At 30.6% G+C, this 52,683-nt stretch overlaps 6 protein-coding genes across 6 annotated transcripts; 1 reads left to right on the forward strand and 5 right to left on the reverse strand.

Annotated features, from left to right (window-relative positions):
• Nucleotides 1–1,689: 1,689 nt before the first annotated feature.
• Nucleotides 1,690–2,408, reverse strand: LOC114395707. The gene has a single exon (XM_028357543.1). It carries the CDS (start codon nucleotides 2,327–2,329, stop codon nucleotides 2,000–2,002), a length of 330 nt encoding a protein of 109 aa, XP_028213344.1. The 5' UTR covers nucleotides 2,330–2,408; the 3' UTR covers nucleotides 1,690–1,999.
• Nucleotides 2,409–6,801: 4,393 nt separating this feature from the next.
• LOC114395413 (pentatricopeptide repeat-containing protein At1g62910-like) lies at nucleotides 6,802–11,658 on the reverse strand. Its single transcript, XM_028357189.1, has 3 exons — nucleotides 9,882–11,658; nucleotides 8,989–9,072; nucleotides 6,802–7,063 (listed from the first exon to the last, which is right to left on the reverse strand). The coding sequence occupies exon 1, from the start codon at nucleotides 11,536–11,538 to the stop codon at nucleotides 9,961–9,963; it is 1,578 nt and encodes a 525-aa protein (XP_028212990.1). The 5' UTR covers nucleotides 11,539–11,658; the 3' UTR covers nucleotides 6,802–7,063; nucleotides 8,989–9,072; nucleotides 9,882–9,960.
• A 676-nt stretch (nucleotides 11,659–12,334) lies between these two features.
• LOC114394652 (SPX and EXS domain-containing protein 1-like) lies at nucleotides 12,335–19,743 on the reverse strand. The gene is made up of 13 exons (XM_028356320.1): nucleotides 19,381–19,743; nucleotides 17,906–18,012; nucleotides 17,208–17,246; nucleotides 16,956–17,048; nucleotides 16,740–16,856; nucleotides 15,796–15,891; nucleotides 15,343–15,456; nucleotides 15,018–15,071; nucleotides 14,750–14,797; nucleotides 14,013–14,163; nucleotides 13,645–13,810; nucleotides 13,218–13,287; nucleotides 12,335–13,139 (listed from the first exon to the last, which is right to left on the reverse strand). Exons 2-13 carry the CDS (start codon nucleotides 17,969–17,971, stop codon nucleotides 12,891–12,893), a joined length of 1,263 nt encoding a protein of 420 aa, XP_028212121.1. The 5' UTR covers nucleotides 17,972–18,012; nucleotides 19,381–19,743; the 3' UTR covers nucleotides 12,335–12,890.
• Nucleotides 19,744–23,252: 3,509 nt separating this feature from the next.
• Nucleotides 23,253–30,448, forward strand: LOC114395430. The gene is made up of 16 exons (XM_028357208.1): nucleotides 23,253–23,369; nucleotides 23,487–23,577; nucleotides 23,889–24,063; nucleotides 24,153–24,258; nucleotides 24,791–24,873; nucleotides 25,348–25,374; nucleotides 25,456–25,568; nucleotides 25,711–25,824; nucleotides 26,539–26,619; nucleotides 26,818–26,882; nucleotides 27,341–27,397; nucleotides 27,831–27,902; nucleotides 28,041–28,289; nucleotides 29,003–29,118; nucleotides 29,369–29,482; nucleotides 29,987–30,448. Exons 1-16 carry the CDS (start codon nucleotides 23,319–23,321, stop codon nucleotides 30,150–30,152), a joined length of 1,680 nt encoding a protein of 559 aa, XP_028213009.1. The 5' UTR covers nucleotides 23,253–23,318; the 3' UTR covers nucleotides 30,153–30,448.
• Nucleotides 30,449–32,204: 1,756 nt separating this feature from the next.
• Nucleotides 32,205–34,988, reverse strand: LOC114395988 (vacuolar iron transporter 1-like). The gene is made up of 3 exons (XM_028357868.1): nucleotides 34,714–34,988; nucleotides 33,313–33,524; nucleotides 32,205–32,745 (listed from the first exon to the last, which is right to left on the reverse strand). Exons 1-3 carry the CDS (start codon nucleotides 34,916–34,918, stop codon nucleotides 32,362–32,364), a joined length of 801 nt encoding a protein of 266 aa, XP_028213669.1. The 5' UTR covers nucleotides 34,919–34,988; the 3' UTR covers nucleotides 32,205–32,361.
• A 4,945-nt stretch (nucleotides 34,989–39,933) lies between these two features.
• On the reverse strand, nucleotides 39,934–43,382 carry LOC114394921 (UDP-galactose/UDP-glucose transporter 2-like). Its single transcript, XM_028356604.1, has 7 exons — nucleotides 42,790–43,382; nucleotides 42,318–42,346; nucleotides 42,014–42,215; nucleotides 41,454–41,696; nucleotides 41,063–41,164; nucleotides 40,859–40,966; nucleotides 39,934–40,200 (listed from the first exon to the last, which is right to left on the reverse strand). Exons 1-7 carry the CDS (start codon nucleotides 42,913–42,915, stop codon nucleotides 39,934–39,936), a joined length of 1,077 nt encoding a protein of 358 aa, XP_028212405.1. The 5' UTR covers nucleotides 42,916–43,382.
• Nucleotides 43,383–52,683: the final 9,301 nt, after the last annotated feature.

Raw genomic sequence — 52,683 nt, forward strand, 5'->3', positions numbered from 1 at the left:
CTTCAAATGGCCCAATTGGGGATGGGTCTATCCCTTTATGTAGCCCGTTAAAGAATAATAAAGAATATGGCCTTTCTTTGCATTCCCTTTTCTAAATTAAAGCCTCCTCCCTCTGTTTTTATTTTTCCATTTGCTATTTTAATAATATATTTATACATGTGCGTTTCATTTTTGCAGAAACTAGATTTCCATGACATGATGAAATTTAATTCTGATAATACTTCTAGAAACTAAATTCTAGAATATGATAAATTTTCAAGAGGCATAAACTTCAAAAGCTTGGATGGATTCCAAAGACTCTTTGAACATAGAAAGAGAAGCATTAGGGGTGCAGGTCTTCAACAGCTTTCATAAAAAAAAAATTCAAGATTATTTATTACTTAAATGTATTTTAGTCAAAATCGCGCTTTTATTATATAACAAGAGATTATTTATTTCTTAAGAGTAGAAAGCTGGATTTTATTATATAAAGGGTGGATAATCCTGAAATTTTCTCACTTAATCCTTTTAATAATTCCCTTAAGTATTATATGAAAAATATTGAATATTTTAAATTTTAAAATATTAAACATAAATACTGTTTATTCAAAAAAATAATTCGGAAGATGCTTTAGAAATGTATATCAAAACATTTTTACGAAGTTAATTTTTTCCTTCCACTTTACCAACGTAAAAATCCTTCCATAGTTTGGTAGTAAAACAGAGAAGTTTAATTTGAGAGAAAACAAAATCTTGTTATCCTTAGCTAAGGGAAAAGTCTTAAATAGATGAGTGTTCAAAACTTCCTTGATCATAGCTATTAGAATTATTCCTTGAAAATAAAACTCTTGGAAGTTTCTTTTGGGAGTTTTTGGTCTGTGATACTGATACTGGTATTTCAAGTTATTTTGAGGGCCAAATATTTTTATTTTAGTCAAATAAATTTATAAACTAGTAAAATAAATTATGTTACCTAAATTTTCATAAAAACATTTAGTGTGTAGTTACTCCAACAAACAAATTGATGAAACTAATCTTAATATCAGATAATAATGACACTTCACTGATATAGTATAATTTGATTAGTATATAATTTTGTTCTTTAAGCATGTATCAATGAGAGTTCAATCTTTGATCGTGTGTTTGAAAAAAAAAAAGAGATTAATCTCTTAAATTGATCTTAATATTTGGAGACAATAGTTCTTAACTTTCCGCCTAAGGATACCCAATCCAAAGAAAATAAAGAAATATCAAATCTAAAAGATTTATCTATATTTATCAAAATTAGTTTACCAACAAAACGTATTAACTATAAATCTAATTTTATGTGCGTGTGTTTGGCTGAGAATTGTGTATATATCTGATCTCATGTTAATGAAACATGAGGTTTCATTCAATCTGATATGAGATTTTAGGTTCAGAAATAACAGAATTGATGGATCATTCTTGTACTTTAATTAAATTACCTAGGTACATTCAAATTTTCTCCTCTAAAGTCAAAAATCCATTTTAAGAAAAAAAAAAGATAATTAATTATGAAATTAGTTGTTAAAGTTATAAGAAAATATGTATATATTAGTAAAATAAATTATTACATTTTAATGAACAATTATTATTCTGCCTTTTTTCCCTTCTAAAATACATCTTAGACCAGTCAAATTCTCCTTTCTTTTTTCTGGGTGTGAATAATCTTAACTTCTGTGCTTTGACTTGAGATAAGAACCAACCCTGCTACAATTTATCACCTAAAAACAAAACTTCTTCAGACAATAAAAAAGAACTCCTAACATTATAGTAGACTAATTTCACATTGATTTATAAGATGTACAACACAATCCAAAAGAGTACAAGGGACTTCTTTTTCCTTGTTAAGCAAGTGTAGTAAATACAGCAAGCAAACCAAAACTACTAAAAACTTTAGGGGTGCCCATAAGGAAATCTTTTTTTCCTTGTTCTATATTGAAGAAAGATACATACATGTATAGGAATTAACTTTCAAATATTATTCTAGCTATGTTGTTTATGAGGGTGTAATCTTGATAACAAGGCCCGGGAAGACATCATCAGGGTCATGGATGTGAGGGTTCTTTTCCACAATAAAGGGGTCACCACACTTGTCACTGATTGTGTGAAGTGTCTCTCCTTCTCCAACCACATATATTTCATCACATGGCTTGGACAAGACATGGCTGCTTCTCATCAAGTTCCCTTGATCATCATGAAGGGCAGAACTGTCTCTGAATATGCATAGCAATACAAGAGACACAAGAAGACATGCACAGCACCATGAAGCTGCATCAGCTAGGGCTTTTGAACTTGATATTGGTGCCCTTTTGGAATTGAAAGCCATCACTTTGAGAGAGTACGTGTGAGAGAGGAAGATTTGGATATGGAGTGAGGGAGAGTGAGTTGAGGTCGTATAAAAGACACAAAGTGGTGCTATATGAGTTTAACACCTTTTATAAGCCAAATTTTCTTCTTACTATACTTCTTTAATTTTTATGTATTGTTAAGGTAAAAAGAAATTATACAGTCAACTAATAAAATATTATTGATAATTTTTTTAAAAATAATTATTTAAAAATTAATAAATTTATTATATGTGATAATTTATGGTCAGAAAACATGTAATAGAAAACTCTTCAAACTAAAAGTACATGTATAATTTACTTTAATACTTTTTATTTCAATGCAAATAATTAACATTGTCAATTAATTAGAAGTTATATTGTTATATATTTTTTAAAATAATTATTATAAAAGTTAATAATTATAATTATATGATAATTTGTGATTGAATAATGATATAAAAATTAACACATATAATTGTATAAATTATTTATTCTAATACTTTTTTCTTATTTTTAGATTTTTTTTCCTGTCTAGTACTTTTGTGATTAGTCTTTTGGATTTGTGGTTTTCGACCCTGGGTTTCGAAAGCCAATAGAATTAAAATAGGTGTGGCCAAATTTCCAATGAAATACTTGAACGTACTGTCCAACGGGGTGTCCACAAATTGTTTAGATTTTTGTATGGGCAATGTTTATTAACACCGCATATTTAAATTAATTTTCTTTTGGGTATAATTAATGTATTTGAATATGATGAGATTAGAATAGCTATTGTGTGATGAAGACGTCACATTCGAGTCGTGAAATCAATCTCTTACTAATGGAAAATAATACAATACGTTCCATAATAAATCTGACCCTTCGCTGAATCTCACCATAAGAAATTACTATTATAGATACTTACAATTTAGTATACTATGATTTTAATTTAATTTTATTCTGTATACTATAATAATAATAACAATAATAATAATAAGAAGGTGATTTTAATTTTTCTTACCAATAATTATTTTTCTAAAAAAATGTAATTAATTTTTATTATTTTATTTTATTTTTAAATATGTTATACATATATAAATATAAAAATTTTATAATATATTTCATTATAATTTTATTTTTGTTGAGTATATATTATACTTATTCTCAACTTTATTTACTTTTTTAAATTAGTTACATTACAACATTTTTCACAGATAAAAAGAGTAATTATGTTTCTTAACTTTAATATAATTATATTTAATGTAATACTAAATATTTAAAAAATTCATAATATTAGCATATATATATATATATATATATATATATATATATATATATATATAATTTATAAAACCCGTGCATTGTAGGAATTTAAAATCTTATAGTAGAATAATATCTCACCGTTAACATTAAACTTGAGAAAAATTAGAATTAATATATAATATTTCAACGTAAAAGAAAACTGTCAACAAATATGATCAAATAAAGGAATTAAGAAAGAGGAACTAAGTTATAATTTATAAATCATTTCTCCACAACTTTCGGTTAAATAAGTTTGTGTTAATTAGTGGAACCACAAGATCACTAATCCAAAATCATTATAAGGACAGAGGAACAAACATTGCATTGCTTATTATCTTGAAAACATAATGGAGGGTGACTAGGAGTCTATTAGTATTTTGACAAAAGAAATTGTATTTATGTAATATTTTTGTATAATAAAGAGAGCGATAGAATGAAAAGGGGAAGCAAATATAAAATAAGATAATTGATGTAGATAAAATAGATGTAAAAAAATAATATTACAAGAGTTTCGTACAACACTTAATGATTACTCAAATCTAACGCATGCTTGATGAAAGATATTATATATTAGAACTTGCGCTGTAAATGGTGGAGTGTGTTGACCTGCAAATGTGGTTGTCACCATTTGAGTGCTTTCGATTTTGGTTGAGAAATTTGAGATGCATGCATAGTTTTTAATTTGATAGAAAATGGTCAGGACAAACCCTGGTAAAATGTATGCAGAATCTATTGGTACTGATAAAAATATTCGCAAGCACAATGGATAATTTGCCTGTAATATTAAAGTTGGATATGTGGTGGATATGTCATCCAAATTTATGCTGATATAAATATTATAGTATCTGGTTTATCCCGTCCATATAATTTGTCGTGAAAAATAATTATATTTTTTATGATAAATATTCTAAGTTTAGAATTTTTAATAATATCATTATCAAATAATGAAAAGTAATAAATCTTAATTAGAGTTTTTTTTAAATGATTAGAACTTTAATTTTAATAATTATTATGTTGAATGATAAATTTTATAATTTTATTTATTTATGACTTGAATTTCAATGAACCAATATTATGGTTGTTTATTTGTTTGTAATATTATGTATGTATGTTTTTAAGGTCATATTTAAATTATTTAAGAATTAATTTTTTATTATAATTGTAGTAATAATTTTAATTATTGAATTATTATTATTAATCTTATATATAAATAAAGTGTGGGTCGGAGATGTGTATACAAGTATATAGATGCTCAAGAGTTACAAGAATGATGATTAAAATTATTATTCATGCTGGTATAGGATCAAATATAAATGTTATTTTTAAACTTAAATATGAAGACGAATACCAAACGATCACACAAACGCTTATCACTTACTATTAGGTACATTAGAAATTATTAATTTTATTTTGAAATAAAATACTTTGCATAAAGAAATTGTACAATTGGAAATTATTATGAAATTTTTTAAAAATTGTAAAAAATATGGTTAAATTAGTAGATTTTTTCACTCAATTACTTAAAACCAAATAAATTTAAGTGAAATTAATTTAAAATATAATAAATCGATCAGATTTATATATATTTTTGGATTCTAAAATTATTACATTTTTTAATTTTAATCCATATAATTTTTTTTATTAATCTTTAGTCCCTATATTTAATTAAAAAAATGATGTGGGTTTAATCCTTCTAGAGAACAAAACATATATATGATTTTAGATCATTTCAGGAATTAAAAATTTATTTAAATCAGTTAAATACTTCTTAAATTCTTAATAGAAACACTGTGTAATATACAAGTTAAACAAACACTATCCAAAAAAAAAAATTGAAAAAACTTATTCCCTTGACATTTTTACATAAATGATTCAGTGGGCAAATTGCCTCTGTTAATTTTGCACATATAAAAAAGGATATTTGAAGTGCTTATGATTGTGACATGATCCCATTATAGTTGGCCCACCAACCAATGTTTGTCTCTATATGTTTAATGTTTGTGTGTGAAAGACTTGAAGTGGAGCGGTGCCACCCCACAATTAGCAAATCATTCACGTTTCAATTGAATACAGTGATATAAGCCAATTTTTGTTTCTAAGTTCCACAAATAAGACAATGGCAATTGTTAAATTCATTTTCCTTATTGTTATATTTTATATATATATATATATATATATATATATATATATATATATATATATATATATATATATATATATATATATATATATTTCTTTTTTTAATAACTTAAATATTACTTTCCTCTTTTTTTTCATCTGTTTAAATACCTCTTCCTCTAGTTGTTACCTCTTTTTATCTTTCTTACTCTTTAATGACACTTTTATTTTCATCTTTCTTGAACATTTGACTCTTTTTTATTTTCTCTAACGTCTTTTCCTCCATTTGGCAATTGAGAGATACGTCTAACAATTGCCTTGTTTTAGTGTTTGAATTTGGGCCCCAATTGATCTATGTCCTGGGCTATGTTATTGGAGCAGCACAATCTTGATATCGGCCATATTTTTCATGATGAAGTTTCTAAGAGGAAATTGAGAACCATTTTTTTTTCTTTGATAGAGATACATCTAGAAGAAAAACAAATCCAAAGTATTAATTATAATGAAAATAAAAATTATTAATTCTAGTTATTAATTTTTTTATTAGTTAAAAAGTTTGTTTGATTGTTTGATAAATAAATTCTTTTTAGTCATTCCTTACTAACTTGCAAAGTTTTTTAAAATGTTAACTTATAACTTTTTATATTTTCTTTCATTTTTATTTTCAATATATTTATTCAGTTTCTTCATTATTTTTTTTAAATAAATCATAATTTTATTATTTTTATGACATTTTTCATTTTTTAGATATTTTAACAATTAATTTTATTAAATATTTATAATTTAATAAATTAATTTTTCAGCTAGTTTCGTCTAGCATATAATAAATTTCACGTTGAATTGTGTACATAAATTAAGGAAGAGAGATCTAGAAGAACAACCTGGCTTGAGAAAAAAGCAAACAAATAAAGGAAGGAGAAAAAACTGAAAAGCATGATAATAGAAAAGGAAATAAGATGTAATAATGAGAAGTGAAAAGAAGATAGAAGAGAGGAGTATTTTATTTGAACGAGTGAAAAAAAAGGAAAAAAAGAAAAAAATAAAGATAGTTAAGTAAAATTATTAACAAATGAAAAAGAAAGGGTATTTATTAACAATAAAAAGAATACATTTAACAATTGTCCAACTAAAAGGTCCATAGTGATTGATTTTTGCAACACCTTCTGACAACACAAATAACACCTGATTTGGAACCTAACTTTGAGGACAGTGAAGTGAACTACAAATCAGATTGTGAATTACACAAGAACAACACACATCTGCTGCCTTCAGACGATCAATTATTTAGCAGATTTCAATAGCTTGGATATCAAAATGCTGCAGAAACTCAATTCCTGAAAGATTTAATACTATATTAGAGGACCTCATGATAAAGTATAACCCATATAAAGTTTCAACATGTGTAGCAACCCAAAAGAAAGATTTACAATAAAGGGGAAAAAACATTAGAATTTTCTTAGAATTACAATGTGAAACCGGAAGAAAATTGTTACAAGTTTAGTTTGTTGATCTATATCCTTATTCCATAAGTGATTAATTGCACTGTAAAGTTGCACCTAGACATCTACTAGTGCGTTTTTTTTTTTGGAACAGCCAAAGATAATATTATATATATAAGAAACATAGTACCAGAGGTACTACAGAAAGTACAAGGGATAACATCCCCTAAAACACAGAAATAAAGCCAATAGCCACCAAAAAACAACAAAACCCAGCCCTACAAATCACACATTAGATGAATGACAAAGACATATTTGAGGACCATTGGTGAAAAGGAGCAGTAAAATCCTTTTCCCATCCCCTCAACCAAGACCAAGTGAGAAAAATTGTTCTGTCCACCAATTTAGATATGTCAAAAGACTGATTGTTAAAAATCATGTCATTTCTAAGATTCCATATGGATCTGGTAGCTGCTATCCATCATATCTTCCTCCTTCTGTTAGAATTCCTCGATCCAGCCAATGAACAATGCTGAAGAAAGTTATCCATCGGCTTGTTGTGCAGAACTCTATCTTCCTTCACCCATGAGTTGAATTCCCACTAGTGCGTTTATTTCTTGAGTGTATTATTGAAAGAAAAAAAAAAAACTAACTAATATTTTCTTAGTATTCTAAATTGACACGTAAATTGGGAGGGAAAGTGTAGCAGAATAATCTAGATAAGGTGCTGAATACAAACAATCATGACTAACAAGTCTTTTGAGAGTCTGCGAGAGGAGATTTTCTTCCTGCACCAAGCAAATCTCATATACATAATTTAATTTTTCTTTAATTTCAATATTGTCTTTACGTAAAATCTATATGAATTGTCAATCCATATAGATCATCCATATAAGTCTTATAGATTGTCAATTCGTATAAACTATACTTAAAGATGTTTTCAATTTTTCCCTCTCACTGCTAGGTGTATGAGGAAATTGCAGGAAGAAAATCCCTTTGCGAGAACACCTTTCGGCCCAACTAATCAGCACAAGCTGTGAAATAATGCCAAATCCGGCATGAAACGAGAGGGAGGAAAAACAAAAGATGAAAAGGAACATTACAACAAATATATAAATGAAGCACCGCACTAATTAACTCCCAAATGATCCTATATTTTAACGTTACCATTGCCTGTTTAACTTTGTTAAACTCAAAGAAGCAACACAGTCAATGCTGCATGAAATGAATATCCTCAACATGAAATCCATTGAAAACAATGAGGAACTAAATAAAACAGTTAGATATGCATAATATATTTATTTTTATAGAAATATACAGAATATATTAAGCAAATAATTCTTAGGTTATAGTTCATCTATGGTTGTCAAATAATATAACTAACTCTTAGTACACTACTCCTTTGAAAATTTTCCGTGTACTAAAATCCAAATAAACCATTTTAATATCAACAAAATTTATTTGAAGCATACATTGCATGCATATGTTTTCACACATTTAAACTATAATGTATCAGCTGTTGAAATAGTCTATTCAAGTTTAATCAACAGAAACACTTAAAAATGAGAATTTTGAATTTATTTTCATGAATATGATATTAGGATGGAGATATTCATAATATTTATGGTTATCCAAGCCTAGCAACTACATAACCATGGCAGAATGAACCAAAAACCAGTTCAATATATAACACTAAAATATGAATGCCCCAAGAGAAAAAATACAGATCTTGACAAATTGAAGCAAAGATTTGACTAATAAATCAAAATCATGAAAATAGGAGGGCATCGAATGATTTGTAATTAAGTGGTAATATATACCTGACTTATGCAGTCAAGGGAAATATGTGGAGTACCCTTGGATCTTGGGATGACAACAAACACATGCCATTTAATCCTGATTGTCTGGAACAGAAGAAAACAAAAAAATTATTACAATAGATAAAATATAAGTTCCCTTAGAGTGAGAAATACTAGCTACCAATTGATGTTGCCACCAGAGCCTGATTCAAATTTCTGTGAAGATTTTAGTCCAGCAGAACCAAATCTTCCGTTGTACCCAAACTTTATTTACTTCTCTTGGTATAATTTTCCAAAAGGATTTAAATTAGATAAAATCATTCAAAAGCGGATTTTTGGAAGAATCATTGCTACTAAAATAAAATAAAAAATAGCTTTTTCATAAGCTCTACTGGATTGAGCAAAGATCTCCTCATGCTGATAATCATCTGATTAGACACGGTACAACCAAGATGTGGCAATTGCAAATTTTTCAGGTAGTAAAAATACTGCAAAAATATTGTAAAAGAAATAGGAACCAGATAAGAGAAAAAAAACTTCTGGTACAAAAGGTAGGCAGGACAACCGTGTTAATTTCTACTTTTGCATCATAATACACAATTTAATCAAAAACACTAATTCATGGTCAATAACTAAGAACATAAGGCCAAATAAGCAAATTAAAATCACATAGGAGGGCAGAAGGATAATAGTCATGTCAAGAGTCAAGACTCCAATGGTTAACCAATGGCAAAAACATAAGGTCGAAATAAATTAGACGATATATAAATTAATCAAAACTTCTTCAAGATCAATCAAGCCACTGTGGACTCCATTTTTTTTTTACACCAGAAGCAAGCATCTGTTAACCAATAGTTTCAAACAAATCAAGAACAAAACGAAGAATAACTTAAGTTCGCACTAAAGTATCTAACCTTGTCAGATCATTTTCCCAGAGTCAAAGCTTCCCATCAACTGTTTCATGAAGAAACTCCATGGTCCTAACAATTCCTATTATTTTTCTAGTAGAGCACGAACCAAGGGATCAAAAGTTACAGCATTAGGAGGGAAACCATCATCCACCATTTCCAAAAGTAAGGCCTCTGCTTCATCTAACAATCCCTCTCTACGGAGCCCATTGATCATAATGTTATAAGTCCGGATATTTGGACGACAGCCTTTCACAGAAAGAAGTTGAAAAATCTCTTTTGCAGCCTTCATTCTTCCACCTTTACAAAGACCATCTATAAGTATGTTGTACGTGCGTATGTTTGGAGAAATCCCCGTGTCAACAATGTGCTGAAACAACGCAAGTGCCTTGTCAAGACACTCACGTTTGAGATAATCATCTAACAACACGTTGTAAGTTATCAAATCCGGTGCTTGACCACTTGCACGCATTGCCTCAACCAGGTCCCACTCATACAAAACTCTCCCTGATTTCGACAAACCATCCAGAAGACAATTATAAGTCACAGTATCTGGAACCAAATTCCTCTGATGCATTTCTGTCAACAGCCTCAAGGCCTCATCCACCATTTTAATCTTACAATACCCATTAATCAATGTACTATAGCTAATAACATTCGGCAACTTTCCTCTTTCAACCATTCTATCAAACACCTCTTTGGCTTCACTCACACAACCCCTCAAACACCAACCATTCATCAAAGCATTGCAACTAACAACATCAGGCTCCAATCCTCTCTTAATCATCAAACCAAACACATTCCTTGCCTCCGCCACCATCCCCAACTTACACAACGCATCAACCAATATATTGAACGTATAAACATCCGGCCGAACATCCTCTTTCATTACCATCTCATTCAACAACCTAACTGCTCCCTGAAACTGACCAGCCCCACAAAAACCATGAATCAAAGAATTGTAAGTGAAAACATCAATACAAATTCCTTTGCCAACCATCTCTGAACACAAACCACAAGCCTCAGTCACAAGTCCCTCCTTGCACAAACCATCAACAACCATATTGTACATTATCAAATTAGGCCTAACTCCACCCTTCTCCATTTTCCTCAACAACTCAATAGCATCCCTTGTTTTGCCCATTTTGCACAACCCATTTATCAAAGTCCCATAACAAACCTCATCAAAGGAGAACCCTTTGGACACAGCATGGTCATACAAGTTGAGTGCCTCAAAGGTTCGACCTTTGAGGCACAAACCCTTCATGAGGGTAGTGAGGGTAAAAGGGTCAACCCCAAAACCCCTTTTGACGATTTTGGCCATGACGGAGAAGGCAAGGCCCATTTGGCCCAAGTGGGTGAGGGAGTTGATGAAGATGCTTAGAGTGACGAGGGAGGGTTTTGGGGTGCCCTTTGAGTCTAAGTGGGAACAGAGGGAAACCACGGTGGGGTAGTGCTTTGTCTTCATGATTGATGAGAGAAGCTTGTTGAGGGAAACGATGGAGGGCGGAGGGTGGAGATGGAGCATGCGGTGGAAGGTGGAAACGGCGTCGTCGAAGGTGGGGGTTTTGGGGAGGGTTTTGCGCGGGGAGTGAGAGTAGAAGCGGGTGAAGAGAAGGAGAAAAAGAAGGGAGGGGAAAAGGGTGGTGGGATTCAGCATCATGGTGGAGAAGGAGACACGAGACTCATGGAAATGGGAGTGTGTGTTGTAAGGAAAAGTCCGAAACAGAACAAAACAGAACAGAGCAGGGTCTGTATTATATCAGTGAGAGTCTTGCTGTGTAAGTAAAAGATCTTCCCGATAAATGGGATAGTTACGAGTTTTTTATTCTTAAGATATAAATATCTGTAAATAAATTGCTTAAATAAAATGGGGATAAATTAGGTTTCTATTTTTACTTTTTTTTTAATTTAATGTTAAGGGAAACATTATCAGTACATTTTTCAACTCACATTTTATTATTGGTTTAATTTAATGCTAAAATACATATGAAAGTTTCAAAAAATTGATGAGACACACTAGCGAAACTTTCATCGCATAAGTGAGGTGAAAGTCGTAGAAAAAAAATTCATAGAAAAAAATGATATAATTTTTTTGTTTACTTGGGCTAAAATAGGAATTCATTAGTGTTTTTTTCTTTTTCTTACTTACCTAACAAATTTAATTTCCATTCTCCCCTACCAAACACACAATGTAAGGAGAAACGTACAAAAACTAAATTTGATTCATCGTCTCCTTAGGGAGAACGAAGAATGAAATTCATTTCCTTGAAAAAAAATTTGACAGTTTTTCATCGCATATTAAACTTTATAGGAATGTTCATATTATTCATTTGTTTCATGTTTGCTTATTTTGACGCTTTTACTATTAATTACTCCAGTTATTTCTGTTTCCATAAGGCCCCTTTACAGATTGGTATTTCTTTCCTGAGCCTAGTACAATCTACACATCAAACTTCTGACATGTATAAGTAACTGATTTATGACCTTTTTCCTTTTATTAGAAGTGTATCCTGATTTGACTGTGTAGCAAACAAACAAAGCCTTTGTGTCCGTTCTCTTGCTACAACTGCTGATCTAATTTAAAGAACCGGAAACAAAAAGTTTGAAAAAAGAATGCAACATCCATTATGGCCACCATTGTTCTTAAGTACTACTTCTTGCAGCTCTTCATGTATAAGTGAACATTTGCGTGCAATTGTAGGCTTGCTTCCTCATTTTCATTGAACTGCTGAGATTGACAGAACCTCTCCTATTCCAGAAGAAAGCATATATGCATGAAGCAATAACTTAAGAAAGGAACGACTGAGCCGAGATAGCTTCAGCAATGGAATCAACTATGTCTTAGTCTCAGACATCCATCCATGCGCGTGCATGAAAACTCCCTCATGTTGGTTGGCCAGGAACACATGCAGAAAAATGCTTTTGGGATTAGAACTAATATTAGCTTAAAAATTGAATTAGACCTGTTGCTGATATGAAGATATTGGCAAAATTTGGTTGGCTTGAGATTCTCTATACATCATGAATGTTGGAACCTAGCAATTTCTCCTCTTCTCTTGGAATTTCTGTGAGTTGAACACCAGACCGCGTGATCTTATTCCACTCATTTTCAACTCTAAAAAATACCCACTGGAAGCGTCGAAACATCTCCAAAAGAGTGATAGTAAACACTGTCAGGTAGTTATGGCGGAGATGGGCAGATAATTTGTATGTCCAAGAGCAGCGCAGAACAAAGTTGCTTCCAATCACCCAAAAGTATACCTGCGGCTCAGGAATTAGATTTGTCAAATCAGATGAACATGTGTTACATCTTTGTACTAAGATGCTTCAGCTTCTTACCCATTGTCGACCATATAAAAGGTTGGAGATTAGATTTGGTTTGTTGAACTTGAATATGCGGGAAAAACCACTGTAAGACAAAGGACAAAAAAAAATTCAATATAAAGTGAAATCAGTGTGATTACTTGTCATAACTCATAAAAATTAGCGTGCAGCATAAAACTAACATCTAGACACCCGGTGCAATTTTTTTTTATTTCCCATAGATATCATCCTTCAAAGGAAAACCATGTTCGAGGTACAATTGAGCACTAAACACGGGCACCTCTCTCAGGGAGGAATCAAAGCTTGATTCAAACTTTCTTCAATATTATTTTTCTTTCATAAAATTTAAATTTTAAATTTTTGTATATGTAATACTTGTATCTATGGAAATTGTGAGGTCTGATATTATCAATATGAAAGGGAAAGACGATAGATTTGGTACCTTAAATCCCAATCTCTGGTTATATCCCAGTAAAACGAATAGAGGGAATTAATGACACTTGAGAGAAGCCACAGTGGCCGATAAAGAGTTGTCCATTTCTCGTGGAGGACATGGTACTTGAGGGCAGAAAGAAAAATTACTGGGACTGCCGTTGAATATTTTAAAGCTGGAAACAAAAGCAAATGGTGTTAGAACACTAAGATATGGAGCAAATGCAATCATCACAGCCATTATTTGAAATAAGCACGACGAAGATTCATTTCTGTGCCTTAGAAGATAACGAGCATTTGCACTTTCAGGACAACCACTCAACCCAGACATCTTACACTTTCAGGAGAGCAAGGGATAAAGTTACCAAGAGCAATTACCATTGAAGAGACAATTTTTTTCTTTGGTATCTCTGTACTGGCGAAGACATTGGAATAAACGCCATACATAAGGAAGAACAAGGGCTATTGGTATTGCAACTGAGTGGCTACCACAAACTGAATCAGCTTCAAGCCAAGCAATTGTCGCGACCTGCATATTATGAAAAATAAAAAATAGTGTTCAAAGTCCCTATACCAAAAATATGAAAGGAAACATGTAAATTTGCACCAGCAAAAGATGAGAGAGAATGGAACAATTAGTTTGGATGAATCTACCAAATATCACTAAAGCTTAGTACCAAGAGATACAAGGTTGACTTGGTGGTGAAGGGAGGAGGAAAGGGGGGAGAGGTTGTGGGTTCAAATCCCCCCGCTGACAAAAACTAACAACTAACATTTGCTGATTAAAAAAAAACTAAGCTTGGTACCAATTGTATTAAAAAGATCTAAATGCAACTGAGAAGATTATAAACATAAAGTAAGATCAATGATAAAAGAAAAGTTCACATGCAAAACAGGTGTGAAGTTTTTAGTTGAATAAAAAAGATTTGATGAGTTATGTTCATGAATATAGAAACTTTCATATGCTTATTTTGTATGTATAAATGTCACAAAATTACAATAAGGTTATTATTTCAACTCAGAAGACAGATTAAACTCTAAAATATAGATGAACCAAAATAGAGATTGACAATTTACAAGCTATATAAAGAAAAATAAAATTTTGCAAACTATACCTGTCTGTTTACCATTCTGCAAACTGAACGTTCCAAATCTGAAAACACCTGTATGCAATGCACAATTAGGAGCCACAACTAGAAAAAGGAATTGATTATTAACGTTAAAAAACATTGTAAAGATCACAGCAACAAGGCTTATTTTTCCAGTAAATAATCAAATTGGTATTGTGGTAATTGAGATATAGCTAAGCACTCAGGAATTGATGTTTATCATGAAAATAGAAGATTGCACCAAGAAATATGTTATATTAGGCTATTATTTTACCTTTGCCATGGAGGTTAAAATATCAGCCAAGAAAAAGTCGGGAAATGTAATTGGCTGTACAAAGAAAAGAACCATTATTTGTAAGACAAAATTATAAGCTTTATAAATTTCATGAATGAGAAAATCAACTAACTTATAGAAACTATTAAAATTAACAACCAAAAACATCAAAACCGCTGAATCAAACTAGTTGCTATCAGATTTGTAAATTCACATCAATAAACTAAAAACAAAAAATATTGGATGTTTCGGGTGCTTTCTAAAAGGAACCAATGCAAATGAACACTCAAAATTCCATATCAGGCATGAGAATGAAGAATCTTACCTGAAAAGGGAAAGCTATCCGAAATAATGTCCTCAAAAAGAAGTACCGAGAGGACAAATAGAAAATATCAAAGGGAAAGATCAAAATTACTGCAACAAGAATGTAGAGAAGCACCTGCAATATCATACGAATGTCAGATAATCAGGCACAAATGGCAGACAAATGATTCTCATAAAAAAGGATAAGAGGAAGCAATCCATTTCCTGGCATACAGGAAGAGTAACTTCTAGACTTCTTAAAAAAAAATAAGACATCAGCTTCCACATGAAATCATAACCAAGAGGCCCCTCCACACCAACACAAAAAATGACAAATCCATGTATGTTTAATTTAATATAATGAAAAACAATGTATATCAACGCAAGCCAATAACTATCATACTCAAAGCAGTTACATTCAACTGGAGGAGAGGAGAGAGAAAGCTACAAGGAAAGAATAGAGCAGATACTAAACTGGTTGAGATGCAGCCAAAGATACTTCCCCATGAGAATAGAGATAGAGGTAAGCAGTCATGCTAGTAGGGACAATGATTGTCATCCAAGTGCTACACTGAAAATAACATTAGAGTTGAAGTTAATATAAACATTCATAATGGGTCTATATAGTAGCAGCAGCATCAATCCATGCTATTGACACATCTTCCAAATCCTTTACTGTAACAAAAATTTAAAGTTGATGCAAAAACAAAGACTGGAGGTTGAACTATATGTCTATCTTTATTGTGACAAGGCTTCTATAATCAGTACAATAAAATATAACAAAGCAGATAGAGATTAACAGGTATTTATAAGAGAAACTGAATAAAGGAATACTTTGCAAACCCTATGTAAACTCTGAAGATTAACTTGCAGTTGTCTTTACTAAAAGGTCTAGGCAGCAGTATTTTTCATTTAAATATTAGTAAGGTTGGCATGAGATGCCGGTGCACCATCTTGTTGGGGTTTGCTGATTGCTGATGTGTTAGGCTAGTTGACAGCTGATTCTAGAGTGTCTACAATGTTAATGGAATATTATTGATTTGGAATGGAGACAATCACTTGCCACTTAGTATGAATTCAATTGTAGGCTAGGAGCAAATTGTGTTTAAACTTTCTACCTACAGTCTCTTTCTCTTCCCCTCTCTGCCTTTGACTAGCCTTCTACTGTCCCTCCACAAATTCTCTATTTTATATTTTCTAAACTGTTACGACCCATACAAAGGCATAATTTGTTTTTGAGTGCCTAAGCATTTATTACTTTGATTACCAATATTTTCAAAGCACCAGATACAGGCAAATCCATGGTTGAAATATTGATTTTCAAAATCAAGAATCAAGAAAAAAAAAGTCAAACAGCTTTCCACTTTGCATTGAATAATGTTTTCTCAAAAAAGAAGGCAAAGCAAAAAACCTGACTACCTTCCATGTCTCTTTGTGACTAAGGTGGTTTTGATCAAGATCAAAAACCTTGGCATAGCTTACAGTTGATTGTAGAAATACCCACAAATTTGCTCCCCAAAGCCAAACCATCATAGTCTGTATAACAATAAAGTAACAACAAAAACCATCAAGTAAAGTTCCATAAAAATTGTGCTCAATGTACAACATATATGGAAGAATTAAACCCCAACTCACCACAAGAAGGAGAGGGTTGTAATACAAAAACACCTCGTATAAAAACAGATCTCGCAAATTTGCATCCATTCTCATGACAGAATCCCAACCAATCTGATGTAAGACCGGGAAAAAGCAAATATTAGGAGTGGAATAGGTAAGGAAATTATAAGAGATGTTCACCAGAGATGCTCATTGGCATCAGTGAACGAGTATATATATATATATATATATATATATATATATATATATCATAAAAAGACAGGTTCTGACCTTGCAGCAAGTAAGGCCCCATATAAGAAAGAGTGTCACCTGGGAAAAAAAAACATACATATATAGTGTAAAAACAGAAATTAAAGAAAGATATCCAATTATAGTAGGAATACAATTAGATTGACAGAGACTTCCACAAATATAAAATTCCAGTCCGCAGAAGAGAATTTCTTTATATATTTTTAAAATTGAATTCGTCTAACATTACCAAGGAACATTAGAATAACACAAACATTGCAATAAGGTACAAGTTTACAGACAAAACATACTGCAGCAAGGTTTCCACATTCAGAAATCATAATGAAAGCTTGTATATATCTATGAGTACAAGCATAATAAATAAATTGCAGAGTGAAGAGGAGAAAGCATATAGGGCAGAACTTTGAGATATCCAAGCAGGTATAATATTAACAGAAACCAAATAAATATATAGAAAGTTGCTAGCAATGTCATAGCTATCATAAAGGGGTGTGTTTCGTTTTTTTCCCACTTCATTCTTATTTTAATTTTCTTGTGAGCTTCCGTGAACAGTATCAACATAACATTTTATCAGCTTCCTTTCAAACCTAAGAAGCATTAAAAAAAAACACTCCAGATAAAAAGACCTTCCAGGCCCTCTGCAAATCAGAAAAAGAAATCCCCCCAAAGAGAGTGGTATCTAGAACCAAATGTATGCAAATTGTGTAAGATATACAGACCTTGAACCTCCACAGAAATGTTGGAGATGGCATAGCACTTTGCACAGGTGAAATTATATTCTTCATTGTATTAGTATTATTGTATTATAGGACCTATCAGTGTGATTCTGCAGAACAAAATGAAAATAATTAGCCAAAATGAGTGTGTGAGAATAAAACAAAAGCACAACATCTTGGGGACAATGAAAGGGGTAGCTAAACACAAATAATTTTTCCTTTTCTCTATGATATTGTAAAGAACATTATTAAAGCACAGCTTAGTGCTATAAAGCTCCCACCATTACTGGGTTCTAAGGAAGGATCAGACCCACTGCATGGGTCCTTTTTTTTTATCAGGAATAAAGGTCTTGGCACAAATCAAACCTGTGACCCCTTCATGTCACATGATGACAACTCCAACCATGGCACCAAAGCTCCCACAGATTACATTATTAAGCAAATAAAAAAAGAAAAAACATGGGCTAGAACTTATCATCTTCCACAATACAAGTGAATTTCACACCATAGTCCACCACATGCATCTAGCTTTCAAAGCTCTATTGAACTTGATAATGAATAATCATTGCTAAAGTTCTTCATCTATATTGTTTTCAGATTTCAGTCTAAATTGCTTAATATTTTCTTCAAAAGTTCAATAACTTCTTGCTTATAGATCATTAGCACCAACGCATGTCATTGTCAAAATGTAACCTACTCCACTGTAAATCCTGGCACACATTAACACATGGCAGGCATGAAATCTCCATTTATATCATAATCATATAACAATTTACTGTACATAAACTTCTACTGCTAAATTATGTTCAAAAACATAGCAATGGCCTTTGTCTGTCACAACTTGCAAAGGTGGTAAGCTTAACTTTTCTGCATAAAGCATGGGCTCTAGGGTCCTTAACATTCTAATGATTAACAGAAATCATAAAATTTATATCATTAATACTTCTATCCAACCAGAAACTCCTAATTGTTATCAATTTTGGACAGTTAAGCTGAGGTTTTCATATGCTGGAACATACAGAAATAAGGGTATTCAGCTACCACCCCCGCATTATAAATGCTAAATCCAACGCCCCCACATAAAAAGCTAATAAATTCGGCGTGCACCACAGGACAAGCATATCCAATCCTTCAATAAATCTCAACCTTCCTCACATCAAAATTATAACAATAAAAGGTCACGCAATTGACATGCACGGCAACAGGACCAAATCCATTTTCAATTCCAATTCCCCAACAAATTTCAAACCCAAACAAACACAGCTTTAACAAACCACATCACATCACAAAGTTTAAAAACAACAAAAACAGAGTCAAGGCCAAAACCCCACATAACAGAAGCCATCAAAATCAAAACTTGAGAAATACCCAATACCCATCATTCAAAGAGCCCAACATCCCCGGAAATTCCAACAATCAGCATCTGAGGCGAAGCAAAAAAACAAAAAACCGAAACTGAATCAGATCAATTAAATTACCAGTTGTTGCGGTCAGCGAGTGACTCAGATCTGAGAGCAGAATTATGGGAAACATAACAGAAGAGAATGATGATGATGATGTTGCGTCAATCTCAAAGCACCTGGCTTACTTGCATTGTTGGCAAGGAGATTTGGTGGAAATAAAAAAAAACCGTTGCAGTGGCAGTGTTGTTGTTTTACCCGCCACTCTGTCTCGCTGCTACGAAATCCAACGCAATTTCTGAATTATTATGGTTTCCACGGCAGAAAAAGAGAGCAATTGGTTCGCGGTAGATTCATTTGGAAGAATGATTACTGTCATGTGATCATATTATTATCACTCTTCTCTTTGGGTGAAAATGGAATACAAAGAAAAAGATGCATATAGATTTGGACAAATTAGCCTATTGATTTGATAATTATTATTTTTGAAAATGAAAATTAACACTTTTATGGGTTGTTATGACATTGGAAAATTCAAAAAGAAAAGTCCACATAATGTACTAATTCAGCCTAATTGTCTTCTACTTTTCAATGTATTTGTTGCGGCATGTAGACAAAATATACACCATCTTACATTATTCTTGTTCTTATCATATTATCATAAAAACAAAGAGTTGGTTCTAATAATTAATGTTTTTTTAATTATTTTTATTTTTCAAATGTTAAGATGATATAATTTTAATCTCTCATTTTTTCATTGTGTTAATCGAGTTTTAATTATTATTTTTTGTGATAATTAGATTTTTTATCAATTTATCCGCTAAAATTTATCAAAATAGGAAGACGTGTTTTTTTCTCCCTCACTTGCAATCTACGTGACATTTATGTAGGATGGCAAGTAGCACTAAAGTGTATATGACATGTAAATTTATTCTTTACTAATTTTCTTTTGTGCAATGTTTCAAATTGAGGTTATTAAATATGGGATTGGGGATGGAGTTTTCATTGGGCTTATTCTTCCTCTCACTTGAGAGCTTATTTTTCAAACCCTAACAACTTCTTCTTTCTCCCATTTTAAAGCTTTTTCTCCAAACATTATATTGGAGGTAAAAGTGAGATGTCATATACTTCTATTTAGGTTTGTTGATTGCTTAAGAAAATTTAGTTTAAGTGTTATAAAATTAAGTGGTAGTATAATGTAGTACCTATTGTTAACTTCCATCAATTGTGCCTATTTTGTTAAATTCATTTTAGTGATCATTGATCAATGTATTTTCCTATAAACGTAGTTATTGGTCATGTCACACTTGTAATGGTTGTGTTTAAAGCATTTTGTGCTTAGCCTCATTTTCTCCCGTGTCCTTTCTATGTAAAAAGTATATATAATGGTTGCATGAGGATCTAATAACACAAATATAATGGTTGTGTTGTTGTTACATTTTGTTAAACCATTTTAATAAAACAATTGTCAAATTTGCGAGTTAATTATGACAAATAGTTGTTAATAACATATCAAATTTATGTTTTTAAGGGTTTGGATAGGGTTATATCATGAAATGATATGGCTATATGGATCTATTTGAGAACAATAACTCAGTACATTAGTAAATTGGTTAGAAGGAAATTAAACATGACTGATTATAAATTGAACCACTAAAAGAAAACTTAAGTGAACCAATACATCACAATACTATATGATTAATACATTACTGTAAGATTCACTCCCAATATGGTTATGGTTCCACCTTTAAAAAAAATACTTAATATTGTTCACCAATAAATTCTCTCAGCACATCAAATGTTGCTCCAAGTTAACTTGCATTGACTTTAAATATGCATAATATTTTAAGTTGACTTGCGTACTCATAAATTGTTGCCACAAGTTAACTTGCATTATTTCTTTAAAAAAAAAAAAGTTAACTTGCATTATTAAGAAATGCATATGCTTAATATTTATTAAATATGGATTATAATTAATAATTTATAATTCAATTAAACTCATATAGGATTAGAAGGATAAATTATACCTAAATTATTATTAAGACATTAACTATTTCACTTGTTACCTTTATTATTGTGTTTAGTACCTTAATTGGCTTCGATTAAATTATCTTTTTGACTTGGTTTAAATTATATTTTATATTCTTAGGTATTATATTCTTAATTTTGTTTAAAATTAAATTTATGACTTTGTTTAAATTATAATTCTAACTTTTCTATGTTTTCATATAAATAGTATTTCACTCCTTATTTCATATTTTATTTTATTTTCTATGCATGTTAAAGAGTGGAAGTCAAGTCAAATCTTTTTCCTATCTTGTTTATTGATTTTTCCTAGTAGGGATTTGAGAGATCATGATTAAGTTAGAGAAGATCATGACTAAAGCAACAAATAGAAGTGATATCGTATGAGTGTCCGATCAAATCCAATACCTAAGAATATCCTTACCCTTTATCATTAGAAGCATTTGTCACTACTTTATCATTAGAAGAGATCTTTCTAATAGTGCTCGAATACTTAACCTGTCCAAGTACCTAAGTACTATCACCATCTTACCACCCAAGGTGGTTTTCCTATAGGCAAATACTTAGTACTATCACCACATTATCACTAATGGTGCTCTTCCTATAAGTATTTGGTATTAATTTGGCTTAATCAAATACTTAAGTACTCTCACCACCTTATAACAAAAGGTGACCCTTACAAGTACTTAAGTATTTGCCCTAACCAAACACTGAGTGCTCTCATCATCTTAGCACAAAAGGTGACCTTTATAAGTATTTAGGTATTTGGCCTAGTTGAATACTCGAGCACTCTTATAATCATTTTTTCTTACAAAGGTGACCTTTATAAGTACTCAAATATTGGGCCTATCTACATGCTCAAGTACTCTAATTACTTTGTCACAAAAGGTAAAATTTATAAGTACTTAGGTATTCAGTCTAATCGAACACTTGAGTAGTTCTCATCACTTATCTAACAAATTACCAAGATTGTCCTACAACAATCATTAGAGGTTGCCTTAAACCACTAATAATGATTAAGAGCACATTGCCTGAGATAACAAAATACTAGGGCCCATGAATCTGGGGCCCACTAAAGTATATATAAACAATTATGAGAATCTTAAGGTAAGACAAATGTTCATGCTCATTTAATACTCTTATTTATTGTTCTCAACTAAGACCTTACTTGAATATTATAGTATCTTTGCAAGTATCCCACCCTTTGAACTTCCAATAGTGAATCACAAAGAAAGAAAACCCCAAGGAAGAAGACATAAGAAAGAAAGTTATGTCTACTCCCGGTATAAAAGTTCATTTTTAAGAATTGCAATATATTTAATTTAATGTAAAAAATATTAAATTTATCAATACAATAATCATTACCAAAATTTTGAGGTGAAAATTTTAATTTTTTTTCTTATGATAAATTTATGACTTAATAAAATTAAATAATTGATCAATTTAAATAAATTTGAACATTAAAAAGTGTCTCTAACTCAGGTTAAGTGAGTATAACTCACCAATGTTATTCTTATATTAAATTTTAGATGAGCGAAAGGATTCAACTCACAAGAAAAAAAAAATGGATTCAACTAGTGCAATTGAAAATGAGAAGATCAAAATAAAAATAGAATTACATCCTTTCCACATATATATATATAGATCCAACCAATGCAATTGTTCAAAAGTAAAATTAAGCCAATATGTTTTTTTTTAAATAACAATAAATATTTTTACTAAAATAAAATCCATAATCATAACTACTATTTAATGTATAATTTTTTCATAATATATTATTAAATGAAAATATATAGCTAAGGTGAATTTTCATTTTTTTTTAAATTACAATTAAAATTTTTCATAAACCAATTTTGATCTCATAGATAATTAGATATGTTCAAAAACTAAAAAATTAATCAATAATTAATTAAAGCCTTGCAAGTTTCAACCTTCACTCCCCCTCGTATCATAGTAGGCGCAAACCAAAAGCTGAGTTGGTAGTAGTAGCTATGGCGAGCCCAGAAGAAGCAAAGCTCGAAACTTTCATGCAGTGGCTACAGGTTCGTTAACATGCTTAATAATTTGAAGCCAAAGGGCAACATATATTAGGCTTTTATGGTGAATATTCAATGGCGTCTTTTGCCAAGTTTTGAATTTTGATTTGGTCTTGAATTCAGGCAAATGGGGTGGAGCTACGAGGTTGCAAGATCAAGTGGTGTGGTTCCAAACGAGGGTTTGGCATCTTTTCTGATAAAGATGTTTGTGATGGTAATATCAATATGGATAGAGTTGTAGGAGTTGGTGTTATTGCTTGTTATTTGTTAGAGTATCACACTATAACTGACATTCTTATTGTTTGCTATTGGAAAGTGTGTGAGTTTTTGCTAATGCCCTTTTGTTAATACCTTAGAATATTGAAATTGAAAATACTGGTCTTGCTTTTGAAGCTTAAAAAGATGGGCATCTTCAGAAACATAATTTTTTTGAGATGCTAAGTGTTGTTATGTGAATGGTTATAATAGTTGTGTGCCTTGACCACTGAAACGAGAGAAAGTAATTTTGTTTTCTTTGTAAAACAGGGGTTATGTTGGTTGTTCCACTAGATTTAGCAATTACTCCAATGAGGGTGTTGCAAGATCCTCTTCTAGGACCAGCATGTAGAGCAATGTTTGAAGAAGGAGATGTAGACGACAGGTTATTAATGATGCTGTTACTGACTGTGGAGCGTTTGCGTAAAAATTCTCTATGGAAGCCGTATGTATGGTTGATTGTGTTTTACTTTGGGATTCAGATTTCAGATTGTGTTGTGAGTTCCAATTATGGAGTGGTTAAAAATAAATCAGGTACCTTGATATGCTACCAACCACTTTTGGAAATCCACTTTGGTTTAGTGATGATGAACTTCAAGAGCTAAGAGGAACAACATTATATCGTGCAACTGAATTGCAGGTTATTTTGTTATGTGACTATTTTTTCTTATACCATTTACCAGTTTAATTACAATTGTGCTTTTCTTGCTAATTTAAAGACATAGCATGATGGAAAAAAAATACTGGTTATCCCTATGTTGGCTTGTGTGTATTTGTTTCCCAGAATTTCAAAAAGTAGTTCATTTGTTCACGTGACTGCTCTGTTCTGAAGTTCTCATCTATGTTTTTTTAGTAGTAATGGTCAACTTGAATTAGTTGTTTGCAGTATATTTTCTCGCTAAATACTAAATACTTGAATGGCATTGAGGGAGCATGCACTAGATCCATATGAAAATTGCCTAGAAGTCAAACCTAATTTTCTAATGTGATCTCCATATTCCGTGATATAACAGATATCTAGATTTTCTTTTTGTGTGATTTGACCTTCCAGGTGAACATGTTTAGTTTGTTTTATAGTGTTTGAGATAGAACCAGATGTCAAATGTCAAATCTGGTATTAACTTCTGGCCTCCTTATTTAACAGTATATTTTATAACTGTCTTATCTTGCAGAAGAAAAGCCTGCTTTCTTTGTATGAATCTAAAGTGAAGGATATAGTGAAGAAACTTTTGACTCTTGATGGAAATTCAGAGATGTATGTGTTGGGTAAAATTGTATTTTTATGGATTAGTTTATGTTTTGAAGTGGTCAATTCATAATTGACGTAGTTTGACTCCTGTTGAAATTTGGATGTCTTATATTTTGGGCTAATTAATGCAGGATATACATCAATAACGTTATTTTGATTTTGGGATTGAGTCCTATCCCACACTAGTGAAATTATAATTTACTAGTTACTAGTTCACTACTTCACCTCATATGAAAACCATTATGGCATTAAGAATTAAATGTGGATATTTATACCATGTTAAATGTGCATCTGCTTTTCCTAATAAGTTCCATTCAAGACATTTCATTTAGATGTAAACCATCTGTTTAAAATACATATTTGCATTGCTTCTCTTCTGAGTTACCTTCTCAACTATCTTCAAACAGCCATTTTTACTTGTTAGCTAAATTTAAAATATATATTTATATTGCTTCTCTTCTGTCTGATCTGTTTTTTCAGTGAGGTGTGCTTTGAAGATTTCCTTTGGTATGTAGTTTACCTCTGGTAAATTTTTATTGGTTCAACTAAAATCCTTGGAGGTTGATAGTAGTCTTGCCTTCTTGCTAGGGCAAATTCAGTATTTTGGAGTCGTGCTTTGAACATTCCAATGCCTCATTCTTATGTATTTCCAGAAATGCAAGATGCTCAAGACATTTGCGATCCAGAAGCTGATGAAAAAAGTGGGTCCATCTTTTATTTTTCTCTCATTAATTTCCTATAAAACTCTCTCTTTTGTTGTGTGTCCAATCAAGAGGTCATCATTTACTTTCTCTCTGAATTTAAGAGGTTAAAATGGTATTAAAATAGGGAAGTTTATTGCAGGAAGCCAGATTGAGCAATCTGACAATCTGACCAAAGAAGGGACATGTAACCCAATGACAGGAGACACTGTTTGGGTTGAAGGTCTTGTCCCTGGCATTGACTTTTGTAACCATGGTAAATTGTTGCTTTAACCCTTGATATTTCACTTCCCCTGTACTTTCCTTTTCATTTCTTCATTGATTGTATTTTGATTGATCCCCTTTAAAAAAAAAACTGATATGAAACCCATTCTTAGACCTTCACCTAGCAGCTTATAAATTTTATTCAATTAATTTCTTGACATGATATAAAAAAATGAAATTCTCTATGATCAAACTGCTTAAATATCAATCCTTGTTGACATAATCAATCCTTGATTATGGCCACATGCTTTCTCAACACTTATGCGTGAAAAAAGCATAATAGATATTGATAAATTTCTGCATAGTTTGTTGATAGGACATATATTACCTTTATATATATGTCAGTTAGAATACAGAGCCTTGCTGTTTGTCTTGATTTTTGTATACTTTAAAAGGCTATTTTCCTTTGCATGTAATTTAAGCATTAAGCAAATGGTTTCTAAATAATTGGTGTTCCTCTTCTTTTTGTAGTGATAAGGGTATCATATATAGTTATATACAGTAAGTAATGGATCCTGATGGAAAGTTTGCTAATGGGAAGATAGCAAATATCTATTATTGTTTTGATAAATATAAAGATAAATGAACTATTTGTATCCATAAACATGTATTCCTAGCTTTGTGCCAGGATGAGTTATCTTCATGTCTTATATGCTAGATTTATCAAATGTCTAATGTGATTTTCCTTGATTACATGGCCAATCAGATCTGAAGCCAATAGCAACATGGGAAGTTGATGGAACTGGTTTAGCATCAGGAGTTCCTTTCTCCATGTATCTTATCTCTGGTAACATTCTTTTTTGTGACTCTTCAGTGTCTTTGTTAACATTCAAAAAAGTGTTTTTCTCATATCTACCTCTGCAGTTGTAGTAGTTTCTTTCAAATTTCTAATGTATTTTTTTTTTCTCTCCATCTAAATAGTTTCATAATGTGATATGTCATGAAACTGTTTCCCATTAATTCTATTGTTTTCTTGATTGCAAAGCTGCTCAAAGTCCCTTGCAGATTGATCAAGAAATCTACATTAGTTATGGAAACAAGGGAAATGAGGTACTTTATATTTTTCCATTGTTTAAAATAAATGAAACCATTTTCTTAGTTTATTTATTTTTTATTCTAGTTTACTTTTCTGTTTTATTTTTACCTTTCATTTTAAGCATCAATCTTTTAAGCTGCAAGCAGAGAGGCCTGCAAGGGGGAGATTTTTCATGTGGCCAACACTGGTGCAATGTCTCGTTAGCAGTTTATTCAATTTAACTGCAAAAGGTTTAATTGAACCAGATACATAATTGTCTTGTCAATAAACTGCAACAATGCATTGCACTGTAGATTTGGCCCTTTAACTTATTTGAGTTCGCTTGTGCTTATGAATATATAGATGCATATAAATTTTACAAAATACATGAGACAGAGTGGATCCACTATTCAGTTGAAGGTGGATGTATAAGTTACTTTGAAGCTTATTTCAAGTACTAATAATTCTTTCCTTATTTTTTCACTTGGTGCAGGAACTTCTGTATCTGTATGGTTTTGTTATTGATGATAACACTGATGACTATCTCATGGTAAAGGCTTATACTTGGACCTTGTGCACCGAGTAAAATTTCTCTTTATTCTTCAACATGTTATTCCCCATCTTAATTTTTCTTCTTAGCATAATTCAGTTTCTACTTTCAAGAAGCTTTATTGTGTTCATCTTTATAATTATGGCTACCACCCACCTTATTTGTTGCTGTGTGGCAGCTTGAATTTGTGGGAGAGTTTACTAAAAATATTTAGTAATATCTACCTGCTGTTTATTAATTTCTTGCGATAATTGCCCTGATAGTTTTGCAATTATAATCTCATTTCATACCGTGACAACACCTACTTAATTTTGTCTATGGCTTCTGCCTTTTCATTTATATTCTCTATCATGGTCCGTGTGATTCACGTGATCACAGTTGTTACAGATATAGACATGGCTTACTAACTTATCATTGTTGTTGAGTCCTCCAGGTCCACTATCCAGCAGAAGCAATTAATACAATTTCCTTCTCTGAGTCCAAAAACCAGCTTCTTGAAGTGCAGGTAAGCTAGTAAATTATCTACATCTTTGCCATTTTTAGAACTAGTAGAATATGATTTTTTTGGCTAACCTTACACCTTATTGTTCTAAAATTTCCACCTTCTGTAATTACACTTTCTGTTTCTGTGTTATGTTTGCAGAAGGCTGAATTGAGATGTCTTTTACCCAAAACTTCACTGGATAATGGATTTTTTCCGTTAAACACCCAAAACGGTGAAGAAAATAACAAGTCCAAAGCTGACCAAGTTTGCAACTATAGTTGGAGTGGTCAGCGCAAGATGCCATCTTATGTAAACAAGCTGGTGTTTCCTGAGAAATTTATGACTACTTTGAGAACCATAGCCATGCAAGAAGATGAGCTTTTCAAGGTTTCCTCAATGCTGGAAGAGGTTCAGTTTTTACTTTTCATATTTCCCTTGGAATGATAGACTATTAGCTCCTGCCTTTGTCACCGAAACAGTATTTTCTCTTTCTTTGGTTCGTTTTTCTGTCAAATTTTCCACATTTCCTACCCCTTCTATTAGTTAACTATTAAAGGTGAATTAATCTATCTGACATGTGATTCCGTGCTTTCCATCGTGGGAACAACGACAACCTCTTAACTTTGAAAGACAAAACAAAACTTGCTTTACCTACAGTTAATTTGCTTACAACTAGGTAATATTCAGACAGAATAATAAATGAAAACAACTGACTGTATAAGTCAATGTTGAACACGTGTCAATATAACTGTGTTATTGATGACAATTATCAAATACTGAACCAATCCATTGTAATGCAATGCATTTTCAAGATCAAATACAATTTACATGTTTTATTAATTATTTTATAATTTTCAACAAAACGTCATTAATGCATTAATAACTTTCATTTTTTGCTTTTATTTATTTTGGAAACCATTTACTTATATAACCATAGTTAGTACTAGTGAATTAAAGGTCAATTACAAGTCCTTCCTACCATTTTCCTTTGATTGTTGGCTGATTTTAAGCTGTGATAAAATGAGGTGAATTTATTACATTTAGCCAGAAGTTTAGAATCCTGAAGGTAAGTGATAAGCATTATATTCATTTGCATTGTTTATGTTCATGTTTGTATGAAGCTTGCTGGACCTGAAAGGGAGAGACAACTATCAGATACAGATGTCCAATCAGCAGTGTGGGAGGTCTGTGGTGATTCTGGAGCTTTACAATTGCTTGTCGATCTTCTTCGTGTGAAGTGAGTGCCAGGAATTACATAACCACAACTGTTGATAGGATCATGTTAACTATAATCTGAAATATTATTTTCCTGACTCCTAATCTACATGCGTGTGATTGCAACTTGATTTCTGCAAATGATTTTTGAATCTCTTTTTTATATTCAATTCATCATTTCATTTTTTGAGTGAATAAGGACATGCGGATACTAGAACACCAACATTGATATATCTTACGTGCAATGCCTAACTGATTTCACTGCATTCAAGGATGATGGATCTTGAAGAGAGTTCTGGAACAGAGGAAAATGACCTTGATTTGCTCAAGAAAGCCCTTATTATTGATAGCCATGAAGATAGCAAACAATGCCTGAGCAATTTAAGGTAGAAACTAGCTTACTTTACTATAGTGTTATTCATATACCTTAAATTATTAGGGATTACTCTGATACCTATATTTTTTCAAGGGTACAATTACCTGGACTGAGAAGTCCATCATTTATTTCTTGTTAATTATGTTTAATGGATTTTCAAAGATCATACTAAAATCTAAAACTATCAACCAACAAATATTTGACGAGTTGCATGTATTCTTCCATTGAAATTATATGTTTAACACTTGCGGTTACATACAAACCTGGTTTTGTTGAGTATGAAGTGACTGTTTATCTACAATTCATTTTCTCCCTTGTATTTTGCTCTTCACAACATAATAATTAGAAATCTGATAATAATGATTCTAAACTAAGGTGATTCGTAATTTTCAATCTCCAACATTGTACTAACACCTTTTCATCCTCTAACATTGTACTACCACATTTTCATTTTAAGTGTGGAAATATTGCTTCTATGTTCTAATAGATTTTGTTCTTTTCCCAAAAACTTCAGCCCAAAGGAAAATGACTCAGAGGAGCCAAAGTTGATGACTAGAAACAAGTGGTCTGCTATAGTATATAGGCGTGGCCAGAAGCAGCTAACTCGTTTATTCTTGAAAGAAGCAGAACATGCTTTGCAGTTATCTCTGAATGAAGAAGAGTTCACTTTTCCTTGTTAACTAATCACATTGTTTAGTCCTCTTCTTGTTCCTTGATCTTTAACCATTAGTATTTTGGTATTGGTTTGAGTCGTAGTTATTTCTTACTAGAGATCTTTAAGTCATATCTCTTTCATTTGTGCACTTAAAATCCAAGTGCCTATAAGTTCACTCGTCTTCATTTTGAGCAGTTCTTGCATAAGCTAAGTGCCTTATGAGAACAATTAATTAAAAACTTAGATACATTAAAATAATGGCAAACACTGTATTCATTAATTATGCCTATTGTAAACACTTTTCATAATTTCATTCAAGAATTGCTTTCATTTTTGTTCTACACCTTAGTAATTTTCATCAACTTACATAATTATTGGACGTGTTGTATAGCTCCAATTCTTCATGTGGAAAGAAGAGGCTGAAAACATTATGGGACGTGTTATTCTTACATCCTATATTTGGTTAGGTATCACGGTATGTCCTTAAAAATTAGAAGTGGGGTTTTATTTTTATGAAATATGATATGCTTTACACCAAGCTAGGAAACGTAATTTATTTGAATTTTGTTAATTATTTCTTCATTTTTTTAACTCGATTTAAAAGTAATAAATTTAGAAATGCGTAACTGCGGACCCTCACTGCTTGAGCAATAAAAAAATGTAATCAGCTAAAAGAAACATATTACTAAGTTATCTACGTAATTTGACAGTAATTAATTTTTTTAAACCATACTCATCAGGATTTAATTGTATATAAAAAAGTTCTTATATAAAAAATTTATACTTTGATGATCTTGATAAAGAAAGTTTAATTATTCATTCTTTATATTTGTAACATTTTTTTTATTTCGATTCCTATACCTAAAAAACTAACGTTTTAATCTCTACACATGTAGTTTTAATTTTGTTTGCTGTCAATCGTGTCACAACTACGTTAAGTAAAAATTGCCAGAAATTTGATGCTAAAGAGACATTTTCTGATAATTTAATAGCTTGCTAGAATATTTTCTTAGTGGCTTTATACTTTATGGTACCGATTTTTATTTTATGGTAGTGTTAACAAAATCAAAACATACTTTAATGAAAAAAAATCAAAGCAAAATTTAAAATACATTTAGAGACTCATATAGAGACTAAAACGTATAATTTTAAATATAAAGACTGAAATTAAAAATGCATGTATAAAAACTAAAACATCTAATTTTTAAATAAAAAGCCTAAAACGTAAAAATGAGCAAAGATAAAAACCAAATGAATATAGAAGTTTGTAAGTTCTCATTGTGTGATGCACGACTCTGGTTTTCTCTGTCTTGTCCCAAACCCAAAAGACATCTGTACTTAATTAAGCCTTCAATGTATCTGACGGGTGGGTGTTTGCCATTAAATTGATAATGAAAGGTATTTTTTGGTACAATATTTTTTTAGCTAACAAGTATTTTTTGGCACTTCGATAATGAAATTATGAAAGGTATCTTATGATAAATGAAATAAGGTTTGTGCCGTACAAATGTACAATCATGCATATTTTGAAATTTGAGTTGAGTTTTAAAAGTAAGTTAATAAAAAATATATTTGAGAAGACTATTTATAATTAAGTCATGTAAAATTTTTAAAATATTTAAAACTATGAAAATTTTATAATTAATTGAAAAAATAAGTTCAAAATCTTAAACTAACAGAAAAAATATAATAAAAGGATTAAGTTGCTTTTAAAAAGGATATGACTTAATTTAATATATGAATTTAATTTTAAAATAATTGATTATGAGTGTAAAATTAAAAGAAACAAATAACTATTTCAAAATATAAGAAATTGAAAATTAAAATAATTAACATACAAAATTTTGAACATAATTAATAGGTAAAAAAAATATATTGTATTAAATTTATATATCTTAAAAGAGAATCGAATAAAACATTATCTGGTTTGCTAGATATAGAATCGTATATGGAATTATGGACACATACATAAAATAATTTTGTTAACAAAACTAACATTTTCGATAAAATAAAACATAAAATTCAACTAAAAATATTGCCTAAGCAAGGTAGGATATTCAGAAAAATTAGCAACAGCTATGAACAAATACCAAGTTTAAGTGCATTCATAAGCTACCAAAAATATAAATATTAGGCTGGTTTTTTTAATCAGTATATTAGGCTGGTAATGGTTTAAATCAGCTACATTTATCCAAAAAGTGTTCTGAGATCCATTAAATTCAACTCTAGCTTTATCAACTCTCTAGTCCTGCCATAAGCTTAAGCAACCATCCCACTAAATAAGCCGAAGCTGCAGCTATGGCACCACAGAGAAGTGTGACAGCCGCAGAGAGCATGATGTTTTGGCCAGCAATCCTTGCCTTTGCCACCCCAAGAAGAGCAAGGGCAAGTGCAGAAACAATGCAAGCACTGAGAAACTTGACAGAGTCATTGTCAGTGAATGGTATGAGGATGATGAAAGAGAGCAAAGGAGTTGAGCCAAAGAGCATGAAGGATGCAAAGGTCACAAGGCCATTCCTCCAGGGCTTCACTTCTTGGTCTGCTGGCAGCATTCCCTTGTCTGCTACCATTCTTTGATCCACTAGAATGTCATTGTACTTTGTGAATATGTTCACAACCTTGCACCAAGTAACAAATTTCAGTTAAGTTTGGAACTTAGAATCAGTTTAGCTATAGGCCAAATAAATTTATAGTTAGATAAAAAAAATAACTTTTGAGTCTAGTAAAGTTTTGCTACAAATTTCTCTCACTAATCATTTAATTATATGAATATAAATAATAAATATACTGATAGTGTAAAAGTCTTTTATCATTATGATAAGTATATTGAGTACATTAATAGTCACAATTTCTGATAAAGTTTACATTTACAGTAGATGGTAATTTGGTTCCCAAATTTATACATTAGTTCCTGAAATTTAAAAAAGAAAAAAAATCCCTCAAAGTGTAAATCAACAATCACATTAATCCAATTTTTTTTTTATAAAAAAAAAGACTAAAATGACATTAAGCAGTTAAAATAAGAGACTTATTTGATATCCCAAGCACTTATTTAGCATTTTCCTTAAACTAATGTGACAGCCTACCACTTTGAGATTCTACTAAAGTGACTTTTTACTCATAGTTCATCTATGTTAAACTCTAATTTTATTCCAAACCAAATGGTATGCTTTTCTCATACAAACCATGGTTGCATCATTGTAGTCCATCCCTAGATTTTGATAGTGTTTGACCAACTCTGTTTGCTCTTTGTCCCTTTGGTTAATGACATCCCATTCTGTCACTCTCCTTTCCTCAATGATCACATCCTGCTCAGAGCTAGCAGACACAAAGTCCCCAAACCCCATTGATATTGCATCTGCCACTAGGTTTGAGACCCCAAGAACCAGCACATGCACTAACATTAATTCAAAGTGTAGCATGTAAGTTAAAATAACATTTACACCTCCATATAAAAGTATTCTATGTTTGTATCAATGGCATGACAATCAGTATCACTATTTCAGACAAACATGGTTTGACAAATACAAACATAGTGATAGTGATAAGAACCTTAGCCACATAACATATGCTCCATATAATTGGAAAGCCTAAAGTCTTAAAAATTCAAATCACATAATGTAATTTGTTGCGAAAAGGACAAGCTACAAGTACCTATCATACAATCTTAGCACTACAAATTAGTGGTGAAAAAGGCAAAAGGTGCAAGTACATGCAATTTCCTCGAGAACTTAAACATAGAGGTCTTTTATGCTCAACTATCTAACAAGGGAACACAGCTGACATTTGTATAAAAGAACTTCGTGAAAATGAAATTTAGAGAGAGAACGAAGAAGGGGTAATCAAGAATTTAGAGCATTTATGACTGTATGGTGTACTAATTACATTAGAATGTGATGAATTTTCAAGCAAAAACCAAACAAATTGATTATGAACAAATTTAGATTCGAGATATTTAAAAAGCAAACAAATTCATTGATTTCATTAAATATCAACCCTTAAAGATTAATTTTAAGCAGTCAAAAATAGAAAAAAAAACATTAAAAATATTTGTTATTGTAATGACACATTAAAAATCACAGGACCACTATGAATTAATACTTATAAGTTAACACAAACATGCATGTTTTTATTCAAGAAAAAATACTTCGACTATTTATAACTTTAAGAGAGGATATATAGAGTTAAAAAAAGGGAATGACAAACATTGTAATGAGTGTGATTCAATTGACAATGCCTTCTAAACTTGTGAGTGAGGAAAGTAAATATCAGTTGACAATACACAGGAAGAAAGAAAAAAACAACTTGTGAAGTAAGATTTGAATTTGATTCATGCAAAACACACTTTCAAAGAGGGGGTAAAGAATTTTAAGTGCGAGTTAAAAACATGATTGTAACTAAATTCCGGACTAGGCCCATGGTTACAATGATATTCAGTCTCCACAATATAAAAACCAGAAGTCTTATTAGTTACAATGATACAATAGAAAAAAATTGCAAAATATTCATTTGCCACAATATAAAAAATCCTAATTATATTTGATTAAATAAAATAAAAAAAGAAACAGAATGGCACATATACATACCAGAGGAACTAGTGCTAGCAGAGATGGAGGAAATGAGAGAAAAGCAAGTGATAATGGCATCAAGCCCTGCAAAAACCATGCTCTTCACATACTCTCCTTTCCAAGGCTCCTTTGGTCTCTCACTCTTCCTCTCTCCACCGTCCTCCGCAGCTGTCTGGAGGAGCCTTGTGGTGGTGCCACCACTGCTGCCACCTCTCTCACCCATTTACACTTAACACTTATTTTTATTGTTTATTATTTTTGGAACTTGGGTGGTGTTATAGTGGTAATTAAATTGTTTTAATTACTGTTCTTTTCCCTTTTCAGTTTTGACAACAGTGACTCATTCAGCTAAGGAAACTTCAAATTGGTGTGTCACTGTGCATGCAATTTCACAAACACGTAGCCAATGAGTGCAGTTCTTTTTTCACTGTAATAGGAGCATTGATTGACACGTTTTCATGATGATTCATCACCACATGGCCACCGTTTGACCTTCAACAACATTTCTCTTCTTATACAAACTAACAAATTAAACACAAACTTGTTATTTGGTTATAAGTATAAACTTATGATTGTAAAAGTTTGACTTGAATAAGAATAGAATCTCAAATTAATGCATAATTTTCTTAATAATTAATTTTTTTTATTTAGGAGACAAATCTTATTAAATAAAATTTATATACAGATAATACATATTGAAAATTTGTTCACAATACTAATTTTCATTACCAATTAAAATTAATTCTAAATTACAAATTAAAGTCTACAATTTCAAGTTTAAAAAAAAACATAAATATATTTAGTTATTTACCAAAATGTATTGTAAGTTACATGAAGTTAAAATAGAAAAAAAATTATCAAACCATTTTTATTGATCTTAATATGTTTTTCACACAATTACATATTAAGTTTTGAGGCTAAAGAGCACCATAAAATTTTTCACTTAATTTTTTTTGAAAGTTATTTTTTGCCGATTCATATTCATAGAATGAAGAAATAAATATAATACATTTACATGGAAATGAGTAAATTCTTACAAAATACATAAAAATTCAATTTTAATAAATTGATAATATATTTTTTTATACTATCATCTTGATTATAAATATATGAAACAGTTATTACTCCTTAATATAAGACAACATCTAAAAAAAATTAACAGTTCTTTTTATAATTTTTTTTTTCAATTTTTTAATCTCTACGAAGCATCTAATTTTTTCCATCATTTATCTATAAGTTTAATTGCATATTTTGCAACCAATTTTTTAATTTTTGAGAAATTTAATTTTAATAAATTAATTTGACCAATTTTATTCATTACTTTTTAAAAAACTTATGAATTACTTCAAATATAATTGTACATTTTACCCCTTCCTCCCCCAACTTACTTATTTTTTATAATTATTTATTCAACTTATTTTTTTGATAAATTTTATTATTTTTACTCCTAACTTTTACTCTTATTAATAAATAAATGATAAAAGATACATCAAACTAATTTGTTAGTAAAATTTACCAAAAATTTGAAATTAAAGATAAATACAATTAAATCTTATCTTTATCAAATACTTTAAGCATTTATGCTTTTTATTAATAGTAACTTAAAAAATACTCGAAGACCTGTGGTCTATATAATATAATATAAAATAAAATAAATACATTGTGAACACATATTAAACTAGACCAAAGGCCTCCTTTCATAATTTTCTGCATAACTTGGCAGAGTCCCCAACTCTTCATCACACAGTAGATTTTGCACCATTGCCCCTGGTGGTAGAAGAGGCTAAGACCCTCTTGGTCTTGGTGCTAGTGAATATGTTATCAAGCAACATCTTCAATGTATTCCCGATAGCTATGAGTAGTGCTCCACTCATCACATGCTGTTCTGCAACTTCTGTTAATTTTGTAAATATCACGTATGACAATAGCAATGCCACTACCTTTTTTCCCGTTGTTGACTGTGACAAATTCAATAAGGTAAGTTAGCACCACATTATTATGCCATTAAAATAAAAAATTAATAAACTAATAATTAATATTTAATGATAAAAAAAATTATATGATTAAAAAATTGAATTTTCCATCGTCCATTATATATGCGGGTTATTTTTTACATTCATGTCACCAATGAATTATTGACTTATAGATTATAGGGTTGAGTGGAAACATTGTTGAGAGTTTTGATTTTCATTTCATCTCAACAACATGTTGATAATAATTCATTCTCTAACACCACTTAATTAGTTAAAATTCATGTAAATCTTACTAATCAGGTAGTGGGATCTAGATATTTCTTTTTATCCTAAAAATCAAACTGAGATATCATGAAGTTCACAATAGCACGTGCACATGATTCAGCCAACCGAGCTTTGAGATTTAGGTATTTAGTGAGATTCACATGAATTTCACCGATTATTTTAATATAAAATCATGTTAAGAAATGTGTTGCTACTATTTTTCAATAAGATTGTTTTGGCCAGCCACTGAAAAGTGTGATCACAGCCACAGAGAAGATGATGCTTTGGCCATCAATTTTTGCCTTTGGCAGCCCAAGAAGAGCAAGGTCAGGAGCAGAAAGAAGGCAAGCACTGAGAAACTTGACAGAGTCATTGTCAGTGAATGGTATGAAGATGATGAAAGAGAGCAAAGTGGTTGAGCCAAAGAACATGAAGGATTCAAAGGTCTCTTCTTGGTTCGCTGGCAGCATTCCCTTGTTTGCTACCATTCTCTGATCCACCTCGATGTCATTCCACTTTGTGAAAATGCTCACAACCTTGTAACAAAATTCAGTCAAGTTTAAAACTTAGAAGCAATTTGTCTAAATGAATGAATATTTAAATAAAAACTCTTAAGTCTAATAAAGTTTTGCTCCAAACTTCTCCCACTAATTGTATTAATAAATAATAAATGTGCTGATAATGCTAAGAGTCTTTATCACACGTATGATAAATTTACTTTTATAATGTGCATGTTAAAAGTTATATTAACCATAATTTTTTATTGACGGATAGTATAAGAGTTCACATTTAGTGTATATGAAGTAAATGATAATTTGGTTCCTAAATTGATAGGTATCATCATATTAGTTCTTGAATCGGAAAAAAAAAAGTCTCAAAGTGTAAATCGACCATTACATTCTTCCAATATTAAAAAAAATGTGATTAAAGTAATAATATTAACATATTTAGTGATTAAAATAATAATAAATAATTAAATTTAAAAACTTATTTGATATCTCAAAAGACTTATTCCACATTTCTTTTAGTTTCAAAAACCAATGTGATTGTGCCTACCAAACTAAAGTGACTGTTTTCTCACAGTACATGTATGTTAAACTCTAGCTGAGAAGAAAATTAATGTATGTTAAACTCTAATCATATTCCGAATGTAATGTTTTTTCTTGTACATACCATGGTTGCATCATTAATTGTAGTCCATCCCAAGAGCTTGATAGTGTTTGACTAACTCTGTTTTCTCAATGATCACATCCTGCTCAGATACAAACTCCCCAACAAACTCCAATGATATTACATCTGCCACTAGGCTTGACAATCAGTATCAGTATTTCTTGAGGCAAACATGATTGACAAATACAAATATAGTGATAGTGATAAGAACCTTAGCCACACAACAAATGTTCCTTGTAACATGGAAGTCTTAAAATTCAAACCACATAATGTAATCTGTTGCGAAAAGGAGAAGCTACAAGTACCTATCATATATATATATATATACACACAATCTTAGTAGCACTACAAATCCCTACAAATTAGTGGTGAAAAGGGAAAAAGTTGCAAGTACATGCAAAATCATATATAGAACTATAAATCCCTTTTTCCTCCAGAACTTCAACATAGAGGTATTTTATGCTCAATTATTCCTAATTACACTGCACAAATAAAAACAATTTGACTCATATACTTACATGAGGAGTTAGTGCTATCAGTAGAAAAGGTGGAGGAAAAGACAAAAAAATCCGATGATGATGATATCAAGCAATATAAAAATTATGGTTTTATTCAGCAAAATTAGATTAAAAAAAAAGTTAACTAGAAATAAAAAAATTAACTAATGAATACAAGTTTAAAAATTAACTTATTAAATTATAAGTATTTTATAAAAGTAGTTGTTGAAATAATTAAAAAATATAACATAACATAAAAATAATAAAATTATAATTTATTTTAAAAAAATAAATAATTAGATAAATATATTAAAAATAAAAATTAAAAAATTAAAAATTAAAAATTAGAGACTGACATTTTATAAAACATTACTTCAATAATTCTCAAAAACATAAAAAATTATTCAGAAATTATAAAAAAAATTATTTATTAAATAATCAAATAAATTTTTCAACCAGTAAAAATATTTAAAAACTAACTCAAATATAAACACTAACTGAAATATGGTGGTCATCCATTCTCCTATCCAAGAACATAGGTCTTGCTGAAATGTCCTGCTCTCTTACTCTTCTTTAGTCCACCGTCCTCCACCACTGTCTGGAGGAGCCTTGTGGTTGTGCCACCTCTCTCACCTATCTTCAGTTTTATTTATTTATTATTTTTATTTTTGGAACCATTTGGTGCATAGTGTTAACTTGTTTTAATTACTGTTCTTTTCACTTTTTCAGTTTTGATAGTGACTCATTCAGCTTAGAAAACTTGAAATTGGTGTGTTTTACTATGCATGCGATTGCACAAACACGTAGCCAATGATTACAATTCTTTCTCACTGTTTGAAGGTATTGATTGACACGCTTCCATGATTATTCATCACCACATGGCCACCGTTTGACCTTCAACAACACATCTCTTATGCAAACTAACAAACAAAACACAGTTTTTAAAATATTAATTTTATGTTTAGTTGTACCGTTCTTTAAGGCGTATAATTAATTGTCTTAATTTTAAGTTTAGTTTGGATGAAATGAGTTGAAGCATTTAAGGAAAAATAAATGTGTTGAAAAAAAGCCTTGTATTGTGTCATTAAGTTTTAGTTGAATCGCTTGAGTGGAAGAAAAAAATAAAAGAGAAGAAAGAAACTACAAAATGCGCTTTTACAGTAAACAAATTTAAATCTATGGCCTTCCATTAAAAAATAATATAAAATGCTAATTGAACATCAAATTATTTCCTTTTTCCTTTAACGTGATACGAAAACGACAAAGAAAGCATGAATTTTATAAAATAATGACTTCAAAAATAAAAATTGCATTGAGAACACATTATTAATAAGCTAGACCAAAGGCCTCCTTTCATCATTTTCTCCAGAATTTGGCAGAGTCCCCAACTCTTCATCATTAGTAGATTTTGCACCAATGTTCCTTGCAGAAGAGGTTAAGACCCTCTTGGTCTTGGTGCTAGTGAATTTGCTATCAGGCAGCATCTTCAATGTGATCCCCATAGCTATGAGGAGTAGTCCACTCCCATGCTGTTCTGTTAATGGTTTTGTAAATATCAAGTATGACAATAGCAATGTCACTGCCTTTCTTGCCGTTGTTATCTGTGACAAAATTCAATGAGGTAATTTAGGATCACATATATGCAGGTTATTTTTTATATTCATGTCACCAATGAATTATTAACTTGAATATTAGGGTGAGTGAAAATATTGTTATGAGTTTTGATTTCCATTGCATCTCAACATGTTGATAACAATGTACTCTCTAACACTTAATTAGTTGAAATTCATGTAACTCTTATTAATCTTACTCTGGTAGTGGGATCTAGATCAGGGGTGACAAAATGGATGGATTAGATAAAAATAATAGGTGAGTCTCACTAAATATCTAGATTCTAGATATTTCTTTTTATCCAAAGAAATTACAACAACTCATACACACCAACTAATTGAGCTAGACTCCCTTGGTTGGGATCTTAGATATTTAGTGAGACTCACATGAACTCCACCTATTATTTTCAAATACAATCATGTCAAAAAATATATTACTGATTTTTTTTTTCATTATGTTTGTTCAATTTTCAATTCAAATTTTTAGTACTATAGAAAGACTAAACGTTTGGTCATTCAATGGCATTTAAGAGTATGACGGCATGGCGCATGGTGGTTGTTTTTTCACATGGGACTTATTAATGTTAGGCGCTGTAAAATGGTCCAAACTGACATGACCAGGTACTAAAATCATGAGAAAGCAAATTACCATGGCTGTGGTGGCAGCACCAAAGATAGCAATGAGGGAGAGGACAGAAACTTGGCCTATAAATGTGGCCATTGCCTCAAAGACCAACACGCCATACACATAGGGATGCTGCAAGGACAAGAAAAAGGTGATTCTATTAAGAAATCATAAATGTAGTAATAATAATAGAGCGTGGAATAGGGGCTAAGTTTATTCCAACATTACCTGTGAACATGAAGTCCATGCTTTGAATAATTCTCCTGTGAAAAGCATGGGTGGGATTAAGAAAGGCAAACCCACCACAGTAGAGCAAAAGAGCATCTCCATCTGTGTTAACCATGAAAAAGTATTAGAAACTTTATATGGCTACTAATATACTATAATTGTTTAAGGCCCTTTTCAGATAAATTTCTCATTAATTATTTATAAGAAAATAAAAAGATAAAATGAATTAAACTTCTCTCACAAGTTAAACTTCTCTTCAACTTTTATAAAATCCATTTCATAGTGCTCAAGAGAAATTTATGAAAAATGGCCTAAATCACATATTTGATATCAAAAGGGATATAGTACACCTTAAAAGGCACAAAGAGGGTTAGAAAGAGATGAAAATCACCTGTGTGGTCTCAGGGTTCATGGTAAATATTGCTTCTTGAAGATTTCCCAGGAAAGAATCCATGACCAATGCTCCAGAAATCATAATAACACCAATCATACTGAAATTTGGTGATGTCTGTGCATCTGCTAGTGTGAACAGGATCAAGCCAACTACAAGAAGTATTGCAGATATATATTCATGCAGTGGATACTTCCTTCTCAGACCCGGTATGAAGGCACCCATTATCATCACTGGAAGAACCTATTGCACAAAAAAAATGGTTCAGTTACATTACAATGTTCAATGAATCAGTTAGCTTCAACATGGTGACACAGTTTTAGGGGCAAAAAATCAGGATAGAATTGGAGCCATTGAACTATAAGCGTCATCAATTCAACAATGATGAAAGCATATAAATACGACAATTTGATATTCCCTTTATAACTAACTTAATAAGATAAAAACGCATTCATGGCGTTTCAACTTTAGCTTATACAAACATGTTTCCTTCAAAAATGGGTAAAGTAATGATATGATGGCTTTATTTTTTGTGTTTTCCATGTGCTTTTGTCACTTACCTTTGTGGATTTGAACATGATTTGTGCAGGGTAGTTGAGAAAAGCCAATGACCCCTTTGTTAGGCCATGAGAACCCATAAGCACAGCAGAGAGTTTCACATAAGTTTTCCATGGATTCACCATTTGCTTGCTTGTGAAGCCTTGGAGGTAAATCAGAAACAGGTACACAAACCCTTGAACAAATGTGAAGTACCAACCATAGCTGAAACAAGAAAAAACAAAACCACCAAATTCACTGTTAGATCCCCCATTCAAAGCTGAAAAACGGTGATAAATGAAATAGTACCAAGGTGATGAAATTCACCTGAAATGGAGCCTGTTATACACATATTCCTGCAAAATCAGGTCAATGAAAAAACATTATTATTAATAGTAAATTATTCACAGTACAATAACAATAAAATAAAATAAAAGAAAAAAGAAACAAAGATTGAAGCCAAAAGTCCCCAACAAGACATCCAGAAAGAATAACAAAAGGCAGACAAATCTTGGGACTTTTGAGAAACCATTTTCCTCAAAAAAAAAAAAAAACTTTAGGCTATTGATTATGAAAGAGAAGAAAATTAAAAAAAAAAATCTACCAAATCAAACAAAACAAACCAAAACCCATTTAACAAACAAACACAAACAACAACAAAACCCAAATTTGTTTTTTTATTTCTCCTCAAACATAGCCCTTATTTCTGCAACCCATTTGCAGAAACTGTGAAACCACAAACATTAAACTCAAGAATTCAAGAATTCAAGAAAATCAAGAGAGAACAAAGCATACATACCTCACAGATGCCGTTAACAAGATATCCAAAGAAGAACCCTGATGAACAAATGAGGAATTGCTGCCATCTGGGTCTGTCAGAGAGTGAAATTCCAAACAAACTACGAGCCTGCTCTTCGTTCTTCATCTGTTCATCAACACCCCTTTCACCAACCCAAATTTCAATTCAACAAAAAGTCCAATTTTTTGGAACTCAAACCATCAACCAGCCTAGAAATCTTGCTCTTGCATGCTGACTTTGCCAACCCCAGAAGAAAAAAAATAAAGAGATAGAGTTTTGGTTACACAAAATGCAAAACTTGGTTGATTAGTCTAAGCAAGCAAATTCCATGGGTACACAACTTTGTGCATGTAAGGTTTGGAGAGAAAAAGTAAGAAGAGAGAGAAATTGAGAGAGTATGTATGTCTGTAAGTACTTGTGTTGTGTTCATTCATTCACACAGTCTCATTCTCAACTGTCTCTTATGTATATGTGTTAATGTAATGTTGATTCTACGCAAAGGTGCGGAATTGAATTCAATAAATAAGGAGAGAGAAAAAGAGATTAAAAATATTTTCATTTTTTCATGGACGCTCTTATGGGAAAGGACTAAGGTGGTGTATTAAACTGTGGCACAAGGAGAAGACCAAGCTATGGCTAAAGGGCAGTTATGTCATGTGGGCTACATGCATATATCCCTTTCTTCATGCTCCTCGTTTTATTATAATACTATACTATTGTTTTTATTGTAACATATAAGACTATAGGGAGTAGGGACCTACATTGGAATGATTTTTGGTGGAACCTTTTATTTCAGTTTTGCTTTAACGTCAAAAGTGCAGTGCTCCATTACCAATGTACTAACTCCTAGTTATTGTTCATTTTGGGGTGTTCCACTCAGAGACACCAAATTAGGAATGATGATAATTTTTTACTAGAAGATTTAATTTAATTTAGGGAAAAAATACTACTACTTTTTTCAAAAGAAAATTTCAAAAAATACTAATACTATGATTTTGTTTTCTATATTTTTGGTTAAACATAGTCAATGTCCTGTATTTTAATAATTTATATCAATGATTTTAATTTGTAAATTTTTAAAAAATGTGTTTTTAGTTTTTAAATTTTTTACCCATAAAAAAATAAATTTATCAATATAAAAATAAAAATAAGAATTTTTTTATCATATTTAACTCAAAATATAAAGACTAAATTTCTTTTAATTTATATGCATGATACTCCCTAGTTGTTTTTATAAGACTTTATTTTGATTTTTTTTCCATTCTAGCAAGACTCTTTTTTAATTGTCTCTTTCAGTCATTTTTTTTATGAAAAAATTCTTAATAACTTTAGTTAAATAATACTCCCTCCATCCTAATATAAAACATAATTGATTAATTTACACTTATTAAAAAATTTAATTAATTTTGTTATTAGTATTAAATTTATTTATAATTATAATATTTTTTAAATTTGTCCTTAACTTTATTAGGAACTTGTTTATCTTATTCAACCGTGAGAAAGAGACAATTAATGATATTTTAATCTACAAGATAATTGAAATAAAGTCTTATAAAAAGATAATAAATTTTTAAAATTGAACAAAGAGAATAAAGATTATAAGCAGTCTCTTCTCTCTCTAGTGAGGATTGAAGAATAAAAAAATTAATTTTAAAAATTAAAAAATTAATAATACTATTAAAAATTAAAAAATTAATAAAAAATTATATAGTATAAAAAGTTTTATACGATCATTTAATAAGTTTTTTTTTTAAATAATTATCTTAAAATAATTTAAATAATAATTTATGATTTAATAACAATTAATATAAAACGATTTTAAATGAATATTTATTAAACTCCTTTTGTAATGTTATAACTATATATTTAAAAAATGATGGATTTTGTAAAATACCATTTTTATTGAGAGGAACCTTTCGACAAAGCCTATCAACTTAAACAAAATGTTTCTTGTTAGTATCTGTTGGAAGTAGGTATGGACGAGACTGAATAAAACTTAGCTTTGTAAAGAGAAAGGGCTTTTTTTATTTTATTCATCTACTTTAATTTGAAGTCAAAACAATGGATTATATGAGGTTTGCGATTAATTATTCTTGATTGAAAAGCTCGTTTTGTTTGCTAATCAGTCGCAACTAAAAGGCTGGTTGACGCGGATAGAGTACAGTTGTAATATTTATTTTAAAAGATTCAAAAGAGGATAATAAAGATAAAATCACTCCTGTTGAAATAAAGATATCAAAATTAAAAGTTAATAGTAATGCCCTGACATTGTTTAGCCATCACAAATTAATATTTTTGTAAGATTTTTAAGATAATTTTATAAGAGAATAAATTTATTATAAATGATAATTTATGATTGAATTTTAACATAATTTTTTTAAATATAGTTTAATTTTAAATTGATTAAACTAATGCCATAATAAAAAATAATATTAAATAAAAATGAGTTATTTTATTTATATTATATTTTTTTATTATGTACAATTTCTATGGAATAAAGTGAATATATTATGTTTTAACAAGGTGACATATTGAGTATATATATTTGTGCCTATTAAAGTCGATCGGCTTAGTAGTAAAAAGTTTAGGTTGTTTATATAAGATCCTATGTTCAAATTTTATTATTACTATTGTACACAAAATTATAGGAAAAATAAGAGGCCGATGGAAATGGAAAAGTGACTACAAGTGGAGAAGATTAGAAGAGTATAGAGAGGGGGGAATGCTGATGAAGTAGGGAACATTAGGGCAAGCTATTGGCATTTCAAGTGGGAATATGGGGGTGAATAACGGTAGGAAAGTGGGAGGAACGGAGGAGGTTGTGGATGAGGGAGTAAGAGGAGGAGAGAGGATGGAAGAAGAGAAAATGGATTGAAGATGGAGGCATAATTTAAAAATAGATTGATCATGGACTCAATAAATATACTAGATTATTAAGTCAGTGATTAAATTAGTGATTCAATAATTGAATCGCATACCCTAGACTATATTAAATATATACATTTATGTATAACATGATGTATATATAATAGATAATTATATTGGTATAGTGGTACAAATGTGTTTAACTATTAAGAGATATTGGATTCAAGTCTCAATTTTAACAATTTCAATATATCCAATTTCTAGTTGAACAGATGGGTCGTGTTGGATCTAAGTTTTAAAATTATGGATGAAGACAAGAAAGGTGATACTAATTGAGGAAGGAGAGGAGACAAGTCAAAATAAAAAAAATTATAATATATATTAAGTAAAGTTTATTGGTTAAGTTTTAAATTACGATTAATACTCAATATTTATGGATTATTTATATCTTATTTCAAATTACAAGAGTAATTTATAATTATATATATGTATATATTAAAAAAATTAAAAGGTTTTTTGCGGCAACTACACAAAATCCACCAAATAGATTTGTTTATGTAAAAAGTGTAGTGTGAAAATTATTTATATGACACGATGGTTTTTCTTTTTTATATTTTTAAATAAAATACTAATTTATTAGTTTTATTAAAAATATTAGCGAGAATGATTCGAATTCACATCCTCTCCCTTCTATGGTTTTTCTTTTCATCCTTAAATTCTCATTTCCAACCATCAAGCTAATTTATATTTCTCACTTTACTTTTCGACATTAGTTATATTTGTAAGTCCTCGGACGCGAGAGAAATACGTTACAAATTTCATATTGATTAATGATATAATCAAAGTGAAAGGTAATTTTCATTTTACAGATTGATTTTGTAAGATTAAATTAATTTTATAGCACACATTCTAGGACTATTTCCTCTCTCTGAATTTCTATTTATAAAAAAGAAAAATATAGTTTTAAAGTTTTTATGTGTTCTACTATTTTTCTCTCTCAATTTTTTTTTCTATAACTCCATTAAATAAACTAGGTCATTAAATGTCATATACCAAGTACTACTGTTCCAACAAAAGTTTGTGTTTGATGAGCATAATTTTATATACCGAAATTCAGTGCAAGTCTAGGGAGGGAACAAACTTTGGAGTCTTTAGTGCCACGTTCCAAATGTGCATTAAAGTGACAAGTTTCTTTCTTAACATCATGTCATTGAGAAATTGACTCGTTTGGATTTTATGGGAAAAAATACAAAATATTGGTCCCTCGTTTTTATCTTGTCCCTCGTGAAGAATCTTCACTCGGTGAACAAAATGAACTACTGCCGACACAGTACTCAGTGAGACCTTCCTTTTTTGTTCCAAACCACGTATTTTAAATACTATTTGTTTTTCATAAAAGTTTAATATTTTAAAAATAGGTAATTCATTATGTAATATCAGAAAAAGAATTCCATCCTTAATACTTTCAAGTTTTAGTCTTCTAATAAAAAAAAAACACTGCTCAAAGTAAATTTATAAGGTGTTTTTTTATTCATAAGTTTATTAGAGATTTGCGTGGAAATATGTAATATAAAATGTTTTTATATATTTATTTAACAACTTAAACTATTCGGGCAATTAGTTTATGCCATCAGTTTTTAATTTTTCTTTGTCTTTTAACCACAAACGATCTGAACTGATTATTACATTCTTTCCCTATATTTGTTTATTACATTCCCGACAAGAAAATTTAATTATGATGTGTTTGAAAAAGCCTTCAGTACCTCAGATTTTTAGAATCTCTCATTCAGAGCCGATGTTATATATTGTGCTTGAAAAAATTTGACAAGAATTGATTTTAAATTTAAAATTATGATTTTATTATGTTTGCGTTGGGAAAAAAAAGTTGCGTGTATATTGATAAAAAAAATCTTAAAAGATTAATAATTACCTCTACAATATTACTTTACTCATATATCTAGTGGACATATATATACTATAAAGGATATTTGACTCAAAAACTTGAAGAATTTTATTTTGTGAATTTTAATGTACAAAATAAAAAAGAAAAAAATATTATTTTGATAGTAAATTACTTTTAAACTCTCTTAACTAAAATTAAAACATGAAATTTAGGCTAAAGAAACCAAAATCATTAGATAAACATTGTTCACATGATCAATTATATCCCATATAGTATTATTTACACATGGAAGCGATTTATTTATTACGGCGGGTGATGGAGCAATATCGCATGGCCCAACAAGACTTGCACTTGATTTTTATTGACTTGTAGAAAGCGTATGATAGAGTGCCTAGAGAGATTTTGTGGAAAGCTCTAGAAAAGAAAGGGGTTAGGGTTGCATATATTCGAGCTATCCAAGATATGTATGATAGGGTATCGACTAGTGTTAGGACACAGGGTGGAGAGTCAGACGATTTTCCCATCACAATTGGTTTGCATCAAGGGTCAACCCTTAGCCCCTACCTTTTTACCTTAATTCTGGATGTCCTCACGGAACAAATCCAAGAGATAGCGCCGAAATGCATGCTTTTTGCAGATGACATAGTCCTCCTTGGAGAGTCGAGGGAGGAGTTGAATGAGAGGTTGGAAACTTGGAGACGAGCTCTAGAAACACATGGCTTTCGCCTAAGCAGAAGCAAATCGGAATATATGGAATGTAAGTTCAACAAAAGAAGGAGGGTTTCTAACTCAGAGGTGAAAATAGGAGACCATATTATCCCTCAAGTCACACGGTTTAAATATCTTGGGTCTGTAATACAGGATGATGGGGAAATTGAAGGGGATGTGAATCATCGCATTCAAGCAGGATGGATGAAATGGAGAAAAGCATCGGGGGTGTTATGTGATGCAAAGGTACCGATCAAGCTAAAGGGAAAGTTTTATCGGACTGCGGTAAGACCGGCGATTTTGTACGGAACAGAATGTTGGGCGGTCAAGAGCCAACATGAGAATAAAGTAGGTGTAGCGGAGATGAGGATGTTGCGGTGGATGTGTGGTAAGACTCGACAGGATAAAATTAGAAACGAAGCTATTAGAGAGAGGGTTGGAGTAGCGCCTATTGTAGAGAAGATGGTGGAAAATAGACTTAGGTGGTTTGGGCATGTAGAGAGAAGACCGGTAGACTCTGTAGTGAGGAGAGTAGACCAGATGGAGAGAAGACAAACAATTCGAGGCAGAGGAAGACCCAAAAAGACTATAAGAGAGGTTATCAAAAAGGATCTCGCACTTAATGATTTGGATAGAAGTATGGTACTTGATAAAACATTATGGCGGAAGTTGATCCATGTAGCCGACCCCACCTAATGGGATAAGGCGTTGTTGTTGTTGTTGTATAGTATTATTTACACATGAATGGATCACTTGGAATTCTGGTTCTCTGTCTCCGAATCAGGATTTTCAATATTTTATTCTGTTCCCCTATATATATACTCTTACAATTGATATATATATATTAACTTTCAAATTTTAATTGAGAACTTCATTTTCAAATTTAAGTGACGCTACCTGCGAATTACTAGTATTAATGTGAAAGTATAGATAACTTACGAAAGAAAAAAAATACTAATTTAAGCATTTAACTTTTTTGACACGTTGCACAAAAGGAAAAAAAAAGAGAGAGTGAAGAAAGTGAAAGAAACAAAGAAGACTCGTGGAGAAGTGATTGAGACCATAATCAAATGCCTAAACCTTCAAATTTCAAATGCATTGTTAATTAACCATATTATACAATATGCATGGAATCCACTTTTCTCCATAATTTGATTGGTGGTGTTACGTTTCAGTCACGTCCTCGTTTGGTGTCAATATCCCTCAATCTAAAAAGAAGTAAACAGATCACGAGATTGGTTTGATTTCTTACCAAAAAAGTTATGAAAGAAAATTCAAAGAGATAATGGAAAGTTATATTAGTTAAATATGTTTATTTGGTACGAAACTCGTATGCAAGTAATATAAGTATCTTTATTGAAGGGTGAGTTTGGTTGTCAAAGAGAGAACGAGAGAAAATGGGTAAGAAGAGAAATAAGTAAGAAAGAGAGTGGAAATGGTAATGATTTACTTGAAGAGAAATAGAGAAAAATAGTTAAGAAATATTAAAACTAAAGTGGTTAGATTGATAAAAAAAAAAAGAAAAAAAATAAGATAAATCAATATTAAATGAGAAGAGAAAGAGGTGTTCCATGCTCAATTCAACAACAAAAATCAGGGAGAGAAATCCATTTCTCTTCAATTCTTTCCCAATCTTCTCATAATAGAGTGAAATTCTTTTACCATGAGATCCACCAAGGTTTTTAAAAATTTCCTCCCTAATCTCTTGTTCCAAATCATCAAACTTTTGGAATTTTTCCCTCTCTTTACTCCTTTTCTCTTCTCCCCTTTTTCTCCTTCATACCAAACCAACCCTAAGTGCAGATTTTAAATCAGTGTAATGTTATTTTAGATAGTAGCCAGTATTGAAATTTCTTATTTTTCTTTTATTTTCCTCTTTCAATTATTACATGTTATTACTTCTTCCATTCTAAAATGATTCATGTTTAAGATTTTTCACACAAACCAATAAAACAAGTGTCCAAAAAGAATTAACATTTATTAGAAAATAATTTTACTAAAATATTATTATTCTCTCTTTTAATTTTAATAAATATAATATTAAGTCTTTCAAGATAACATTATTATTATATGATAAAATCAAAATAGATATTTAAATATCTTATTAAAAATCAAATTTTTAATTTTAATAAATATAATATTAAGTCTTTCAAGATAACATTATTATTATATGATAAAATCAAAACAGTTATTTAAATATCTTATTTAAAATCAAAGTATCAGTCAATTTAGATTTGTTTCCAAAGGGTAAAATTACCCATCATTTTGAAACAGAGGGAGTAGTCATCATATTTAAACTTTTTTATCTTATATGTCATATTTAAATGTATATTTTTAGGAATGTAATTGACAGTGTAAATATGGATTGTTATAAAATTGAAATTTATTAGCTTTTAAAGTAATTATTTATTCAAAAATTAAAATTAATATAGTTTTTAATTAATTACTAAAAGTATATCAAAAAAATTAAATCATGTTTTATTTACTTGATGCACGTGTTATTGAATTGGCATGAAAACAACGTTTCGTTTCGCTATAATGAAGTCAACGACAGTTTATCTGACGGGCAACTCATCAATTGGGATTTGAGAATACATGTTGGACCGGATCCCAGAAAAATTTCTTCTTTTTAGATTTTTAAAAACATTACTGATTTTTTTTCTTGTATTGTCAAGAAATTGTTTCAACTTAAATAAATACTTATTTTTCTTTGGGTGTACACATAAATTTAATTAAGTCACTGAAATTTGTCTTAAGTAGTGATAATGGAAGGGAGTTTGAGTATGGTTTAGGCCCCTATTTATTTCAAAATTTTAAAAAGAATAACTCTCGTAGTTTTAATGAAAAACACATGCTTTATTATTAGTTCTACAAAAAAAAAGTAAAAATATTTCAAATAGTATTAATTTAACCACAAATCTCAATTACACTAAAAGATATAAAATTAATTTCATGAAAATCAATTTTATCAAACTATGAACTTTTTTTTTGGACAGAAATCAAACTCTGAACTTAACAGGTACTAAATATGTATAATAAGAAATGCTAAAGTATTGCCCCCCAAAAATCACAAATAAACTACACAAAAATATGAACAACAAGGGACATTGTTTTTTGAATGTAAATAAGACATCTTTGATATGGTTTATGATTAGCACTTGAGTTCATTTGAACGCTCCTACGCAGACTCCAGTCGATGTTTTCTTAAATAAATTAAAGAACATAAAGAAGCTTGGGGTTTAGTTTACAGAAAGAGAAAGTAAACTAAAACTCAAATAAAACGATTAGAGTGTTAATCAATTTTCAGATTAAATAATTAGGAAAAATCAATCAACACCACCGTGTCATTCTTTACGAAAACGCAACCAAAAGCCACGTTAAATCAATTTTATATGATTTTTTTAGATTGTTTTGAGAAAAGAATGAAAGATAACTAACAACAGGCCGTAAAATTAAATAATTAACAAAACGAAAATATGAATGTAAATAGAAAATGTTCAAAGATGTGAAGGGGTAGAACTCTCAAATTTGGAAGTTTTGGAGAATGAATACATCATTTAAAAATAAATGAATTTTACACGTTATGTGAAGGATGGCGACTTTTCGAGTCTTAAAATACGAGCTTGCCAACTTTGAGTCCACACTGCCAAAGCACATGCAAGTGCCATTGGTTATGGGGATTCTTATTCTTCCTTAAATTGATATTTTGTGAAAAAATTTCTTTTCTTGGAACAGGAGCTAAATATGCATGTAGGTGCTTTTGAAGATAACCGAATCTTTTATATTTATCGATAATTAAGTTATTTGAGTTGTTCCTTGTCTAATGATCTTATCTGGGGCTAATACTTTACTTATAGGTAACTATATGTACTTTCACATGCGTTATCCAACAGTTTGATATGAGTTTTTTTTCTCCTTCAAAGGCCAGTTGTTTTCTACTATGAAACTAATATGACTTTAGTTTGACATGCTTAATTTAAATATTATGTCAGATAAATATTTGGTCTAATTGAATACTCCATACCAAAAAAGTTCTATTATTAATAATTTCAAAAGTCTTTAGGTATTTGGAGTCAAATATCTTAATACCTTCAACTACTTTGGAGCATTCAACACCTTGTATTCGTATAAGGATATACTCATATCAAGTATTTGATTAAGTCGAATAGTTGAATATTTAGGTACCAACACTATCCTCTAGAATAAATTAGTCCCAAAAACCCTTTGGAATGTATCCATATATGGTATTTGACTAAATCGAATACCTAAATACTTCCAAGAATATAACTTATTTACGTCTCAAGTATTTGGCTAGATCAAATACACAAATACATGTGTACTTTACATCCATCCTACCATCGCAGGTATTCGCCCAGGCCACAAATATTTGAGTATTGTTCATACTTAACTTAGAAGGA

This window comes from Glycine soja, chromosome 18 (genome assembly GCF_004193775.1).
Source record: "Glycine soja cultivar W05 chromosome 18, ASM419377v2, whole genome shotgun sequence".
In the NCBI taxonomy this organism is placed as follows: Eukaryota; Viridiplantae; Streptophyta; class Magnoliopsida; order Fabales; family Fabaceae; genus Glycine; species Glycine soja.

What these genes read in the sequence shown, in the direction of transcription:
- LOC114395707 (XM_028357543.1), bottom strand. Translation starts at nt 2,329, where the DNA reads ATGGCTTTCAATTCCAAAAGGGCACCAATATCAAGTTCAAAAGCCCTA.
- LOC114395413 (XM_028357189.1), bottom strand. Translation starts at nt 11,538, where the DNA reads ATGATGCTGAATCCCACCACCCTTTTCCCCTCCCTTCTTTTTCTCCTT.
- LOC114394652 (XM_028356320.1), bottom strand. Translation starts at nt 17,971, where the DNA reads ATGAAGAATATAATTTCACCTGTGCAAAGTGCTATGCCATCTCCAACA. An exon ending in CATTTCTGTGGAGGTTCAAG is followed by an intron (nt 17,247 to 17,905) that starts GTCTGTATATCT and finishes TTTTTTTCCCAG; the next exon opens with GTGACACTCTTTCTTATATG. An exon ending in TTTTAACCTCCATGGCAAAG is followed by an intron (nt 14,798 to 15,017) that starts GTAAAATAATAG and finishes CATTGCATACAG; the next exon opens with GTGTTTTCAGATTTGGAACG.
- LOC114395430 (XM_028357208.1), top strand. Translation starts at nt 23,319, where the DNA reads ATGGCGAGCCCAGAAGAAGCAAAGCTCGAAACTTTCATGCAGTGGCTA. An exon ending in AAAAATTCTCTATGGAAGCC is followed by an intron (nt 24,064 to 24,152) that starts GTATGTATGGTT and finishes AAAATAAATCAG; the next exon opens with GTACCTTGATATGCTACCAA. An exon ending in CTCCATGTATCTTATCTCTG is followed by an intron (nt 26,620 to 26,817) that starts GTAACATTCTTT and finishes TTGATTGCAAAG; the next exon opens with CTGCTCAAAGTCCCTTGCAG.
- LOC114395988 (XM_028357868.1), bottom strand. Translation starts at nt 34,918, where the DNA reads ATGGGTGAGAGAGGTGGCAGCAGTGGTGGCACCACCACAAGGCTCCTC. An exon ending in TGCTAGCACTAGTTCCTCTG is followed by an intron (nt 33,525 to 34,713) that starts GTATGTATATGT and finishes AATTAATGTTAG; the next exon opens with TGCATGTGCTGGTTCTTGGG. An exon ending in ACTACAATGATGCAACCATG is followed by an intron (nt 32,746 to 33,312) that starts GTTTGTATGAGA and finishes ACTTGGTGCAAG; the next exon opens with GTTGTGAACATATTCACAAA.
- LOC114394921 (XM_028356604.1), bottom strand. Translation starts at nt 42,915, where the DNA reads ATGAAGAACGAAGAGCAGGCTCGTAGTTTGTTTGGAATTTCACTCTCT. An exon ending in TTGTTAACGGCATCTGTGAG is followed by an intron (nt 42,347 to 42,789) that starts GTATGTATGCTT and finishes CTGATTTTGCAG; the next exon opens with GAATATGTGTATAACAGGCT. An exon ending in TATAACAGGCTCCATTTCAG is followed by an intron (nt 42,216 to 42,317) that starts GTGAATTTCATC and finishes TTCTTGTTTCAG; the next exon opens with CTATGGTTGGTACTTCACAT.